Source organism: Glandiceps talaboti, chromosome 5 (assembly GCF_964340395.1).
Source record: "Glandiceps talaboti chromosome 5, keGlaTala1.1, whole genome shotgun sequence".
Classification (NCBI taxonomy): Eukaryota; Metazoa; Hemichordata; class Enteropneusta; family Spengelidae; genus Glandiceps; species Glandiceps talaboti.
Window position 1 is genome coordinate 23,139,929 of NC_135553.1, and position 72,089 is coordinate 23,212,017.

The 72,089-nt window shown below is 35.6% G+C and overlaps 3 protein-coding genes across 5 annotated transcripts in view; all 3 read right to left on the reverse strand.

Moving 5' to 3' along the window:
• Window positions 1-840: 840 nt before the first annotated feature.
• LOC144435781 (uncharacterized) lies at window positions 841-15,470 on the reverse strand. Its single transcript, XM_078124401.1, has 7 exons — window positions 14,942-15,470; window positions 13,298-13,609; window positions 10,636-10,764; window positions 6,606-6,722; window positions 4,731-5,204; window positions 3,618-3,675; window positions 841-1,235 (listed from the first exon to the last, which is right to left on the reverse strand). Exons 1-6 carry the CDS (start codon window positions 15,384-15,386, stop codon window positions 3,665-3,667), a joined length of 1,488 nt encoding a protein of 495 aa, XP_077980527.1. The 5' UTR covers window positions 15,387-15,470; the 3' UTR covers window positions 841-1,235; window positions 3,618-3,664.
• A 2,514-nt stretch (window positions 15,471-17,984) lies between these two features.
• Window positions 17,985-45,380, reverse strand: LOC144435510 (ATPase family AAA domain-containing protein 5-like). The gene is made up of 18 exons (XM_078124101.1): window positions 45,293-45,380; window positions 44,311-44,403; window positions 41,535-43,823; window positions 40,403-40,691; window positions 36,964-37,230; window positions 35,960-36,123; window positions 35,170-35,320; window positions 33,871-34,170; window positions 32,808-33,014; window positions 31,246-31,409; window positions 30,532-30,808; window positions 29,085-29,197; window positions 27,344-27,437; window positions 26,302-26,366; window positions 25,369-25,983; window positions 22,832-23,424; window positions 20,532-20,690; window positions 17,985-19,248 (listed from the first exon to the last, which is right to left on the reverse strand). Exons 2-18 carry the CDS (start codon window positions 44,356-44,358, stop codon window positions 19,143-19,145), a joined length of 5,901 nt encoding a protein of 1,966 aa, XP_077980227.1. The 5' UTR covers window positions 44,359-44,403; window positions 45,293-45,380; the 3' UTR covers window positions 17,985-19,142.
• A 7,083-nt stretch (window positions 45,381-52,463) lies between these two features.
• Window positions 52,464-72,089, reverse strand: part of LOC144435883 (putative E3 ubiquitin-protein ligase MGRN1) — a 29,242-nt gene continuing 9,616 nt past the window's right edge. The window contains exons 8-16 of one of the 3 annotated variants that reach the window (XM_078124523.1): window positions 70,826-70,940; window positions 70,150-70,197; window positions 69,548-69,627; window positions 67,700-67,805; window positions 67,298-67,358; window positions 66,700-66,889; window positions 65,462-65,867; window positions 63,369-63,426; window positions 57,412-57,548 (exon numbers count right to left, since the gene is read on the reverse strand). In XM_078124523.1, coding sequence (XP_077980649.1) covers window position 57,548; window positions 63,369-63,426; window positions 65,462-65,867; window positions 66,700-66,889; window positions 67,298-67,358; window positions 67,700-67,805; window positions 69,548-69,627; window positions 70,150-70,197; window positions 70,826-70,940 — 1,065 coding nt within the window. In that variant the 3' untranslated portion in view covers window positions 57,412-57,547. Of the gene's footprint in view, window positions 57,549-63,368; window positions 63,427-65,461; window positions 65,868-66,699; window positions 66,890-67,297; window positions 67,359-67,699; window positions 67,806-69,547; window positions 69,628-70,149; window positions 70,198-70,825; window positions 70,941-72,089 lie in introns of all 3 variants that reach the window. The other 2 variants (XM_078124522.1, XM_078124521.1) reach the window with 2 other exon arrangements.

The window sequence follows — 72,089 nt, forward strand, 5'->3', positions numbered from 1 at the left end:
GTGTGTAGATGAAGAAGATCTCATCAGCAATATAATGGTGTAAACATGTGACTTTTGGTCAAAAACTTACACCATGCCCTTCACAACAATGAAATGCAAGTATATTTTACAAAAATAAAAACATAATCTGGTAGGCAAGTGCATGAGAACACATTTAAAAAATGTCAACAAATATGCCTAGCAAGAAGATCACGCCCATAACAACAGCCAAATGGTAGCATATATGGTAAAGGTAACAGCAGGGCTAGATAGGCAACTGGATAAACATTCAGTAAATGAACTCCTATACCTAGCTTGCATCAGCATGTGGATAAATATTTTTATTTAAAAATACAAATGTGCTACTATGCCATTGGCACTATTTTTTTTACAGGGGGGGTGTCATATGCACTGAGTTATTTACAAAATGCAGGAAGACAAAATAAGAACTCTTTGCTGTGTACATGAGTACATTTCAAATTCATTACGCAAATATGACCCTTATCCATACATGTCATGGATTTCCAGGAAAATTAAGACTGTTGATCACCAAAGAATGTTGCTGAACTAACAAGGTACAGGCATTCTGAGTAGGATATTGAGCCAAAAAAGATTGAAATCACTTTAAAACTAAGTATTTCACGTAATTAATCTAGTGTGTTAGAACTATGAAAACTAACAAATATTCTATTATTCTACTGTTACTGAATGTCACCTTATATGTATTCAATGATATTTCTGTTTTTTTAAATGGTTTTTTCACTTTTAAAGATTGTTTTCTTTTTAAAAAAGTTTAGACACACTTGGGTATAGTGTTTTAACATTTATCATTAATTTACTTTGAATGATAGATTAAAATTGTAATCTTTTCAAAATCTGGGTAAACATAATTGTAATCTCAATTCGTCTACAAATACAAAATCAACAACTGCTTTTTAGGTTAATAGATGAAGTGAGATTGATTTGTGCTCTTAAAGTCTAGAATTGTTTAGAACTGCATCAATTGATCAACCATTTTATCAAAGTATAAATGCTCATTGATATTATGTTTTCATTGGTGCTGGAATTTATGATGATTCTTGAAATGGTCAACTGAAAATTTTTTTCTTTGCAAGTTTCGTGTCATAGAAGAGAGGAATTTTTATACGCAATTATCTGCTGGCAGTGCTTTGATAACTTAGAGATCCCCACACAGTCGACTAGTCAGGATATCAAGTACTACTGTCTTTATCTTATCCTCCAATACTTCTTTACACCTGTAATATAATCACACAGAAAGTTAGTTGAGTTTTCTCTACCAGCAATTGTACTGACAAAACAAGATTCACCACGTCACACCTTCTGTCAGTGTAGGTGACATCAAAAAAGACAGACTGAGTATATGTGCAATGTAAAGACCCTGGGGAAGTAGAAGAAAAAGTTGTTTTTTTTAAAAACAATTTATAGAATCATTATGATATGAAAGATAAAGTTAAAGAGGCCAAATAAAAAAAAGTTGTTTGGTTCCGGTTACCTGACCCACCTAGTTTTTCATGCCAACCCTAAAAATGCTTTTACATATTCGAGAGAGAAAATAAGAAAATCGCGAAAATTGTGAAGTCTCGCAAGGAATAGTGGATGCGGAAACTGACATCAACTTAAAAAGACAATATAAAACCGTTCTTCCAATCTGTAATGGCTGTACATCTGATGAGAAGAAACCAATAACACAGAGACCATATGAATACAACAGGAAAACATAACTACTTGAACTAGACACTCACATATGAAAAAAAAATAAAAAAAAAATTAAAAAAAATCTACCTTTATTTTAAAATTGAATGTAATCGGAACCACACAATATTTTTTTACACTTGATGTTCATGAAAATTAAGTATGAATGATGCTTAAAGTGATGATTGCACAATGTCGAACAAGCTCAATAAACAAATATGTGTTCAGTTGGACAAATCACCTCCTCCCCTCCCCTACCCTAAACAAACATTCACAAGTGTGTCATTGACACATTTACATATGATGTCACCATGGTAGAAATTGTAGCAGTCACATATCTATGATAGAAAGAAGTAAAACACAGTAAATACATTGAAATACTTATCGGAAACCCAGCACTGTATATCACATTAGTAGTCAATTGTAATCAACTTATCAACATCTCAGTAGTATATACAGAAGCTGTTATCATTCAAAGTTTTGTTAGAAGTGTAAAAATGAAGTTCAGCAATTGCATGGTGCCAAACACCCCCACCCCCTCCCCCTCAGGAAATGAAGTTTGTTTATTTAGCTTGTGTGACATCATGCGATCATCCCTTACATGATATGTTTTCTCAAGTTATTCAAATGTTATACACATGTACCAGTAAGGAATGGGACTTGTTTTCTACAACCAGTGACAGGCAAGCATTTACAAGCACAACTACTAACAAACTGAGAAAGGGCGAGATCAATAGTTTAATGTAGGATAAAACACTAGATTCTTATATTTTGGCCTCAGACTCCCACCCAACCCACCCCCTAAATAAATTGGCCAAAATTGAAAATGTAGTGAGTGAAAAATAGTTTGTTGGCACTTTACATTATCTTGGTGCTATACATTTCATTCACTATATAGCAAAAAAGTCTTCCAGTTCTCAATTTGACATTTTGAAAAGAAATATTTGTATCTACAGGTACACAACATCCATTAAAAGTAAAATCGATTTTGTAGGATAAGAACTAAAATGGCTCAAGCCCTCCCCCCCCCCCCCCACCCCCATCCCCCAAGTAAAAGAATTTGAGTCTGAGTGATTTGGACGAAAGCTATGTAGTTGCTTCAAAAAAACTAACACTGTCGTTATGTTGCATTTTTGTTTTGACATGGAATAAAACACATGGCATTTAGTTAGTGTATTTGAGCATCATGTCTGTCAAGGTATGTGAAATTTCATTTCTGAGAATATGGTTGTAGACATTTGGACAGGAGCTCTAGAGAGTATATAAGATCTAGTGCAATGAGTTTTGGTAATATACATAACTCATTAGAACCTCATAGATCCCCTACACAAATTGCAGCACAACTTCACTTCTTAGAAATGTCCACCTCCCCCCCCCCCCCCCCCCCCCCCCCATAATGCAAAGGACTCTGATATTTTTGGAGTTTGCAGGTGACTATTGATATTGTGAAAAATATGTGAAGGTCCTATAAAGGGCATTATACCGTACTATGCACAAATCAAGTTGAACAAAACAATATGGACTATATACGCTGGTTGTTCTACATCATGACAACTCATGTCTTTGTCATGACAACACGTGTCTACGTCACTGGTTTTGCTGTGTTCGAAATATGACTCAAAACATTCAAAATTGGCATTACTTTCCTCGATTTTTCTTTGACATTACTGGTGCTGGTATAATTATGTTATTCTCCGATGTTTTTTCTTCATTCAGCCAGAAAATACTCATGATCTAACGGTTTTATCATTACTCGTCTAGTGACTCGTAGTGACAAAGGCCCTTTAGGTCACTCATATTTTCCTTGGCTGAACAAAAAACAAAATATTTGGGAATAACCTCTAAGCACCTAATTAATATCCTACAGAAGACAGGGTATATTATTTTAATGATATGTTTATGGAAATTTGGGTAATCATACTTACTTATCAAATATACAGTAGTCATGGTGAATAGTTTAGGAATACAGTTATCAAAGAATACCTGAAACAAATAAGAGTTAAATTTAATCAACCCTGATATAACTTTTAACAAACCAGTGTAATTCAAAAACTGTTTATACACAAGGACAGTTCCTTTTTTCATTTTCATTGTTTTCTTGTAAATTAACATCCTATAGATAATTAGATATTGTTTAAATAGATGGACTAAATCACTGTGTTTTCATAGTCAGTCTCAACATGCTGTATGTAGCAATGTAACTGTATCATGAATAATTATATATTACACTGTATACAGAAAAACTGCCTTCAGAAAAGTGGTTCCCTAGTGATAACAGTGATAGCATTATTATGTGTCTCCTAAGCTACACCATAAACACCTGATATCATAGTAACTTTTAATTGTGTGTCTAAGTCTGACTTTGTCTTTGTCCAGCTGTTGAACAATTTATCCAAGAGTTCATTAATCCTGTCTTACCTTCATATTAACCCATCGAACATGTCTGAGAAGACATTTTATTTATATCGCTGTCTACTTGGTAATGTCAAGCTCACTGCTTGTCTAATTGTCTGTTTGTATATGTCTGAATGTCTCTCTGTTTCTGCTTATACATGTATATCTGAATGCCTACTTGGCTATCTGTTTATATACCTGTTTGTGTCTGTCTGTCTGTCTGTCTGTCTGTCTGTCTGTCTGTCTGTCTGTCTGTATATCTGTCTGTTAATCTGGCTGTCTTTTCGTCTGTCTGGCTGCCTGTTTGTCTTTCTACCAGTCTATCTGCCTAGTTGGCTGTCAGGCTGTAGACCTATTTGTCTGTCTGTGTCTGTCTGTCTGTCTGTCTGTCTGTAGGCTGTAGATCTATTTGTCTGTCTGTCTGTGTCTGTCTGTCTGTCTGTCTGTCTGTCTGTCTGTCTGTCTGTCTGTTTGTCTGTCTGTCTGTCTGTTCGTCTATTCACCAGTCTATCTGCCTAATTAGCTGTGAGACTGTTTATCTAATTGTCTGTCTGCCATTCTGTCTTGCTGTCTATCAACCAATCTGTTTATTTGTCAGCTGATATCAAAAATGTGCATCTGTGAGCAATAAATCATCAACCTACTGCAGTGACATTTTGGAGATCTCCTCACTGACTTTGTTTTGGACTTATTCTTGGATGGTTTATCAGAATCTGTGGTTGCTGTCTTTCCACCAGGTTCACCTTCTCTACTTGATAGGGAAGCACTCTCCTTACTGTCACCATGAGTGTTCTGCTGGTTACTAATAGATGCACCATTCTGCGTACCTTGATCAGACCCTATGGTTTCTTGGTGTTGGTGATCTCCACTTGCATTCTGTGTACTTGGTTTGCTTGGATTTGGTTTAGTAGATACTGGTTGGCTGTCACCTGGAGTGTTCTGCTGCCTAGTTGATGCATTGTTCTGAGTACCTTGATCAGACTCTGTCGTTTCTCTGTGTTGGTGATCTCTGCTTGTATTCTGTGCACTTGATTCTGTCTGATTCTGTGTTGTAGTTTTAATTTCTGGAGTGACTCCTACAGATTCAGGTTGGCTATGAGAGCCAGAATGTCTGGTATCTACAAGATTATTGAAACAAGAAATATCACCATTACAGCTATAGCTAGCACTACTGAAGTATCAACAATATGTTCCTTTTCTCAAATTCTAACAACATTGTGGTCTACTTGTCTTTAGAAGGAAAATTTGAGAGTTGCCATCCGGATGAGAAATGGGTGTATTCATTTTTAATTTTTAATTAATTTGATTTTTAATTCATAAAAGTCACTCCATGTTTTTATACTTGAAATAAAGAATGTGAACAACATGTACTAAATCCTTGTTTAGATAACATAAAAAATAGCAAAACATTAGAAAAAGATTACAATTATTTGTTATTGTATGTACGATAAACTTTTTACACACTTTTTTTTTACCTCTTTTTAATTTATTGAGTTACAAACAAGGATTTAGTATGTGTATTTCACATTGTTTTTTTCAAGAAGGTAAACATAGTAGAGTTGTCTTAAGAATTCAAAATCCAAAATAAATACAAATTTGTCATCCATGTCATATGACCCACTTTAAGGAAATATAAGAAATCAACTCGATAAAAATATTTGTGACATACTATCAAACTACTTGCAATTAAAATAATCCATACAAAGATTGTAAAAAAAAAAGTAGATACTGCTTCCCCTTGTAATAGTGTGTGTGCCCAAAATGATGACCTGAAAACAATTATCATTTAGTGATACATTTTGTTTTAGTAGACAACTAACATTATTTCTCAACACTTCACTGTACTTTACTGCATCTACGTATATACCAGCCAGGGTCATGGACCTGAACTACTCTAAACCAAAATATTTCTGTGGTCACCAGATTAGCCTGGAATTCATGTGAGTGGGGGGTTTGAGTTCGTTATTTCCCCATCACAAAAAATCAAAGTCAAAATCAAAATTCTAATTTCCCATTCGTCTGGATTCTAGGCTCTGATCTTTATGATCATTTCTTTCTTTCACACACACTTTTTATTTTGTATGTGACACGTACAAATGCAAGGATCGCTTATATAAATTTGTGGACTGCATTGTAAACAAGCCAGCAGTAATATGAAGGCACCAATGGAACTGGTTGCCATGGCAATTTATTCTTATCATGCATCAAGAACCTCCCTGACATCTTCAATGAACAAGGTATGGATGTAAATAATCTCAACTCCCTACATCGTGGAGTCTAAATTCATTGACAAACCATTCTCTGCCTTCATTGCTGTTGTGTTCCTCTATGGCCTTTCACTTTCATATAATGTTAGTCCAGGTCTAAGCATGGGGAGAGTCATGGAGAAAATACTAAACATTATTCAAACTATATTAATGTACTGCAGTTGGATTTTGTTGTTGTAATTTTGAGTGTGGTCATACAATTTGTAGAGCATACTTTTCCAACACAGAAATTCACAATAATAGGTACGTTACCATGGTTACTACTTGGTGTAGCATTCCCTTCATGTTGATGTACAGCAACATTATGCAGATCAATTGCTGGCTCTTCTTCATCTCTGTCTCTACTTCCTGGTGTTTGTTCTGAAGTGTCTGATGGATCAAATAAAAATTAAATTTCAAAAATACCGCCAATGGCGTTGTAGCACAACTGTAGTTTTTAAAAATGTTTATCCATATGCTAGTCTATGCTAACAATAGGTGTTTATTTGCTGAATAACTATCCAGTTGCCTATCCAACCATGTTGCTATCTTTACGATAAATGCTATCATTTGGCTGTTGCTATTGGCGTGGTCATGTTGTTAGATATATTTGCATACATTTGTGTATGTTTTTGTTCACTTGTGTATGAATTCCTGATATTGTCTTTGCAATATACGTGATCATTTGGCTGTTGCTATGGGCGTGGTCTTGTTGCTAGGAAAATTTACATACATTTTTTTGAATGTTTATTCAATTGTCTATTAAACCCTGTTGTTATCTTTGTGAAATACACCACCGTTTGGCTGTTGCTATGGGCGTGGTCATGGTTACTAGGGTATTTGCATACATTTTTTAAATGTTAATTCATCTGTCTTTCTATTCCTGTTGTTATCTTTGCAATATACGTGATTATTTGGCTGTTGTTATGGGCGTGGTCTTGTTGCTATGCAAATTTACATACATTTTTTGGATGTTTATTCAATTATCTATTAAACCCTGTTGTTATCTTTGTGAAATACACCACCGTTTGGCTGTTGCTATGGGCGTGGTCATGGTTGCTAGGGTATTTGCATACATTTTTTGAATGTTTACTCACTTGCTTACCAGTTGATGTTGTTATTTGACCAAAATATACTGCCATTTGGTTGTTGCTAAGGGCGTGGTCATGGTCGCTAGGGCCAATTTTGTCAAAATGTTTTTAAGAAAATCTGCAGAATAACAGTTTCAGAAACATCTCGCCAAGTTTCAGACTAATTGACCAAGTACTTTTTGAGATATAAGTTTTTGACCAAAAATGAACATTTTTACACCTAATTTGCATATCACTCATGGAATCATGGTAAGCTTAATATTTCTTCGTCCATACATCCCTAGATACATTCCCATTAAATTTCAGCCCAATCTGCTCAGTAGTTTTAGAATTATAGATTTTTAACCAAAAAGACACATTTTTAGCCCTAATTTGCATATCACTGATGGAATCATCCCGTCATGAACAAATCTTACTTTACACCACCTTAAGAATGTTCCCACCAAATTTCGCACCAATCTGCCCAGTAGTTTCTGAGTTTAAGTTTTTTGACCAAAAATCACATTTTTTGACCCAAATCACACACCTGTGATGCGATCATTTTGATTTGAACAATTTCCCAACTAGACACCCAAAGTAATGGACCCACCAAATATCGTGGCAATCGGTTCAGCGGTTTTTGACTTTAAGTTGTTTACACACACACACACATCCACACACACACACACACACACACACACACAGACAGACAGACGCCGGGCGATCCCTATAGCACTACTGAACAAGTTCAGTTGTGCTAACAAAAATGACATGACATTCAACAAATCCCTTGGTATACTGGACATTCTTAGTCATTGCTATCAATATCAAGGCACTTGTGAATTCATAATCAATTTCTATATCATGGGGGAGTAACTGGGATAGTGTGTTTTACTGAGCAAAACTGGTCTCAAGATTAACCTGAATCTGATGAAAATCTGATGTGGTGAAAGCACCGTATGCAATTTCTTTATTTACCTCTATTTCCATCGCTTAGAGTAGTTTGTTTTCAATAATGTTGTTCTCAGTGGGTGCACATGATTATCGCCTTCGAACAACAAAATCGAAAACAGACGACACTAAACAATGGAAATAGAGGTAAATAAAGAAATCGAGCTGCTAGTTTTCACCACATCAGATTTTAATCAGATTGGGTTTTCTCCTACCTCAGAGAAAACAATGTAATCTAAGAAAGAAAAAAATGCAGGGACCATCAGGAAAGATGTTAATAAACAAAATGTTGAATTAATGTTGTAGGACAGTTACATGAAAAAACTGATTGGGTTTAGTTTCTTGAATTGAAGTTTTCTAGTATAGATTAACATGCAACTATGACAGAGAAGGCAATTCCTCCCAAGATGTTTTTATGAAAACTTTGCTTCATTTGATAAATTACTGGTAAGCTCACAAAATGTTACACAAAGTTAAATGAGCTGGCGTATTGTTTCATTATTATGCTTTCAAAATAAGAACCTAAGTTACATACAGTGCTTCATTTATCTTTCCTAAACTGTATATTTTGTGTTGCATAAACTCTTTGGACCTGTGGTCTTCATTGCAAATAAACTATCTATCTATGACAAAGAGTAGAAATTATCGGGGACACAAAATACTTCAGTCATTTTTAAAAAAATGATTGATGCCAATTACCATACTGGTAATTACCTTACTGATAAATTAAAGTGAATTTTATTTAAAGCCAAAAAAGGAGAATTGTTTCTTGTCAGCATGCATATCACTTAAATACCCTCGCATTGTCTTTTCTTTTCATGTTTTATCTAGCCCATACAGTCTGCAGATCCAGGGGGAATCACAAAAGTTACCCCTCCCTACTTCAGTGAAGACAACTGCAGAGCCAATCATGAACAAGCAAATGACATCTGTCCCAACATACACACTTGCTCTAAAGTACTACATAAAAAGAACAGTAACTGCCATGCATAGTAGATTGAGTGACCAGTTTGTTGAGAATAATAATAAAAAAAAACTTTCACATTGTCACACACTTTATACAAAACGTCCTGACTAACAATTCTTCTTCTTCTTCTTTTTTTTTGGCCTAAGAGAAATTTTTTTTTATCAAACATGGTGAATTAATTCACAAAGTATCCTGTCTCTTCAAAACTATTTAACACTTTTATGTCTTGTTATTCATCTTGAATAATAATGATTCCATTATTTTGTATTAAAGTGGTCATATGGATGAGGATTGGGTATTTCTACTGGACTTTTAATTGACAAAAATATTTTATCCTGGCTTCCTACTTGAAAAAATCAACGTAGAACAACATTGACCAAGGTTGTGTTTGTAATTCAATACATTTCAAAAAGCTAAAAAAAAAAAACATGTAAAAAGTTTGTTACTGTACATACAGTATCACAGATTTTACACATTTATTAATCTTTTGCATGTTATTGAGTTACAAATAAGGACTTGGCATGTGTTGTTTCACATTGATTTTTCAAGAAGGAAGCCATAATAAAATTGTTTTATAAATTAAAAATCCAAAATAAATACCCAATCCTCATCCATATGGCCACTTTAAAGGCCTAATCTGCAGTGCATGTAAATAGGGGTCGGATTAAGATGATACTCGTCATGCTAGATGACTTTGACCATGTAACACGCTCACAGAGCTCATAGAGAGTGTCTATGAAACTGCAGTTTTAGAGAGTATTATAGATTTTTTATCTCCTAATGTAAGAGTATGGTATTATGAAAATACAGGAAAGAAATCTGTCACTGTATTTTTATTTTGAGGACTATATTCATGAATATCATGGCTTGACACATGTTGGACGTGTCAAGACACTAGCCCCATCTACACGGCACTAAAAATGCTACCTGAGGCAGGACTAAGAATAGTTTGAAGGTCGTATTGACATAAACGCTACCCGAACTAGTCCTGAAACCGTCCTGCCTTAGGACACCTTTGAGAGGTTTCCTGAAACCCTCCTGACTTTGTCCTATGTACTGTCAGGATGGAATCAGGAAGGAACACACGACATCTACACCATAACCTTCCTACATGTAGACACAAACCTATCCTACCTCAGGTACGATGACCTACATCTAGATGGGGCTAGTGACACGGGATTGAAAATTAGCTTAGAAATAACCTGTTTAATGGTATCACCAAAGACTTATAAATAAGTCTTCATTTACATACAACATTCTTTCTCCTATAATTCACATTACAGAATTATATTGATATTTAAACTATTAATAATACCTTGATCATCATCATGCTCAATTCCAAATGCTACATCTTCACTTGGTAATCTGGGGGCATCTTGCTTCTTTGTGGCTTTCTCAACAGGTACTGCAGGTGCTGTTTCTTTAGACTGTGTTGATTTGGGTGCTGATTACAAATGTAAGAAAAGTATGTGATTGTTAAAAAAGACACACATAAACTGCAAGTTGTGTACACAGTGTCTATCTGAAGTGACATAAATCAAGTTTATCAGTTTTCATAGATACTTACATAAATAAACTTCTTTACTGATATTCTTGTATCGTTTTAATATCAATGGATTCCTACCATGGCAATAGAAATTGTCTCCTGGTATTGTTACTGTTAATACAATTGATGACACTTGGACTTACTTGGATGAAGATACTCGCATAAAGCGTTACCGATATTCTTGCATCATTTTAATATTAGAAGGCTCGAAATTAGTAGTAGTCAGGGGCACATGGACTACTAAACCACAGGGTGCAGCGAGCATGTAATTGATTGCTTGATCGATTGATCGATTAATTGATTTATTGATTGATTATTTGGTTGAATAATTGATCAATTGAATAATTAATTTTTGTGGTGAAATAAAACTTATTTTCTGTGTGATATTGATCAACTGACTGATTGATTTTTGTGGTGTTATAAAACTTTTTCCCCTTCTTTCCCTAGCTACTTTTCTCTCTTTTAGCTGTATTATAATTCTCTCTTTGACTAAATAAAGACATCTTGTCCATTTTTCTCCTCTTATCTAAATTAAAACACCCCTAATCTCATAATTAGCAGGGATCAGTTACCAAGAAAATTTGCTTTATGTCTTATCTTCTGCGAGATTATCACACCAGACAAACAATCAATCATGCACACACTAGTATACTTTTATACTAGTGTGTGCATGATTGACTGTTTGTCTTGTGAAGGAAAACAGAGAGAGTTGATAGACAAATTGTTTCAGATTGTACAAAATAAACTCATGGGAGCAGCAACTATTTTTTGAAAATGTGCTGTCCTTAAATGTCACGAACTCGTTTTTTTGTGTTTTCAAGATGATCTAGGTAAGAACACATAAGGGACGCTCGCACAACATTACACAAGCTCAATAAACGAACACCGTTCGTGTACGACACCCTTCCCGATCCCCATAACAAACATTCACAATTTCGACATCACACATTTATATATGATGTACTATGATAAAAATTGTAGCAGTCACGTTACTATGATCGATGCAATGTAAAAACATGACATGGTAAACTCTACACATTAAAATACTAAATTGGAATCCCAGCACTGTATTATATCACATTAGGAGTAAATTTTTATCAACTTATCAACATCTCAGTGGTAAATACAGAACTTGCTATCATTGAAGGCATGGAAGTTTTCGAGATTTGGTTAGAAATACGGAAATGAAGTTCTGCAATCACTTTGACGCTAGACCCCCTCCCCCCCCCCCCCCAAAAAAAAAACAAATGAAGTTCGCTTATTGAGCTTATCTGACATTGTGCAATCGTCCCTGGATAAATTCGAAACAAGTAAAAAGTGGACAAAATTCACCTGGATATTTACATTAAATTTGTCTTTTATCACCACATATGATAACTACACAGTGGAAGACAAAACTAAATCATACCACATAAAGTACATGTCTGAACAGAAAATAGGTGATTTTCTCATTGTGCCATGTCATAACAATGAGTGTTATGTCATTGGTTTTGTGGTGTTAAAAATTATGGAAAGCTCAGTTATTACAATATTTGTTTGACTGCCACCATACTATTCCAGTAAAACTGACGGATACGGACAGCTGTCCATGCTGAAAGGAGTGCACGATGTAACATACCAAAGTGCCTGGGTGTGGTCAGAGTCACTGTACTGTATGAGCTAGGGCAGGGACATTGTGGTAGTGCAGTTATTCTATACACCACCACTAACTACAAATCAATCCACAGAGGACTAGGGAAGCCATAATACTCATCATTGACTCAGAGTGACAAGACCCTTCATGTCACTCATACTTTACTTGGTAAACTGAGAGATTCGTCATTATGTACATTTGTTACTAGCCTGTTTACGATGCTGTTGAGATACTAAGCTGGTAGTACCTCCCTAGCCCTCGTATCAACAGTTTACAGAACTGTTGAGATACAACATTAGCTGGTCATTCTTCCCTAGCCCTTGCATCAACAGCTTGTTGTGATTACATTGTCAAAGCTGATAAAAACGGATTGAAAATTTCGTTCAATAGCCTGTTTGATCACCGTGTGCAGTCCTTTCCACCATGACAACTAGTTTGACTGTCATTATCCAAATAAATCAGTATGAACATATACACATTACGCAACGTGAGGCAAAACTTGAAGTGGACATGTGTTAATTTACATGTCATTTACATATGGTTAATAATATGTAAATTTAACCCTACGTGGTGCTGAATAACAATGTGGCTATATAAACCACTTGACAATGTAGCCAAGACAAGCTGTAATTGATGCGAGAGTTAGGGAGTTAAGACGAGCTAACAATGTATCTCAAAAGTGCCGTAAACAGGCTAACTTTACAAACTAATGGTCCACAGTAGCACACACAATGTAAACATTCCAATCCACAGTCCTCAAAGAAGAAAACGAATGGAAAACAATACATAATTGCTTACCATGAAATCCACCCCCAAACTTCTTTAACAATTTTTCAGCAACTTCATTATTCCTTGCGTTTCTCAATGCTGCCACTAGTCTGTCAAATATAGCACGAACTCCACCCCTCTGAGTCTTTTTCCAGCCAAGAAGTATCTGATACTTGCACTCTTTGGCATTCCTTGGATAATTATCCTCGCAGTCTGTAATATCTGTTTCTGACACTCCAAGTCCTCTTGCCAGAAATTTTGTGTCTCCGAGACTAATTTTTTCTGTCGTAAATCGTATGGCTTCATCAATTTCAAAACCACCTTGGGGGCTTGAGGCAGCAGCTTGAAAATATGGAAGACAGAACAATGAGATTCATAGCCAAGAGATTGACTAATATTCAGTTTGAACTTCAGGGCTCGAAATAGAATTTCTATGACAATGTTGTTTGCAAGAAAAGCAAGTACACATGTACACATGTACACATGTACATGTATGCTTTGTAAGTCTCTGAGATGAAGTTGTGTCAGGTTACAGTCTCTGAGCTAAAGTCAGTATATTGTGTATGTCTTTGGGTTAAAGTCAGTATGTTGTGTCAGGTAGCCAAGTCTTTGGGTCAAAGTCAGTATGTTGTGTCTGGTAGCCAAGTCTCTGAGCTGTAACATTTGTGATGCCTGTGAAAGCTAACATACATGTACTGTGTATGGAAACTTTCATAATTTCTTTCTAGCTCAAGTTTGATTCAACTTTGTTTAAATTTGTATATATTACACTACATGTAGGTTGACAGTATGTGTGTTCAAAATATGAGACTCCATTACAATTCTTGCATCAAGGTAATACTAATTATCATACCATGCACAAACCAAGATATTGTCTTTGAACAGAAAATTTGGATTAAACACCCTGATCATTCCATGTCAGGACAACTCATGTCTATATCAATGGTTCTATGTTGATCGGAATTTGAGTCAAAACATCTCAAATCACCATTATTTTTCTCAATTTTCCATAAATTATGCTTGAGGAGGTATATAATTACATTATTCTCCAATATTATTTCTTCATTCAGCCAGAAAATACTCATGACCTAAGGGTTTATCACTGCTCATCTAGCAGCTCATAGTGACAAGGCTCCTCAGGTCACTCGTAGTTTCCTTGGCTGGACGAAGAAAAATATTGGGGATTAATATCTAATTGTATCGTTGAGTTATCAACTTACATTTTGACAACAGGATGCATTACACACACACACACACACACACACACACACACACATACATACATACATACATACATACATACATACATACATACATACATACATACATACATACATACATACATACACACATGCTTGCTATGGCATGTTATGCAATAAAGATTGATTGATTGATTGATTGATTGATTGATTGATTGATTGATTGATTGATTGATTGATTGATTGACTGATTCATTCATTCATTCATTGTATCATATAAAAAACATTCAAGGTTCTTCCTCTCATACTCTGCACTAATAAAGAGTTGTCACATTTAATCAGTGTTAATAGGGAACCATGGTAACAGACGGGGAGAAATCAGGAAAAAACTGGCATAGTTCCTAGACATTCTGGTGGGGAATGAATCACAGGGGAAAACCAATAGAGAACTCAAGTAGACATAGAGTTCACTTACCTTGAGGTTCTGCCAAATGTTGTGAATCTGTGTCAAAGCAGATCTTTAAACGGTCCCAAAAGAATGTATCGCTCCGTTTAATGTTTCCATAGGGTTGTAAAAAGTTCGATACAACGGCCTCGTCGTCTAATGATATGGACACAATTCTATTTCTGTTAGCGATTTTGTCCTGCTTAAGAAGTTGCGTCAGAGCTGTCAATCCATCATAATGGAACCTTTCGTCGCCATTTTCCGACAAAAGTACAAAGATATAAGCCGAGTTCTTCACGGCACTTTCAAAGTGATCAGTACTGTAACCACCAGGATGAAAATCCCTTTCGGGATAACAGCCCTTTTTCTTGAATTTCTTCTCCGTTTCCAACAAGAAACTTTCTGCACGGTCTCGATCATGTCGATCGTTTTTGTTGAATATAACAAAGAAGTCGTATTCATACTCGCCCGACATCCTTGCTTGTAAAAGATTCCACTACATACAAAATGAAACGTGGTTCAAAACGAAACATGCAGTTATAATATTGTAACAGTTACATCTTCGCCTCACTCACGATCACATCTGATTCTTGCGACCTATACACTTCCGGGTACTTTCCATATTCTGACAATGGTGGCGCTCTTAATCTACCGACACAGTCGCTTGTGTGCTAATATTCTACGCTCCATGATTTAACTCAAAGATGGTCATGATACAAAATAATGGCATTATTAGGGAGGAGTCTTCAGTATTTACAGCGGAATTAGGGAGTCACTTTTTACAAATCGGCTCACGGGGCCGGGAAGTCGGGGCCATATTTTAGAAAATGGATTAGGGACTGGACGTAAATTACCGGGGGGGGGGTGCGCGACAGAGGGGTTAAAAATTGATGACCCTCCCCTAACATGTGGTCCAAAAATTTATGACCCTCCCCTGAGGTCAGGCTGAAAAATCTGTGGCACCCCACCATCACCACCACCACCACCACCACCAAAATTAAGCATTTAAGTTTTAAGTCATCTTTTTGACATATATAAGTACTGGTTAGTCCCAGGTACCTATGCTATTGAATAAAGATGTTATCCATGGGATGGCTATTTGTTCTGGATTATGAACAACACAGTCACACTGAGTCTAGTCATATTTTAAAAAATTTCCAGCAGTAGTGATGTCATCTATTTTAATATTTAGACCAGGGGAAATAAAAAAAACTGTTCAATGGGCCCGACCTACCCATGTTTTTGGCATTTATATTTTTTGAATTTATTTTTGGTGATGGACAATATATGGCTTCTGGACTAATATGCACACTCTGTTTCAACATTATTTAAAGGGATTTCTTTATATTTTCTGAACACATATGCAATACAATACAATACAATACCTTATTCATTGGAGTTAATTCAAAATTATATATCAAAATTCTGACTTGAAATGTTGTGCTGTTTTGGAACCTAATCATACTTCAGGAGAAGTCGTTTACCAAGTGCATGTCTGCAAAATATATCGCAGCTTTGCCACAGCTAAATACACTTCATAGACAGACAATATGGACTGCATAGTAAAATAAAAGTGTCCTGTAAAGTGCCTTTGAACATTCTGAGTAATGGATTCAGGCGCTATATAAATTGTTTGATTGATTGATTGATTGAAAATTGTTTCAATTCGAGTATTTTAAAACCATATGCAAGCATTGTTAGACGTTGAATTATGTATATGGTTTGATATTTTACATGGTCTTACATGGTTTTATTTTTAAAAAAAGTTTTCACTTTGGAAGTGTCCCCTTCCAAGCAGTAGCAATCACCGTGATAATGTCTTTCTCCCGAATCAAGATGGGAAGGTGGTACCTTCAAGTACAGTACAGGCTCGAGCTCATTTTGAGACATCTCCTTATGCATGTGGAATCCACATCCTTTGTAGATTGGACTGTTAGTGTAGTTGATTATCAATATCACTGGTAATTTTACGTCAGACTCCCCAGTGTAGTGTAGGTGACAGACGGGGTGGCTACAATAATTCTGGAGGTTCATTTCGTGGGCCTTAAAAAATTTTTTGAGAGGAGTGGGAAAGAGGCTACACAATTTGTTTAACTGTAAATTGTGTACATTTCCTAACTAACTGTAGAACTGAAGATAAGAAATCGATTGCCATACAGACAATTAGCTAATGCTATGCTAATACGCTATACTAGGTAGATATTCCCTGTTAGGAACATTAGAATAATAAAATTTAACGGTAAGGAAACGCAGATACTACATTCCATTCTACCCCTGATGAGTGAGGAATACGCACCTCACGAAACAGTTCTGTAGGGTCAATAGCATGTAATTTTGTTCAAATTTTCAAAACCTGTATACAATTCGCTCTACTAACCGTATTGAGCACTTTTATGTGGTTTTATCAACACCCAGTCAATTATATATATATATATATATATATATATATATATATATATATATATATATATATATATATATATATATATATATATATATATATATAATTATATATATATATATATATATATATAATATATATATATATATATATATATATAGATAGATAGATAGATAGATAGATAGATAGATAGACAGATAGAGATATATACCATATATATAGAAATTACACACATGCATCATTTCACAGAGGAACATTCAATCAAAGAATGACATCACAGGCACCAAATTTTTAAAGACAGTTACATGTAATATACATTGTACATTGATAATTTCATACAGAAATTTAGATTAATTTGTCAAAATAAATCACAGGAAAGATGGTAGAAGATATTAATGTGAAGTTCATCATAGTAATCTATTCAGAGTGTTCTTGTACTTGTTAAAGCTGCCCCTGCAACGATTTTTGAAAATGTTTCATCAAATGTAACAACATACTCGTAATACCATACTGTGAACAGTATTGAATCACCTGACCTGTGAGAAGAGTATTTGTGAAGCTGAACACATAAATCAATTATGGTAACATAAATCCAATCCAAATTATTTTTGGGTCTGCACCCTAAAATCAGTGCTCCCCCCCCCCCCCCCCCCCTCCCAATCTTGACTTCAACTTATGGATAACCTCTAAGTAATATGCACAATGTCATCGTTATCATTCCTAATTTTCAATGAATGTATTGTTGGTTGTCTGAGTTAAAAAAAATAGCTCTCCAGTTACAGTTGGTGCTGAAAGGGGGGTGCCACTCCTGGAAATAAAAGTATTTTCATAAGCTTTGGGTTTTTGAGAACTTTGGGTTTTTGAGTCATTTCATAATTTCACATATAAATTTCACACGATTACCAAGACACACCAAATTTGAACTATTTCACCTCTTGTTTGTACACTGGTCTACCGTTGCATCGTGGGACTTAGCAGACATACATATTTATTAGATGCACAGTGAATATTCATGATTCCTAAGTGCCTGTTACCTTTAGATAAAGTCATGAATATTCATGTGTTCTTCTAAAGGTAATAATCACTAAGGAGTCATGAATATTCAGTGTGCATCTGCAATGGTAGGTCATTGTGAAAACAATAAGAGTTTCAATTTGGTGTTTCTTGGAATTATGTTATGTGAAATCACAAAATGACTCTCCAGAACCAAAAGTTTCTGAAAATACATCTATTTCCAGGAGTGATGTTCCCCTCTAAGCAAGTTGTCAAGTACTAGTACTTTATTTTATTTTACACACATCCTTACTGACCACTGTTACAATCTCTCTGTACAATGAAATTTTTCAGAGTTTACATTATAACTTTATACATATCACATCTACATTACCAATTCTACAGATTGTTTCCATGCAACAAATGCTACAATCAATATGGCTCCTGCAGTGCTTCATTTTCCTAAAGCATTTTAGTTATCTCTATATATAGTATGTACAACAAATGTGTCAATCAATATGGCTTACACAGTAAGGAACCTTTTCCTGTCAATTTGAGACTGTCTAACAAATGCTTCAGTCTTTGTGGCTCACAGGATTGTGAAATAAATATCATTCAAAGTGGCTCAAAGTTACAAAACTTCTTTTTCCACAAGCGGGACTGTGTACAACAAATGGTTCAGTCTTTATGGCTTCAAGGATCCCTTTTCCCAGCAGTTGACATCTGTACAACAAATACTTCAGTCAATGTGGCTCAAAGTTCCAAAACCTCTTTTTCTACCAGCTGGAGTCTGTACAACAAATGTTTCAATCAATGTGGCTCAAACGAGATGAGACCTCATCTCCCTTCAGTTGTGGATGTCCGTACAACAAATGCTTCAGTCAGTGTTTCTTGTACAGAGGGCTGTAGAGTCATAGCAATCTGATCTAGATAATGAAGAAACCTGCAACAAATAATGGTCGATACAAATATCCAAATATTAATTAAATGTAAGGATTTAATCTAGTTTATTTTGATTTTCAGTTTTATCATCTAAATAATAAAAACCTCGAATTGGTGTATCTATTTCGCTTTCGTTATTAATAAGCTGTCCAAGAACAAAGTCAGAATGGATAGAGACAGACACATACAACAATTGTATCACAATGTATATGAATCACCCTCTGCAAGTAACAGATACATGCAACAATTGCTACTCCCCTTATATGAGTATACATATATGTGCCGCCCTTTGGGGTGCATTTTCTAGCCCTTTTGGTCTAAAATGGGGTGTGTTTTTTCGAGGTCAAGAGTCTAAAATGGGATCCACTTTCCATTATTTTTTATTTTGCTTGGTCCAAAATGTAATTGCCATTAATTGCCCCAAAATGTTGCCTCCTAAGGAAAATTTAGTTAGGTCTAAACTTTCATCTTTTAGAAACCAGTAAAGGTCTAAAATGGGGTATTGATTTTTGGTCAAAGTGGGTCCAAAATGGGGCCTGGGGTTTCCAGCACTGGCCACACACCCCTACCAGAGTTGCAAGAGACAGAACAGACACATGCAACAATTGTATCCATTCTGACTTTTGTTCCTAGACAGCTTTCTTTTCTTGGGCTGGCTGTATTTATCCATGTGGACTGAAAGGGCAAAACAGCGATATCTAATGCCAGCTAATTATAAATTTGTCATTCAGTTTGATAAACTTAATTGCTATTGCAAACAGTTCCATTATCCATTTTTTTCTCCACAGTTCAACCTGTGATGACAACCAATAAATATCACCACTGATAGTACAATTGGCCTTAACTACATTAATCTGTTTACTAAGCATTTAAAAATTGACAGTACTGAGAGTCCTGGCCTCCATTGTTTATCTTGGTGAAGCCAATCTCTGTCTTTACGTCATTACACCTGATTGTAATATTTTCAGATCTAGTGATTCCTAGCCAAAAATAATATTTGATGATGTGGTTAATCAGCATACATATTTCTTTTTTGACCAACTGTGGCAGTGGTGAAATGCGGTAAGGGAGTCGTCAGTACCAGCATGTAGTATTTATTAGCAAGGTCCTAACTGAGACAATACATAAATAAAACTCATGAATCTTTTTGACAAAGTCATGTTTCAAACATTTGATAACTTATCCTACATTCAACACTGTTGACTGTATCTCAAAGGATGAAGAACTAAGAAGAAGATAGTTTTAGAACATCTACAAGAAGTTGTGTAAGGATTGAGACTGTACCTTCTCTTTGCATTTGTGACTTCCCTGTACTTCTCGGCCCTACAGATAGTCCTTACAGCTGGTAGGTAGTCCATGGCAACGACACCATGGTTACACCGTGTATGAAGTGGTAGAACTGAGCTGGTACTGTCATTGGTCTCCTGACACTTTCTACCATAGCTGTCAAAATGATAATATTATAATATCATAATTGCTGACAAATTTTGTGATAATTAGATATTACTAGTATTCCCCGACATTATTCTTCCTTCAGCCAAGGATAATATGAGTGACCTAAGGGGCCTTGTCAATACGAATTGCTAGACTCGTAGTCAAAAACCCTTAGGTCACGAGTATTTTCCAGCTGAATAAAGAGAAATATTGCGGGAAAATATAATTATACTTCAAGTATAATTCATTAAAATTTGAGGGAAAATAATGGCGATTTGGAATATTTTGACTCGTACTTTAAACACTGCAGAATCAGTGACGTAGACACAGGTTGTCATGACATAGAATGACCAGGGTATATAATCCATATTTTCTGCTCAAAGACAATAACTTGGCTTGTGCATGGTATAATATCAAATTATAAACAACACACTGCATACATCCCATCCCACCCCACGATACTAGACACACTGTGATTACAACTCATACAACTGGGATACATTTCATGATACTAGACACACTGTGATTGCAACTCATACAACTGGGATACATTTCATGATACTAGACACACTGTGATTGCAACTCATACAACTGGGATACATTTCATGATACTAGACACACTGTGATTACAACTCATACAATTGGGATACATTTCATGATACTAGACACACTGTGATTGCAACTCATACAACTGGGATACATTTCATGATACTAGACACACTGTGATTGCAACTCATACAACTGGGATACATTTCATGATACTAGACACACTGTGATTGCAACTCATACAACTGGGATACATTTCATGATACTAGACACACTGTGATTGCAACTCATACAACTGGGATACATTTCACGATACTATAGACACACTGTGATTGCAACTCATACAACTGTGACACATTTCATGATACTAGACACACTGTGATTACAACTCATACAACTGTGACACGTCATGATACTAGACACACTGTGATTGCAACTCATACAACTGGGACACATTTCATGATACTAGACACACTGTGATTGCAACTCATACAACTGGGATACATTTCACGATACTAGACACACTGTGATTACAACTCATACAACTGGGATACATTTCACGATACTAGACACACTGTGATTACAACTCATACAACTGTGACACATTTCATGATACTAGACACACTGATTGCAACTCATACAACTGTGACACGTCATGATACTAGACACACTGTGATTGCAACTCATACAACTGGGACACATTTCACGATACTATATAGACACACTGTGATTGCAACTCATACAACTGGGACACATTTCACGATACTAGACACACTGTGATTACAACTCATACAACTGTGACACATTTCATGATACTAGACACACTGTGATTACAACTCATACAACTGTGACACGTCATGATACTAGACACACTGTGATTGCAACTCATACAACTGGGACACATTTCACGATACCAAACACACTATGAATGTGGGGTGGGGTTCTGTGCAGACATTGCTTTGTGCAAATTTCACTGGGAAGTCACTCAAATCCTAATTTTTTTATTCAGGTTTTGATAATCTGTATGAATGTAGAAGCTCTCTCCTAAGAAAATAATGAGTTGATGCAAATTTGGCTACTCATAGTCTCCTGAAAAAAAATGCAAATAGCGTATTGGAGGGGAAGAAAGGATGGATGGGATAGGAGGAGGGTGAGCAGGAGGGTAGTGGGGGATATGAATGTATGTCGCGTAAATTTACAGGTAAAGATTTAGTTTCGGTTACCCAGCATCTCGCCACTGGGGGCTCTGCCTACCAGACCCTCCCCCTGAAAGTCTGGGGAAACGAGATTCCAACTTGCCCATGCATGACGTACCAATGAGAGCAGTGCATGCTGGGAATACTTCATGTCCAACATTGTAGACTAAGCGATTCAGGTACTTTCATGACAAGTTATCACTTCTAAAGCGTCACACATCTAAACTACAACAAACAGGCCTCGTAAGCCCATATTTTATGACTTAGAAGAAATGTATTGTGTGAACCGGCCATGGGGTAGTTGAAACGTGGTTTCCCCAGACTCTTGCCTGGGTGGTCTTGTGGAAGAACCCCCTGAGGTGAGAGCCTGGGTAACCGAGACTGGAAAGTATCAAAATTTTGACTTACCTTAGTTGGTTCTGTGATTCCAGATCAAGAGTTAGAATGTTTCCATCATTGTTTCTAGGAATATTTAGGAGTTCATAAATATTGTCCTGGGAAATATCTTTTAAACTTTTGTCACTTAGACTGTTTTGTTCTTGACAGTGCCTTATTTGCTGTCTAAGTCGTCTTTGTTGAGATTTGAATTTATTCAAACTGACGACACTCAAACAACTAGAAACATCTTTTGTAGTCATTTGAACTGACCAATCAATGTCCTCCAATTTGGTCAGCTGATCACCCAACCCCGATGTCTGCTTCGCAGTCCACCATGCGTGGTTGTCATGGCAACACTGATTACCATAATCATCCCTTCTAGTCCTGTCAATCAAATCAGCACAGGATACGTTGTCAAGATATTCAGACCACGATTCTAATGAATGATTCACAACTTGTGATTCTTTGATGGGTGATTCTTCTAGTTCGGTGTCATTTTTACAATCATGCCTCCCTGTACTTGCAGAGTTCAAACAATCCATGTTACTCCTTATGACATTCTTCCCGTGATCAGCCATGGCCGCAAACATACCTGCCTTTGTTGACAAACTTGTATCTTCGTCCTAAAAATATCAAAACAATGTCAATAGTCAATACATAACCCTATGAGAGTAAATATGGGTATGAAGAACTATCCTACCCCTCCTACCCCAAGTATGAATAAGGACTGGCGCCCAGAGGGCAGTACCAGTGGTCAGCTATGGTAGGGGTGTGTGACCAGTGCCGAAAACCCCAGTCCCAATTTTGGACCAATTTTGATCAAAAATCAATACCCCATTTTAGACCATTACAGGTTTTAAAAAGATATGAAAGTTTTAAAAAGATATGAAAGACCTAAATACATTTTCCTTACGAGGCAACATTTGGGGCAGTTACTAAAGGACAATAGACTACATTTTAGACTGAGCAAAACTGAAAATAATGCAAAGTGGACCCTATTTTAGACTCTTCAGCTTGAAAAAAATAGACTCCATTTTAGCTTTAAAAAAAGCATCTCAAAGGGCGGTACATATATGTATGCATTTTGTAGTTTTCTCAAATAAGGGAAGTAGCCCCCAGGGACCAGTGTGCTTTCTTAAGCTAATTTGATATGTCACTGACACACACAATTTCTAGTGATGCAACAAAATTTGGTGTTCCCCTATCTCTTACTATGTCACAGTATGTGGTGACTCACAAGAAATGTCAGTTTTTCTCATTTCAACTCACAACAACAAATTTTGGCTATCATTAGAGGGTACACTGGTAATATAAGAACTGTTTGATGTTTGAGTAGGCTGACACCTGACCAGTACCTTGTTTTGTCTCATAATCTTCAAACTGTTTTGAATTTGTTATTCATTTCTAATTTTGTAGAGGTAAATATCTTCCAACTTTTAAAAAAAATTCCCAGTTTGTCTCTCAAGACTCTATGGATTCATCTGACTGTTGTGCAATCACTCAGTCAGGTTATCACTTCACACAAAAGAACACACCTTTTCTTTTTTTAACATTTGATTCTAATATAAGAAAAAAGACTGGAGACTTGAGCTTAAATTAAGTCTATTGTCTGTGAAAACCTGACTGTATCCCTGGGGTGCGTCCTGGAAACACTCTCGAAAATGTCTAAACTTATGAGTCCTATAATCTTCCTGGCGACCGTATTCCGATTTTACACTATGGTATCTTCACACATTACATCCAGTCAATGTCATTACTCAAGGCGTTAATTGTGGTTCAACTCCATGGTGGGTGAAGCGCAGATGGTGCATGTCAGAAGTAATACGTCACAAATTGGCAGACTGTCGTCATCGCTCATTAAATTAATGTTCATTTGGTACTGTAACAGCTGTTTCGACTGTTGGGGGAATTTATGCAAATGTCCAACCGAACTCCACCTCCAGTCTGTTTAACTAAAGTCATGTGAAGATGCGACATCGCAATCGTCATCATGTTTATATGAACGCTGTAGAGGGGAGCACAGAATTCTGCGCGAGTAACAAGATTGACTAGACGTAACGTGTGAAGATAACGTAGTGTAAAATCGGAATACAGTTATCAGGAACGAGACGTAATGTGCGAAGATAATGTAGAGTAAAATCGGAATACGGTCGTCACGAATGAGACATAAGGTGTGAAGATAACATAGTGTAAAATCAGAATATGGTTGTCAGGAACTAGACTAGATTCCTATGACCCATCTCCTGAAACAATCAGGAGACCTGACTTGAAAAACAGCTATATGAATTACACAAAATATTTCAAGCATAAATAAATACAATGGATTGGTGCAAAAAATCACAAGAACCCATCCTAGCTCTGAATTCTCACTACCTGAAATAGAAAATTACTTCCTATGCACATCACAAAAATAACCTTCTTGTTCAAGTCAACCTTCTTGTTCTATTTTGGCCCTCTAGTAAGAGGTAAAATGCTACTACAGGTACCAAGAATATAAATACAGATTTTCTCTAAAGTTGACGTTCTGGTCATTGCTATAGAGGATATACAAGATATGATATATATACCTGTAGATGTTGTAGAAGTCCACCTTTCCTCCATCCTTGGTTCAGAAGACCAACACAACTCTCCATACACAAATCATCGACATCAGGCAGTTTTACATTATCAGTTTCCATGGCAACACCAGCAGCTCCTTGCAATGACATGTCTTGTATCTGTTTCTTTTTCATCTCTTCTCGTTCCTCTATTCCGTTACTTTGATAAAATTCACCTATAGCGATGGTTTTTATTTCCAAGTCAATCAAGTTATTGAAGAATTCAAGCTCAAAGTCTTCAATTTCATTTCCTATACATAAATTGTCTCTCTTCTCAATGTCATCACCACCGTCCTTTAAAGGAGAACATTTGTTCTTAACATCACTCGTACAATCGCCAACGTTATCTTCTTTTGAATCCTTACCCTGCAGCCGAATTTTGGAATCAGTGATTGTCCTTACACCCTGTATTTGTTCATAGTTGGCAGATTTACCACTAGCCCCTGATTCGGCCCAGAATTGTAGGCAATGGATACAACGTCTGATATCGCTGTGATGTAGATCTACTAATCTCTCAATGTCATGTGAATTAGTTCTAATATCTTCAGCCAGGCACATTACTTGAAGGTTAGTTACTATGGTTATCTGTAATACAAATGAAATGTCAAAGTAACATTTTACTTAGAGTGGACATATGGATGACAAATTGGCTTTCACTCAACATTTTAAGCTTTCACCCAAGATTTCAACTTGCCGATACACTACCTATAGATACTATTGACCACTAATTGACATATACAATGTCTTTTTGTAAGTAATCACAACCAATTTTTAGTTAATATATCGTTGATTATTTGATAAAAAAAAAAATCCGAGTTGGAGCTAGTGCAGTAGACTGTGTTCATTATTGAAATAAATGCAAAGTTTTAATTTATGATAATTAATGTAAAACCATATACTTACTATTGGTGGCACTTTGAGAATGATCTCTTCATATAGTCCTTCAGTTGGTACAACAAATCTCGGATCTACAAAGAACAACATCAAAATCCAGCTTTACACTAAGTTTAATTAGACCATTTCATTTCTAAAATGTACATGTTTCCATTGGATTTGTAATATCTTAATATATCCAGCTCACTATTTGTACATTTGCTTGAGTATTGTGTGTGTGTGTGTGTGTGTGTGTGTGTGTGTGTGTGTGTGTGTGTGTGTGTGTGTGTACGTACGTGTGTATGATTGTTTCACCTAATGAATTGACCAACCCTGATTATCCTTCCAACTCAAATAAATAAACAAGTTTCATCCACAGATCAAGAATATTTTGTACTCAAAAATATCACACTTGAGTGATCGAGGATTCGTTGCAAGTTGAACAAACTAACCAACCAACTGATTCGAGTGACCTTAATTGACCTACTCAAAAGTTTACGTGCAACATCATAATAGTCTCTTGTAGTAATATGTGGATTTATTTAGTACTTTGTAACTAATCAGGTGAATGGACTCTTTTATTTAATTGAGTGGAAGCCGGAATTGTGTCACAAATGATGAAATGATAAAATGTGATTATATAGCAACAAGTTTTCTTTTCTAATGGTTCATGCCTGATTTCATCTCGACAAAACTGGAACAATAATGAAGGTGTGTGCTTACTTTTTGACTTGTAAATTCACCATGCCTATATAGTATAAATGTCAGTCTAACCGGAATCTTTCACAGACTTCAGGTCACAATGTGTATTCTATTTTCTGTCTTGTAAATGCACCATGATGGCTATTTTTTGCAAACTGAGGCTCTCACTTCATGGTCTCAGTTTAACATTTTAGGTACCCTTACATACCTCAATACTGGCACCCTTCATAGACTTAAGGTCACAATATGTATTCTACTTTTTGTCTTGTAAATGCACCATACTCAATATCACAAACAGATCAACAAAGCATAGAGCTTTAATAGACTCTAATGAAAACTTGTTCTAACTGTACAACAATTTCACCATTACCTGATGTTGTCATAATAATTGGCCTTTTAGTGGTACTCATCAACGTATTAATGGCTGCCCAAAATCCCTTGTCTTCTTCAAAGATAATATCCACCTATAGGCCAAATAGGAAATAAAATCTTGAAAAATTATTGAGAAAAAATAGTTGCAGTTTCACCTGTTTTTGGCTTAATGAAAGGTGACTGACATACACGTATAATAATAATAATAAATTAAATAATTAAATAATTAAATAAATCTTATATAATAATAATAATTTTGATAATAATCATGTTTATTTGAATATCAACCACCCTATCTGGGGTAGTTTGTTATGCTAAGTTCAAAAAAGGGGGTCATTTTATGAACATCTATTGCCATGGTAACCAAAATCACCATAATATGTTAATCATTTTTCCAAAATTTGACATAAAACATTGAAAAAAAATAATACAGTGAAAAAATGGCCTTGTTTTAGACATGTATGAGTTAGTGTTACCTGGTGTAACATAAATTGTATAAAATTGGATAGCTGTTTCCATGGAAACATATGGTAGACGTGAAAATTATGTTTTCGTTATATACACATACATCTCACAAATAACATAAATCTGATAAATATCTTTTTATTTGCACATTGACAAGGGTAGTTTGTCCTGCTGAGTTCAAAGATATGGTCATTTAATGATCAGTTGCCATGGTAACCAAAATAACTCACAAATTGAATGCAGAAATAAGTATGTACACTAGATAAAGTTGTGAAAGGGCACCCTCAAACGTCAGGCAGCATAGCAAATATGAGCCAGCATAGCAAATGCTATGCTAGGATACATTTTATTGACAATAGGACCAAAAGGCACCATTCCTCTAAATTGTCTTGCACACAATGCTTTATTATCATGTAATATTTAAACCCCTTCACTTGTAATAATAACAATCATCATCATCTTTATTCTTCCAAATAAATTCAGAAATGTATTCAATGGTCATCACTGAACAGTGCCCTAGTGTTGAAAAAGCAAGAGGAAACCATGAGTACCCAAAGAAAATGTGCACTGTTCGGCAGGGTCAAACTGAACATCAACCTTCTGACACACACATCTGGTTATTTAAATCAAACCTAGCCTGCATCAGTCAGGTTTGAACCTACACTGCAGTAGTAAGCAGCATACGAGCTAAATGCTCGGTCACCGACAACCCAGCCTGCAGTGGTAAGCAGCAGCATACGAGCTAAATGCTTGGCCACCGACAACCTATAACAGTATTCATTACATATGTACAAGTAATGTATTGCACTTCTATGCACAATCATGCTAGTAGTATTTGCACTGCAGGGCCATACCAAAAAACATTGAATACCTGTATGCAAATGACAGCCCAGCATGCCATGTACACAAAATAGATCATGTGATCACACAGTTGTATATGAAATTTGGCAGTTTCAAATGAACATATACACTAAATTAAAAGTAATAGCAGAACAAGTGACTGTACAGTTGTATTTTTATATGAAATTTGCCAGTTAAGGATGAACATGTGTAATCTAACAAAACCCATGACACACAATGCAATCAGAGATTTTGGACTTATGCTTATGTTTTCTGCTGCACTTTCAAAGTTTCACTTATTTCACTAGCGAAATCAAACCCACAGAGAAAACATCACAAACATTTCAGCAGATAGCCACAGTAAATCTCATTTTCACTTATGAGGTTCTGCCATGACATTATGCATCCATTTATTTTTTGAACTTCAAACTTACCTCTTCAAAGAGTATGAGTGATGTACTTGCTATTTTCATCTTTAAAATATTAGATGTTTCAGCAGAGACTTTAGGGTTCTTTGTACCTTTGTTTGTTTTCTCAACTTTTGTTGCTGTCAACAGAAAAATAAAGTCAATATTTAAATAAAAAGAAAACACATATTATTTTAGTTTTTCAAGACGACCAGCTGTCAGCAATCATCTATAACTGGAAGCCCATGTAACAAGTCACCTTATTGGACTATACATAGTTGACTGCCACCAATCAGATTACTGAATCCAAGTGGGTGTGTATTACATGAAAATCACACCAGTAAGGGCTTGTATAAAATCAAAATGGTCTGACAAGGCCAAAAAAAGAAAAGAATTGTTTCTGGTTTATACATAACAGGTGAATTACGTAAATACTCTCACATCAGTCTTTGTTTTTAGTTTGTCCAGCCCATGCAGTCTGCAGATCCGGGGCAGAAACACAAAAATAACCCTCCCTACTTCAGTGAAGACAACTGCAGAGCCAATCATGAACAAGCAAATGATATCAGCCCCACATACACACTTGCTGTAAAGTACTAAATAAAAAGAACAGTAAATGCCATAAATAATAGACTGAGTGCCAGGTTTGTTGAGAATTACAAAAAAAAGAATTTGCATCGTCACACAACTTTAGACAATATGTCCTGACCAGAAACAATTCTTGTTTTTGGCCTAAGTTAAGATGCAGGTACTCCAGGTGCCTCCTGCTCTGAAGTTGAATAATTCCAACTGTAGTATAGAAGGAGAAAAGTGTGACTGGGCCAGCACTCGAACCAGGTACCTCCCTTACACTAAATGAGGTAGTCCACCCAGGCTGATCCACAATATTAATCCCTTTACACTACCACATTCCCCTCCCTTCTCTTTTTTTGAGAAGATCAAACTACAGCTACAACACCATGTACCATACATCACATACTTCAGTGTACCTCCTTGCCAGGCATATTCCTTGTTTATTTCGTTGTTTTTTCGTTTTTTGTGTACCTGCTTGTTTGTTCCCCGTACCTGCATTTTAACTTTAATCATTATACTTTGTACTTTATTAGACTTTTATGATTTTTAGGACTTGTTTTACTGATCAAATTTTGTGTTTCTTTCTCAGGCAATTTGGCCATTTTAAATTTTTATTTTGGCCACATTTTTGTTTCAGTAAACATGTATTATTATTATTATTTTTATTATAGTCAAGGAGAAACATGCGGATGGACCAACACTCCAACATGAGACCACTAGAACGCGAAACAGATACACTACTAACTGTGTCATACCCTGGTGGAACTCCAATGACCTACAACATTACCACTTAATAATAAATACCAAACTGCTATCATTCCATGAAAACCTCAAAGCAAGTAAAAATTAGAAACTGAAAGTGGCACGTTGATGATACAACAGTTCCAATAACCATTCTTACTTTCATCTTTTTGTACTCCTTTCTTCTGTGTCTTTCCCTTCTTATCAGGACCACTGTCCGGTTTCTTGAGAAACGATGCAAAAGCTGAATGTACTGGGGTCTTTTTGATGGTTTCCCTTATAGGTAGTGCAGGTCCTGGTTTGACTGCTGGTGACTGTAACTTGGCAAACATTGCAGCTCCTTGTACCCGGGACACCTGGTGAGATTGAGTGGCTTCTTTCAGGTCTGACAGGATTTGTTTACCGTTACGTTTAGATGATGCATTCACCTCAAAGACCTGTAATGATATTTTCAAGGTTTTTTTAGAAACAATGCATAGGTTTCTTCTTGTGCCTAAGTGTTTCAATTTCACTAGATTAAGAATGTAATTGCAGGGTGAACATGAATGGGGACTTCATGAATACAATTCCTTAAAGAATCAAAGATGAAAATTTTATACATTTAAATTTCTCAAGTTAGTAAATCTTTTGTGCAGACCATAATGTGAAAACTAATGATAATACTGTATATTTTCCATAGCATATCATTTCATTATTATTATCAGAAACATTCATTCGGTTTTTTTGGCAAGTGATTTACCAAAATTGGAATTTCAGGCAATTGGTGAGTCGTCAAAGTCTGACCCATGCATCTGTGGCAGAGGTGTAAAAATAAGAATGTGAAGAGTGCCACCAGTGGTTGGAATATGATCTGAAATAATACTTTTGTTTTCACCTTGAATCCCAGTTCCTGTGCACATGCATAGACTGAAGCTGTTTTACCAACACCACAAGGACCTTTTATGAGGACACTGTTACAGATTGTGTCTTCGTCATCATAGTCACTGTCACTTTCATCACTGACATCAAAGTCACTATCATCATCATCATACCACCATTCTGAAATACAAAACTGACTTATTAGGCAAAAATAAGTAAAGAATTGTTTCTGGTCAGTATGCGCATCACTTAAATACCCTCGCGTCAGTCTTTTTTTTCCAGCCCATGCAGTCTGTAGATTCAGGGGGAAACACAGAATAATTCTCCCTACTTCAGTGAAGACAATTTCAGAGCCAATCATGAACATGAATTCACAACGTCGCACCACTTCAGACAAAATGTCCTAACAAGAAACAATTATTGTTTTGGCCTTATCAAGAAATCTTGACAGTCACACAATTAAACAAGTCTTCACACAGTATATGAGTAAGAAGTATGGCTATATTTTTTGAGCAATTTGAGATAACTTGGATCAGGAAGACATTTGGTAAACATGATAAGATCAGAGAATTCAGGATTTCCTGTTTTATATGCAGCCTTTTCTTCCACTATGTTTCAGGGTCTTTTTTATTTCTATCTTAATTAATCACAGCATTTCAACAAATTTTTTAGAGGGGAACATGACGATATATCTAAAGGTCATAAGCACTTAGGAATCATGAATATTCAGTGTGCATCTAAAACATATGTATATCTGCTAATAAGTCCCATGATGCAATGGTGGACCAGTGTGAGAACAAGAGAGGTGAAATAGAGTTTCAATTTGGTGTATTTTTGGCAAGCGCACAAAATTTATGTGATGTGAAATCATTAAACCAACCTATCTATTTCCTGGAGAGGCTTTCCCCTTTTAAGTAATGTAACAAAATGCAATGAAAAAGCAGAATCTATCACTTTTTGACAGATACTGCAAATAGCACACAATGTCTTGCCACTTGAATACTTAAACCAGCACTAGCTGCAACTGGAACATTTTTTTTTTCATCAAATAACCAAAGAAGTATTCACTAAAAATTAGTCAAGTAGTTATAAAAAGACATTATATCTGTTAATTAGTAGTCATCGATATTATCTGTAGGTAATGTAGTGACAAGTTTGAATCTTGAGTGAAGGCTTATCTTTGAATCTGTGGCTTTGTTAAAACTGTACTAGTTGTAACTGGAGTATCACTTTCCAATCAGACAACCACAATCTATTCACTGAAAAGTGTTAAAATACCAATAGTTAGACATTGTATATGATAGTTAGTGATGGATTATATCAATAATTAGTAGATTAAAATTGTGATTGCCATTGAGGGCGCTGTTTTGGGTGCAGACCCAAAAATAAATTTGATTTGATATCTTGTACCATATATCAGCTACAAAAAATATGTTCACCAACAGGCGTATCAATACAGGCTGGGGTGTACACGATTGCAAGTTAGTAAAGTTATTGTATCTAACAAAAACTTTTCACAAAATTGTTCAGATGGAGCTAGTGCAGCTTTTTAAAAAAATCCTCAAATGAAGCCCTTACCATTACTTGGACTGTCAACCGACTTCTCCTTAGACTTCTTGGCTTCTTTCTTCATCTGTTTCTTGAGTTTCTTCTTTTCTCGTTCACTTCTCATCTTCCACTCTGACAGCCAGGAATGTAGTTTCTTGACAGATTCTTTGTTTCCGATGATTTCAGACATCTGACTAGGCTGGTATTTGTCAGTCCATAGCACATCTTTAGATTTATCTGATGAAAGAAAAAAAGGAAAACACGTGAATTGTGCATCATTGCCACTAAAATTTCCAAGTTCATGGTCACTGCAACAGTTGCCTTCTTCAAACAATATTTCACAGAACACTAGAATGTCATTGTCTCCTACAGACAACATTACAAAGTATAAAACTTATTTATATAGTCCTTGGCACTGTTTTTGACCAAAATTGTCACAACAACTTTGATTTATTCAGTATTAAATTGGTGACAATCTATTTGTTCTGTACACAAATTAACAATATGAGTAATAACCATAGCAACAACATGCATGCTATGTACGTCATATTTCTTTACTTTTAATAGGTTCCTTTGGCCCGAGTCACTGAAAAAGATCAGTTCAGGTTGAACAGTTGTTCTTGGCATGTGGAATTTGATTACACAAAATAAAAGCCTGTTTTGTTTATAAAGCTGCTACTCAAAGTTCAAATGTGCAACTTTCATGATATGTGTTGACTTTAGTGTTTCTATACACCAATCAATGATCAAGGTATGTTTTAGTAACTCCTATAGCTGTAAATTATAGCCTTATTAGTAATGACATCAAATTGTTTGCATAGGATTCAGATAGACAGACAGACAGACTGACAGAGACAAACAAACAAAAAGACAGAGAGATAGAGAGACAGACAGACAGACAGACAGATAGACGGAGATAGACAGATACTGAGAGATAGACAGACAGACACACAAACACACACACACACACACACACACACACACACACACACACACACACACACACACACACACACACACACACACACACACACCTATAACATACCCTTCATTACAGAACGTAAAAACTATCCCACTACATCAATGCACTTACCAATTTCATCTTGACCCTCATCCATTTTCTTTACATCTTTTTTCTTTTCATCATCATTCTCTTTCTTTTCTTCAATAACATCCTTACTTTCCTCAGTTATCACTTTACTCTGGAGTCTTCGACTACTCCGTCGGACTGATCCGTCCTCACCTGTGTCTGCACCTTTCGAATTCCTTCTTGCCATTTTCCGTCTGTTTGTTTCATTCCCTTTATCCAATGCATTTGACTTTCTCTTCCCTCCCCTACCAATGTTGTTTTTATTCTGTTCATCTGTTTTCTTCTCAGTTTCCTTGTCTTGGCCTGTAGATGTAGATGAATATAAAAGAAGAATGAATTTTCATATGTTCATTCATTCTGTATTCGTAGTTTTATAGCAAAATTTCATTGAGAATATGAAAGGAACGTCTTGAAAAACCACTAACTTAGGTTGGTTGGTTAGTTAGGGGTGATCAAAAATATGTCGCACAAGCTCAATAAATGGACTTTTTTTCTCTATGACAAAACCCCCTCCCCTCTAAAGGGACATTCACAAGTACGACATCAAACATTTATATATGATGTAAACTATGATGAAAACTATAGTGGTCACACCACTATGATCGATGTAATGTCAAAACATGATTGTAAACAACATTAAAATACTACCAGAAACCCAGCGCTGCATTATATTAGAAGTAAATTTTAATCAACTTATCAACATCTCAGTAGTAAATACAGAATCTGTTATCAGTGAAGGTGTGAAAGATTCCAAAATTTGGTTAGAAGTGCATAAATGAATTTCAGCAAATGGCAAGTATGTTACTTCTCCATACATTGAAACATCACAATGTACAAATATACTAGCATTATGACCTAGATCTCTTTTGGTGAATTCACATGATTGCCATGTCTGTCTTAAACTTAAAACTGCATTCGCTGCAACTGGAATGTCTGTTGAAACTCTTTCGTTATATATAATGACTTATTCATAATATCGTACACCCTGCACAGTATTGAATCATCTGCGGGTAAAAAGCAGTGCACATAGTATGGTGCAATATCAGCCCTCCACCCCCCACTATAAATCACGATCATAATCTACTTATTACGATACTACTTATAGATAAAACAGACCTCTAATTGACATGTACAATGTCTAATCATTGGTGAATTCTCAGTGATTATATTGTTGGTTGTGTTATTGAAAAAATACTACCACTGTTACAGCTAGTGCAGGTTTAACAGTACTTTCAATAAAGTTCTTAAAGTACGAATACACCAACTTGATAGAGATATAATTTATACACAGACAGTTCTCACCTTTTGGTTGAGTTCCACAAACACTGTTTCCTTTCTTTTTGACCAAATATCTCTTGAACCAACGATTGACTGGATAATTTGCATTGTATTGAATTATTTCCTGCAGTAAACGTTTCCTTATAGAGTAGGAGAGCTCTCGTCTGGTTAATCCCTGTCATGGATAGAAAAAGAAGAAATCTGTATCACTCTATATCGCCATCAAGTTATTATGGATCTACTTGTAAAATGATCATATCAAGTCATCTCTATTCCTGAAGAGGAAAGGTATGTTTTTAACAATTATGATGCATTGTGGGCAGTCTTGTAGATACCAGGGAAAGTTTGATTTGCATAAACGTGATTGTGATTAATCTGAAGTCATTTCTGGAAATGAGGTTGTAAACAAAATCATAATTGATGTGATTACAAGATGGCAGACCACATAATATCATGAGGGGATTGTGCACGCACTGCTGATGGCAAGTTAGAACTGACGGAAAACATGATGTATATAAATTGTGATTGGTCAGATTGGTAATTTGTTATCATTGAAACATTTTGACGTTGGAAAATCATTTGATTTATTGGAAATGTGTGAGTACTGTGATTATCATGATTATGATTGGTTCTTATCAAACACGAAATCATGATCGTGATCAATAAATCGTGATTATGATTGTGAAAATCGAAAGTGCCTCTGTACAGCCTAATGTAGACTGAAAGATTCACCACTGAGGGCGCTCTCTCAATTGTTCCCAGTACACACAATGACAAATCTTTCACTGTGGTGAAATTACAATCAAATACAAACCTTTTTCACTGCCAATGAGACATTGCACTTCTCTAATGCTAATGTTAGACAACCAAGTTCCATGTTTGCACAATTCCAAACTGTTGTACTGGTCTTTCTTTCTTCTCCTATGAGATACTTGGAGGAAGGTAAGCTTAGATTCCACAAGCCCGAACCTGAAGTTTCTGTACAATTTATCAAAAAAAAAAAAAGCTAGCATGATTGAAAACGAATGGAAATATAAATCGCGAAAATTGTGAGTCTTCTTGTGAGTGATAGTGGATGTGGAAACTGACATCAACTTAAAAAGACAATTATATAAAACTGTTCTCCCAATCTGTAATGGCTGTATATCTGATGAGAAGAAACCAATAACACGTACACTGAGACCATATGGAAAACAACGGAAAACGTAACTACCTGAACTACACACTCTAGACCTATTTTAAAATTGAGCATAATCAGAACCGCACAATTTTTTTTATTAGGCCTTAAGAGGTATTTTATCATCCCAAATTATATGTAATTTGATATCAGGATTCTGTACAAGTGTACTAAACCATACACCAAGGGTGGAGGGTCTACGACTAAACTAAAGGCTGAAATATGCCTGACTGGATGTTAAGTAGGTGTGATGTCCTGATACTGATGTGGGTCACCTACTAGGCTACTGCAACCTCCTGCCAAGCTATGCATTGATGCAGTCATGCATTCATTGTACATGAAAGCACATGGTCGCTCAGTTTGATTTTCGGAGAAATTTGCTGTTTTGGATAAATATATGTAATAATCACAAAACATGAGAGTGCAAGTGTGGGTAATCAGGGGTATTTGCACTCATGCTTGCAATGTTTTCTGTCATGCTTTTTTTTCACTTGCTACGTTCATGAAGGCACGGCCACAGACAACATTGCAAACACTTATCCAAATACCCAAGTGCGTCCCACTTGCACTCGAATGCTATGTGATTCTATCATGACGATCTGATACATGGTGCCGAGATGCATAACATTTTCAAAATGTACCTTTTTGTTGCACATGACTAATTGTAGGCCAAGGAGCAGGCTGTGACGTCACAGTGGATGTTTTCTTGGCATTACCAGCCATCTTACTCAGTAACAAATTACGTCTTGCTAGCAAAGCTTCATCACTGTCCAACAAACTGTCTCTGCTACTGTCATCAATGACAGTTACCGAGGGAACAGTTTTCACCTCAATCACCTCATCCTGTACAGTATCAGTGGCTGGTTTCTTACCAAAGTTTGTGAAAATAGATGCAAGTTTCACTGGTGCTGTTGGGGGAATATCAAACATCAAAATCAATTGTAAGAAGAAAAAAAAAACATTTTAAAACAAAGACATACATACATTATTGAAAGCTGTTTCATCCGGCTTTAAATTAAATTCTTATGTACATGTAATTACAAAGAGAAAAAAAAAATTAAAATCTTATGTATGTATGTATGTATGTATGTATGTATGTATGTATGTATATGTATGTATGTATGTAGTATGCGTGTATGTATGTATGTATGTATGTATGTATGTATGTAGTATGTATGCATGCATGTATGTATGTATGTATGTATGCAGTGTGTGAACTTAAGGGAAAATGACTACTGGTCATAAGGACCGACATGTAGCAAATACTGCCGGTCCTTAAGGAAAACTGCTGGTCCATACTCAATGCAGTTCATGTTCACGACCTATATTTATATACCCTCCATTTACAGATTAAATGATTTTGAACTTTAATATGATACAACATATCTTTAGATATACTAAAGTAAACGAGAGTACAACGAATTGTTCACTATCCACTATTATTTTATAAAATTTCCACTCACAGAGTCAACAAATAACTTGGAAGTAAATTTTGATTCACTACCAAGAAATATTTGACTCTATGAGTAGAGATTTTCATTTGTAACTTTGAACCCAGAGACTATGAATATTCATTCTCGCATAATCTGATCCTATAGACTAAAGTGGTCTGAGACTGAATGTATTCATTACACCATAGAAATACATATCCATAGATTGTAGATAATATGGGTGAATGAATCATTAAATATACATTATCTGCAATCTCTAAGAGATCACAGTCCTCTCCTTCCTCTCTGTACGATTCACTAAATTCTGAATCACATAATCCAAAGTCAGATTCATCATCTGTGGCAATAGCTGATGTAGCTTTCCAACTCTTAGCGAACGTAGACGCACAAATTCATCATGGCAGAAATAAAAGTTTTGTCGCATAACTATCCCTCTTGAAAACTGTGTATTCACTTTATTTCAATTTCCATCCACAAAAGTGACATGGAGCGGTTTCGTCTTCCTTCAAATATGTACTGAAGGCCCCCCCCCCCCCCTCCCATAAAGCCCTACCCGTATACCCTACCGTGGTGTATTGATTATCGTCTCTGACTCGACTGTTTGTGTAAGAAATCTGACCATGATGAAGAGAACTATGGCTAAACATGTCTTACAATGCAAGTTTTTTTGACGTGGGAGCGTGATATGGTAACTGTACTGTAATGTGTCATCCACTATATGTACCCGTGTTTGGCACGATGCAGTAATTTTCCAGATACAACAATGGCAACAAAAATGCAACATTTCTAAGTTTATACGTTGATTACAACATGACAGGACATACATTATCATATGAATCAAATTGAAAGCAATCAGACTACGCATTTGTTTTACTGTTTTACAAAAAAAAACTATCATCGTACTGAAGATATTTTACGAAGTGTACCTGCCTTCTTTATTAGTTCAAACGCCATTTTCAGAGTAGTTTATATGTTTTCCGTCAGTTTGTTTTGATCATGGCCACATACATGGGGAACTCCGGTAAATTGATCGGGAAACCCGCTAATATTTACCGGCTTTAATACCAGCCTTTAAAAAACAGTGTCTGTTTAAATTCGTCTTCTTCTTCGGAAGTTCATTGCTGCCTTCTAAATATCGCCACATACTTTATAAATACAACGTGGAACTGTCTCAAACACGTTAAAAGTTTCATACACTTAGAACAGTAAACTTTACAACAATTAATATATCATGGCGGGAAAAGACGCATGCGCTGAATGCGTAAAATGGGTCTGAATGTCTAAGACGTTCTGATTAGTCAAGACACAAATAATTGGAGAAATTCGGTCAATCATGTGTTTGCTAACATAATTTCATAAAGTAAATGCTGTATGCTACGTCATATGTAGACATATCAACATTGACAACAACACGTAGCGAGCTAGCTCTGTGTCGCTTGACTTGAACGAGATGATGTCGAGAGTAAAATAGGTAACACAAGATCAGATTCGTGTAGGTGAAATTGGATATATCTTTGAATAAATGTTATTATTTACTCCAAATTTCAGTCGGTCATAAGGACCGATACGTTGTTGTAATTCTGAAAAACTGTCGGTCCGAACGGAAATCTGTTGGTCTCGGGCCGAAGGACCGGCGTTAATTTCGCACGCTGTATGTATGTATGTATGTGTATGTATGTATGTATGTATGTATGTATGTATGTATGTATGTATGTATGTATGTATGCATGTCTGTGTGTGTGTGTGTCTGTTTCTGTAAGTCTGTATATCTGTGAGTAAAACCACTGGTGTTTCATTAACCTTGCAGTCTGAATTTGATAAGTTTATAGGATCAAGGGAGTGAAACTGATTTATCCAATCAGGGAAAGTTGACATGTCTGGGATCCATTTTTAGAGGCTGTAAAACCTTTCTCATATATCTCAAACAGTTTTTAAATATTAATCTTCAATAATTCAAATATTTGCTGTTAAAGTGAATTCAGTGATTCAACTTAAATCAATGAATCACAAGAGTGGAGTGACTCATCATACTTGATATCTGGGTACAGTCACTACTACAGTCTGATAGGGCACAACTAAAAGTGTTATTACCTACAGTTTAAACTAACGAATATATTCTGGTTTGTTCACTTACAGGTAAATCCTTGTATATATAAAGTTACCATATTGAAAATGTTATAACATGTTGGCTGGTATAAAGAATGGTACTAAAGACTTATTTACAGTTTAAGAAGGGAATTTATGCATAAATCACTTCTTGGTGTACTGTTGATCTGAACAAATTTCTTTAAACTTTTCATCACTTCAGTGCAGTAAGGTTGTATCTGCCTAATACAGTTGCATAGCCGATACGACCTTACAGCACAGTGCACTGATAAGATGTTTTGTATATTCTAGTTTGCCTAACAGGTGAATCACTGTAGAAAATAGAAATTTAATTGATTTTGTTGTTGAAAACAATTTTTCATTGACTATTGTTTAGAACTGAAAAATATGCTAACGATATGCAAATGTATATGTAAATGAGACTGCCCTTTTATTTTTCAAAAACATGGAGAACACTGCTGGTGATAATTTATGTCGTTTTGGAAATGCTATCACTTTTATTATACAACAAACTGTACATTACCTTTGTTTATGTCACCTTTTGGTGTTGTTCCCTGTTTGCCACTGCTTACTGATTTTATGGGTTTCTTACCCAAAACTGTATTGATACTTTTGACTGGTTTCTTGGATGACTTTTCATCTTCTGGTGAGATTGTCAGATTAACTACTTCAACAATCTTTCTCAGACTACCAGTGGATGCTTTCTTTAATAATTTCACAGATGCTGTTTTACGGGGTCTCCCTCTTCCTCTCTTACCATGTTGTTTGACCTTTGCCCTTTGAAGCAGCTGTTGAGCCTTGGCAACTTTGTTCTATTAGAGTGAAACAAAAATAACAATGTTATATGCACCCAAAACAAGAAATCTGTGGTTGCTGGTTAACCTAGTCAAACCTACTTTCAGATATGTGTTGATGACTAAACTGATAATTTAAAATATATTTTAAATTTGCAATGTTTAAAGGGGTAATTTTCAATCCCAGTCAGTGTCTTGACACTTCCTAACGTGTATCAAGCCAATGTTTTCTCACACACAGCCTCAAAACACAACTATTTTCAAAAAATACAGTGAGAGATTTCTTTCCTGTATAGTTCTAATACTGTAGTCAAACAGTAACCTGATAAAAAATCTGTAATATATGTAACAAAACAAGTGTCAGCTCTTATTTATATGCAGATTATAGGGCTTGAAATGTATATTTTCTGTTGAGAGTTCCATTTCTGACAGAAGATATAATGCCCGAGAAAAAGAGAATAGCAAACTTAGATGAGGGGATCTTGACATTTGTACTTTTTTTTGTGTGTAATCAATGAAGATGTGTTTGTCACTAGTAGTAGCATAGAGAACATGAAGTGTGTTTAATCTTACGATTTGTTAAAAATAACGTTTTGCAAATTCAGCTATTTTCTGGGAAGAATGCTTAGAGTACAAAAGACATGCATGGTCTGGGTTATATAATTCATGCAAAATGTCATCACCTTCCCTGATCTATTAAAGTGAACAAGTATTTCACCAAACTTCATTTATTTCGATGTTGTGAAGTTTAATACTTTTTCCCCAAGGGGTTATTTCTCTGTACACAAAAAAAAATACAAGTTGGGAAAACATTGAATTAACGATCAAAATAAGAAACTATGAAAGAATCAAATGGATTACCTTTGCCGTCCTGTTAGTTGTGCTTTGATTTTTCTTGCCACTATCCTGAGAATCATCTGACAAGCTCTTGTTCAATCTCGTAAAGCGTATCCTGAGTGGACTATTTTTCTCATTCCCTGTGTCTATCATAACTGACTTATAAATCCTTTTACTCGACCTCTTTGAATATCTTCGTTGAGGTGTTTTGGTCTTCTCAAAATCTGAATCCGACTCTTTGCCACTTTGTTTGCGCTGTTCTTTTGTATGTTTGAAGATTTTTTGAAGTGCTAACTTCTTTCTTGGAGTCATACTCTTGCAACGTTTTCTCTTCCTTGATGTCGTATTGACGGGAATGATTGTAACATCACTTTCCGATACTTTTCTACTTCTCCTACTCTTCCTCTTCGGAGTTTCAGAACACTCAATTTCATCTTCAGTTGTTGTACTTTGAACTTTCTCCGATTGCCTAGTTTTTCTTTTCGGTGTTGGGGTTTCCGCAATAAGGGCATCTTTCTTTACTTGTCTACATTTTCTCTGCCTTGTTGTACTCCTGTTGCTGTGTATGCCATCACGCTTCTCTTCACCTTCTGAATCCTTCGGTGTCTTTGTTTGTTTTGATTCTCTAGTTTTCCTACGCACTGGAGTACTGACATTACTGTTTTCACTTTCACTCTGTTTGTCGGCATCTTTGCCTGAATTCCCCTTCTCACCTTTCACTTCAATCTTTGACGTTTTCACCTCTGTTTCTTGGTTGGTAACTTTCTTCTCACCCTCCTTATTACTCTGGGCTGGTTTCCTTTTCATGAAAAAGCTGTGTACCTTCAACTTACTCTGTGAATCTGACTTATTCACGTTAGTGCCACCCTCTTCAATGATACTCAAGTCCTGTTCATTCATATCAACAACGACATTTGATTTCCCACGTAAATGTTTCCCATTTGAACGTGTCTGTTCCGGGGATGGACTGTTCCTGTCATTCTCATCCAGTGTGATAACACTGGTGTCTTTCTCATCACAGATGACTGGGGATGGTGGACCATGTACCAGGGCCTTGGTAGTAATAGTTTTCCCACATGGAATGGGCACAACCTTTTTATCCCTAGCTGTCCTTTGTTTCTTTGTCTTCTGACAAGATAAATTTCCAACCTTTGATAAGTTTGAACTCTCATCTATACTTTTCTCGCATGTCTTAGTATCCTCTTTGTTGGTGGATGTAACTTTAGAAGTACAAGTAAAAATACTGTGTTCAGACTTTACACTAGATACGAGTGTGTCTTTTGAGTCAAGTTCTTCCTCCTCTGTCCCTGTCTGAACCCTATGATCTGATTTCTCATCAGTACTACTTGTTTCCTCAACCTGTCCCTCAAGATTTTCACTTTCATTTTCATCGTTATCGGTAGTGTTAAGCAAACTTATTTCAAGTTCACTACTGAGAAACTGTTCATAGCTGATCACTTCAAGACTGTTGTTGTCATTACTATCACCAACATCTTCTTCACTCACACAATTTCTACCATTTTCCGTTCTCACCCCATCATCCCCCTCCACCTCGTCTAAACAGTCTCTCTGATCTTTTCCCTCACACTTCTCATCTGTCACACTTTCGATTGTAGTTTGACTACCAGTTTTGCCAGTAGAGGTTTCACTGTCAATTTTGCCTGGATGGGTTTCACTGTCATCTTTGCCAGGAGGAGTTTCCCTTTCAATCACTGTTCTCTTTCGCTTTGTCTTTTTTGTTCGAGGTTCAGACCCTTCAAAACTGTCAGCAGGAGAAGCAACACATTCCTCAATTTTCCTCTTTTTGACTTCCTTACTTGAAGTTTGGTGGACTGGGGTGACAAGAATAACAGTTGTATTACTTTCAACATTTAAAGCATCTTGACTTTCATCTAGATTTTCAACAAGATCATGGTCATCATCATGTACTTGTTCCTTTGTCTCTTCTCCATCCACTGTGGTTTCAATAGGATTAGCCTTTTCATCACTGCTCTCAGACTTCACTTTAGTCTTTTTAACAGCTTTCTTCTTCACAACTTTCTTCGTATTTCCATCTGTTTTCTTTCTCTTCTTTTCCTCTTTTGAACCATCCTGACTGGGCACCGATGTTGACTGTTGGATTTGTTTTGAACTGACCCCGCTTCCCTTTTCTTCTGCTGTTGGACTTTTTTCAACTTTCTTAAAATATCCAAATAGATCTTTAGGCTGTGTTTTAACTTCCTGCTTTGGTGTTGGTGGTTTGAAGAAGTTTGTGATTGGCACAGTCTTCTGACCAGTTGTGTTTGACAAGGGTTTCTGAAGAGTCTTTTTAGACTGGAAGAAAATTCACAACAAAATATGTCTTTGAGTATTTAAAGCAACTAAAACTGGGCAATGTAACACAGTATCTTTACCACTAGGTTAGTCTAACTAATAACATCCAATAATGACATTGAAAGTGTACATTTTGGTTTCATCTCTAAATCTCATTTTAATAATATGCTATATGTTACATGGGTAAATTCTACCTGAGATCCAAAGGTTTTTGACCAGGGTTCCCTACCAAAGTTTTCGTACAAAATATACAAAATTGTAGAAACCTATGCAAATTTGACCAGATTTCCCCATCAACATTGAAAATGAAAAAAAAAATACTTGGGGAAGAAAAATAGGGAGCTTGTCAATATATGTTATGAAAAGAGAAAAAATAAAAACATGAACCAATAGAACAATAATTAACAAAAAAATTAAATTAATTGTTCATTTGTAATTATGAACAAACAAGTCAACCATCCAGGTGTTACATTACAATGTAGCTTACCTGTAACAGATTTGCAGCTTCATTGCTGCTTGCCATTATTCCAATCATTTATCCGGAATGAATTAATTCACACATCACATTAAATCAAACCAACTGGAAAAAAAATGTGAAAAGAAAAAGAAATTAGTCATGATGACATAAAGTTTTATATAAAACATTTATTACAGATGCATTAATTCAGTTTATGAGTAATCAGTATTCAGTTCCAGGGTTTAATACATAGCTAAAAATCCACAGGTTCATTATAATCTATAATTAATTAATTAATTAATTAATTAATTAATTAATGACTAATACGGGTAACTTGTTTATTTTCTTGATATAGATGGTCTTTATCGAGTTGTGTCAATCTTGAAAAGATTACAAGTTAAAATACAACTAACAAAATATTCTATTTTGACGTTTTGGTAACAAATTGGAGAAATAAATATGGAATATCCATAATAACGTTTAGGTTAGTCGTTACCAGAATCATACACTAGAAAGAGAGCGAAATTCTGAGGTAAAACAAATACATTATCATAAAATATTCTACCTTTATCGAAATAAGTCTTAGGTCTGGCAGAAATGTATAATATAACGCACGGTGTATAGCATTGATTACGACGGGGGGCTCAGAGACTGCCACTCACAGCTAGTGCTGACAAACCCTAACAACTACAATTTAGTAAATTAGTATTAAGTTTGTATTTTGTCTGTTTGTTTGCTTTATGAAATGACCTGAAAAATCGACCAATCGTGATTAGAATACTGGAAATGAACCCATAGCACTCATATAATTGTGACCTAGTCAAATACAATGCAGTATTTTTTTAGAATGTGTACAGATACACATTATTGGCGGTGATGGTTTATTGTTGACATCAAACATTCGTCGCGCGGAAACCTTACAAGTACAAGTCAATGGGTCGGCAATCTCCTCAATTATGGACGTCAAGAGAGATATCAAAGGTAGAATCTGTTTACAAATATCCTTACGTACCTTCTAGAGTATATCCTGGGCCTAAACTCGACGATGAATTCTTCTGTTCGGGAAAATTCGAACTCTTTGACACAGACGCGAACAATTTTTACAAGAAAAGGCGCCAACATAGCCAATGTCCTTTGACCTTAGCATTGGCCAATCAAAATGAAGGGTTCAACCGGAAGATGCGTAACCTGTAGGCGACCTTTGACATTTCAATAATGCGCCGCCGCAATATCAATCATTGCTTGTAAACCAGTTGTAAACTTATGTACATGTACGTGCTGATGCACTGGAGACAAAGGTAATTTTTGTCTTTAGAGCAATTATCATGATATAATGCAAAGGCATTATAATTTAGAAGTTAGCCGTGTGAAATTCGCCATAGAAAATGTTGTTAGCTCTTCCATAAGGATGTGTGTGACCACAGGTACTCGAATCAATGTGTAGAAAAAATGTATTAATTGTATACGATATAAATAAGACTTATTTTACATACATATATTTTTTTTTTAATCATACACATTGATTCGAGTGCCTGTGTGTGTGACCATCCATGACTCTGATGCTCTGACCATGCACTGGTGTATCCACACACAGGCACTTGAATCAATCTGTATGAGTTTTAAAAAATGTATAGTAAATAATACACAATTGGTTCGAGTGTCCATGGGTGTACCCATATAAGTTATACCATGGACATGCTTATACTCACAGGCACTTGAATCAATCTGTATGATTTTTAAATGTATAGTGAAAGATAGTTTACTAAATACTATATATTAAGCTATGCCTTTTAATAAAATCATACAGATTGATTCAAGTGCCTGTGCATATACTTAGGTTTACTTAGATGTATTCTGAACGCAGGCTTTGTAACCTATATGTTCAGATCCGACAGGTCTGGAATTCTGCTCTGCTGAAATTATGACTTGTAGTTATACTAGTCTCCATGCTCTAACTAGCTCTAGCTAGATTTTCAAAAGAAAAGGGTATTTCCCTAGATGTGGTGAAGGAGATCTTCAGATTCAAATCCAATGGATAGCCTCTAGACTATGTTAGGACTGTCACAGGCTAGTCTCGGTTACCCAGACTCTTGCCATTGGAGCTCTGCCTATATAATGAGACCACCCCAATATGAATGTCTGGGGAAACCGCGTTTCAAGTATGTACCCCACGCAGGAGGAACACAGTACATTTCTTCCAAGTCACAAAAATGGAGGTTTGTTTGTTGTAAATTAGATGTCTCACTCGCTTGAGTAATGATAACTTATCACGAAAGTACCTAAATTGTTTAGCCTATAATGTTGGACATGAAGTATTCCCCAGCATACACTGCTCTAGAAGCTACTTCCTGCATGGGTGAGTTGGGCTCTTGTCTCCCCAGACTCTACTTTGGGGAGGTCTTGTAGGCTGAGCCCCCAGCAGCTAGAGTCTGGGTAACCGAGACTACTCACAGGCAACATGTACTACTAGTATATGATTTCAAGGCTCTGAACTTTGTATTACTTGTAATTCAATAACACAGTTGTCTTTATCTTTCCCTGTGATCATTAGGTTTTAACTGAAGAGAGGGGAGTCATATGAAGAGAGGGGAGTCATATGAAGAGAGGGGAGTCATAGATGAGGCATTTCATGGGGAGATAGTAAGCAGATAAAGTGGCTGACCTGTTACACTGATTTTGACTGCCAGACAGTATTATAAAAAATGTCACAGTATGATACAGACAGATTCTTGCAAACACCAGACCAAGAGCTGGTATGTTGTATCTGTCAGGGTGTCCTGGATACTCCATTAGAAACACCGTGTAGACATGTCTTCTGCAAAGTTTGTATCTCTACCTGGCTAGCTGAGAACAACAATTGTCCGACTTGTCGAAAACGAATCTCAGGACGAAACAGTCTTCAGCCAGTCTTGTCGCTTGTCACTAACATGATAAATAAAATGCTTATGAAATGTGAATACCATGCACACGGTTGTACCACAGGCGTTATGCTTGAACATTATGCCAGCCATGTTGAAAACTGTGATTTTGAACCTTGTAAGTGTTCATATGAAGGATGTGAAGTTACTGTGGTGAAGAGAGAGTATAAAGACCATCAAGCAGAATGCATGTATAGTATAAAGATATGTAGCAAAGGCTGTCAGCTACCCGTTCGCAGATTAGATCGTACAACACACAACTGTATCGAGTCACTGAAGAAAAAAATCCAAGGTATTTTTTTAGTTTTCATTCATGTCTCTCTCATCCGATGCTTTTCTATATATGTTTACCAGTGTAAGAATTTATCTGAAGTGTTCTATAAATTTCAATAATTTGCCATAATTGTATATATTTTATGTCAGATGTGATTTCATTTGATTGCCGTCATTTATTTTGTTTGTCAGCTGTGACAAACAAGTATCGGTCATTATCACTCCAGGTCAAGTTCATGTTATGAACTGTAATGACTGTGGCAGGGTTAGGTTAACAAGGCTTTGAAGAGAATATCCAAAGAATGTATTGTCATCAAGCCATGCTGAATTGTATGAAACATACAAGTATTTTAATTCCTAACATCTTTACTGTTTGTTTCATACGAGTATTTCTTTATGTTTTACGAGAATATTTTGGAATCATAGCACATTTCATTAATTTGTTGGTAATTATTTATTTCATATATCAGAGGTGACAGAGGCATTCCAGTTACACCAAGAAGCTTCGGCTGAGAAAATCCAAACATTACAAAACAAAGTGATGAACATGAAAGATAAAAAGTTCCACAAAAGAACCCTTCCAGTGGAAGACGGTGACCAAAATCAGCAGAGAAGAGAAAGACTTTATGATGCGCACTTTCAAAGATTGTTTGATGTTGTCAGTAGTAGTAGTAGTAGTAGTAGCAGCAGCAGCAGCAGCAGCAGCAGCAGTAGTAGTAGTAGTAGTGAGGTGTCACTTTCAGATTATAACAGTTCTGATGTTATATATGTGCGTTCCAATTATGAAGGCAATAATAACGATAACAACTCCGATTTGATTGATCTCGATAATTCAGAAAACGACAACCAAGACTCTGAAGTAGTTGATCCATCGCATGGAGGCCTCTCCAGTGATGCGTCTCTCACCAGTCTTAGCGATGTTTCAAATTCTGATCAGGAAAATGGCGATGAAAGTGATTCCTCAAATGAGGGTGGTGTGAGTTGTCATCGGGAAAACGATGATAATATCGCAAGTGATAATTTAGATACTGATTCAGATGATGATCATTCATGGGAACGTGGATCCCGAGATCGGTCCACTGATGTGAGCATAAGTGATGAATTGTCAGAGGAGGATGCTTTAAACCGATCTGAGCAGTTACTTACCTTATTGGATGCCGTTAATGAATACAGATCAAGTGAGACAGATAACTCCTGGACACCAGGCCAAGATAGCGATGATACGAATGAAGGTGATGATGTTGACGTTGATTATGACAATGATGGTGATGGTGATGAAGATGTAGATGTTGATGGTGATGAAGATGTTGATGTTGATGGTGATGAAGATGATGATGATGATGATATTGATAACGATGAAGATGAAGATGAAGATGAGGAAGAAGAAGAAGATGATGATGATGATGATGATGATGAAGAGGAAGAGGAGGATGACAGTGATTATGCCCCACGTAGAAAGAGACGTAGAATCAGCGAATATGAAAGTTCAAGCAACAGACAATGTGCAAGACAGAGGTAATGAAACATGACCATGTGAGACAGGAAAAACGTACTTATACCCAGGGCTTGAAATTAACTTTTTTTTCTTTGGTAGTCCAAGTGGGCTATCAATTTCAGAAAGTGGTAGCCCAAGGATGGTGACCAGTAGTCTTATATTCCTGGACTAAAAACAGAGTTCCTCTCTAGGAAACTTCTGTATCTGTATATCTTCCAACCTCAATTAATTTCAAATCATCGCATTATCATTGGTAGCCTAAGTGGTAACCGGTTGCCCCATGACAAGAATTGATAGTCTGTGGACACAGAACTACTGTTAATTTCGAGCTCTGATACCTAATAACTAAAGTGATACCACTCGGCTTTTAAGTTATTATATGTAAAAGAATGCTTGAAACAATAATGTAGAAAACTAGTTATCACAAATTAAAGATTTCCTTTTCATTCACATGTTCATTTGTGTTCTTTAGACAAAAAAGATACACCAAATAGGGTACACAACTTTCTAAAAATGTACAAAATTTGCCAAAAACTGTCCATGCAGGCAAAAAGTGCATCATCTTGGATAATTTCATCAAATTGTGAACATTGTTCCAATTTCATTTTGTTACTGTCAAGGTCTTAATATTAATGTTTCTTAATATGCGTGAAAAAAAGAAGAAAAAAAACTTATAGAGTGCCATAAATCCAGACAACAGTGAAACCTAGTAAAAAAAAAAGTAAAAAGAATACTGCACTAAAATGCAGGAATTCTTTGTACAAGATCTGAAATAAATTTAGTTGTTGAATTATCGCTTTATTTTGAATACTCAAGTTGACAAACTGTTAAAATGGTGTCTAAAACCACAGAAGTATAAGATGGTCCTTGCATTCATCACTTTTTTCTTCAGATTACTGTTACAAATAAAACTTGAGTCTATTTTGATGAAAACTGGGATAACTTTTGTATGGATGAAAACTGGGATAACTTTTGTATTGATATTTAATGGCATTCTGAAGAGTTTGAATATTATATTTTTGGTGAAATTTATGAATTAAAAAAAATTCAAAATAAAACGTTATATTTAATCATAAATGGATATTTGTTATGTTTAAAATAGAAGTGTTATTACGTGATCTATTCATAGATTGTTTAGCACAAGGTGAGAGTTTCATATATGCAATGGTAACAATTATGTTGTGTTGGGGGGGGGGGGGGGGGGGGGGGGGTTCAGTCCATATCATTGACTTATTCTAACCTAACCCTGACTCCCAAGTTTGGTGGCAAACATATATCTATTCACAGTTTACAACCAGAAACTTTGTTTACTTGCTCTGAAATCATATTTTGTATTAGTTCCAATCGCCGACTGAAATAATTTATCTAGTATATTTCGGCTAAATCACTACACCTTCTTCAACTGTTATTGTATACAATTTCAATGATGTAGACTTGTCACATGACCACAGGAGGGCGTTGTATACTCATGAAGTAAACTCCTTTTGGGGGTTAATTTACTTTTGGTTACACAACTTGTAGTCCAACCAATATTCACGCCAATATAGTTTCTAAGTTACACCAATGATTATACACTATAGTTACATACAGCAATGAGCAGAGGTTCCTTCTTCAGTCTTCAGTCTTCAATCGTCAGTCTCAGAGTGCTGCTATTCGTCGCTGTGATGGTCTGGTCACCCAGATGTTGGGGGCGACATTTATCAATGCAACTGGTTGACCGATTGTATTTTACCATCTCAACGATAAGTGGTTGAGCCATATTTTTGCCGTTGAGCTGAGGTTGCCATATACCAGCTGGCAGCATTCGACAAATACTACACTACTGTTATACTGCATCAACGCTGCATGCATGAAGTCATCGAGATCACCTGTCATGTAACGGACTAGGGAATGGAAATACTGAAGTTATTTGAGTATAGACAACGCCCTCCTGTGGTTACATTTTGTATATGTCAAGTCTACATAATTGAATTGTTTGCAATAACAACTGAAGAAGGCTGAGTAATTTAGCTAAAATATACTATATAAATTAGAACTAATTTGATATAGCTGGTCCACCACACTCGTAGGGTCACCACATTCAATGTGATTTTCAAGGTATCACTAGTATTCGTAAGAATAACGAATTTCAATCAAAACAGGTAAAATCACATACAAGAATTGTTGAAAATCATTGCCATGTGTAGTATAGTTTTAGGGTATTTTTTGACTATTTGGTAAACAGATATTAAGTTTTGTTAACTTCTACATATTATCTATTTACAAATGTATAATATTGCCATGTTTTCAGCATTAAAACATTTATTATTCAACATTTTGGGTTGTGCTGGAATTAATAATTTATAATATTTGTAATATACATGGTTTATTAAAACAAAAAAATGTGACCAAACTGAAATAGTCAAATTACTTGAGTTTACATATCAGTAAAATAAAACACACACTTTTAACTGCTCATAAAACACAAAACAAAACTAACACTTTGATGTAGCTTTTTATAAGAGCTCTGTTCAGGGGTTGCTACAAGAGCGCCACCTATTGTCATTAATTAGTTTTCATAGCTGTCAAGCTTTCTTATAGCACTATCTATACCAGTGATAAAGTTGGGTTTTTTGGATTCAAGGAGGAACAAAAGTTTTATCACAAAAGATATAAAAGGAGGCAAAATATTAGAACAGATATTAATTTTAAACATCAAAATGTTCCCATTTCTTCATATTATGCCACAAGCTATCTTTTCTTTTTGAAACATAAAACTCAATGTGTGTAGCTACTCAAACATTTACATATACTTTAAGAAGATGAAAGAGGAAATAACCTTTGACTTGCAATCGAAGATCTTTTTTCTTATTTTTTTTTTTTTTTTTTTTGAGAGATATGCACAAAATCAGCATATGGCACAAGATGAATTCATAAGCATTTTCACACACCAGGTGGTTTACGAAAAACTACTTTAATAGGCCATTACAAAATAATAGGGTCACCCTAATACATAAACCTACTATGTACCCTTTAAGTATTTGAACTGTTGAGGGCGCTATACCTACATCTTTCTGGTCAGGTTTGCAGTTTGACATATAATCTTCATTCCATGATATTCCTATGGGGGTATAAACTTCCACTGTATCAGAGACACACTGGGGATGTTTTTGAAATGAATTGGAAATACTCTTGACAACAAAACTAATCATAAATTCATATGACCTCTTCGTGGCAACTGAACCTTTCCCCTCTAAAGACCTGATCCTGTTGAAAATGACTTTGGCTTGTAGGCATGAACAATCTGGATAACTGGGTTGAAACGTTACCATTCTACCTCAATATGTTATGTCCACAAATACAAGAAGCCATATTAATCACAAGTTATTTATGCATTTGTTTTTCATGGAAATAAGCGAAAATAAGTCTTTAGCAAAAATTTCCAGGTTTAGATATCATGTGTTTTCTTTCTCCTCCATTCTTGCAATATACACAAATCATAACAGAGAACACACACATTTCAATATAATCATCTGGTATATTTATTAATATTACAAGTATTCTGTAATGATATATTAAGTCCATAGTTTATGGAAACAAAGTCAGAAGTTCAAATAAGGGAATATACAACATGCAGATTTCAACACATATCTTCCAACAGACTTTACTGAAAGCTTCGCTGTTGGTGGTGTTTCTGTTGATCATAAGCTACACTGGAGTTTACACAATGACTAACCCTTCAGTCTAATAACAAACATGGTACTCATCACAAGAACTGAATGAAATGAACTTAGAAGAGTATTGATAACCTTGAATCTATTCATGCTGTTCAGTTCCTACCACATTAATACAGGAAATGCAATGTGGTTTTTTCCTGAATTCAAGGCTATACTTTACACTGCAAATCTTATACAATTAAACAATAAAGACCTATTGGTGTATTTGTATTTTCAAGCCTTTGTGACAAATACCTGGAGAAATATTTGACACATATTACACTGTACTCTCTATATAGTAGGTCTGTACAATATACCATTGAGTAATACTATATTATTCCAGAACATTATACATTCATCAGGCTTGCACAAATGAATACAAAATGGACCTAAAAATAATAACATTCCCTGTTACTGCCTAACATCAACTTCAAAATTCTGAGCACAGACACTGTACATGAAATCAACATATGACCATCTCAGCTGGGTACAAAATGACTCACATATCCCTGACTCATCCAAACATGCATGATATACTACACAAAAGAATAGACTTTCATGTTTGACTTCCAACACACTCAGTATATGATATACACTTTGACTGACAAGGGCAACATCGCATGACCAGGAACTGTGTGTGGAAAATTTTCAATTATGTGTATTTACATAGATCCATAGATCTGACAGTAGAAATGATGTTGACCTTGTGTTTCACTCATGTACCATTACGTTTTCGACACAAAGATAGAAATATTTCAACTCTAGACTAACAATAACAGAAACACAACAAACACTGCAGGATCCTTTGCCCAATCACATTTAACACTGATAAGCATGGCTATTCTTTCACAGTGCAGTTACACATGGACATGATGATTTTCATGCCTTCAATTGTGTATTTTCCAATTGATAATCAACATTACAAACTTGACTACTTCTACATCCCCCCTGTGCACAGCATTTATGTAATTTTCTTTTGCAATGAGAAGTTGTCCAATTGTGAGTAAAAAATGTCATGGTACATGAGTGAAACACCAAACCAACATCATTCTAGTTGTATCAATTACTGAAGTGAGCACACATCAGGCTAAAAACAGCTGTGTCATATGTCTGCCTACATGTACATGCCTGTAATCCAAATTGTTAGAATAGACAACTACTTTACTTCTCTATTCTAGTACTAAACGATTACATACCGAGTTCAGACACTTGATACTCTGAACTTTGAACTCATTGTGCAGTGAACTTGTGACTTTGCTCCATTCATACAGTAAAATGCATTTTAGAAAGAGATCCTCGTCTCTGATGATATACAACAAATATTTCTGCAAAAGTCAATGTAAATGCTTAACAAAACAGGGATCAAAATCGATATTTCCATATATAAAATACACAGACATTTGCAACAATTATCATGTGTCTGTCTGAATCATGACTTGGCTTAAAGCATAAATTAACATACATGGTTCTTGAATACAGCGTACAGAATGGACTTCATGACTGAATTTCAAATGTTCATTTCAGTTAGCCTTCTCAGTGTTTTGAACTTCTAAACTTCACTTCACTTTCGATAATACAGGAGTATGCAGAGAAATATAGGCAGAAAGTTACATATCTATTATGGTAAAAAAAAAAATTGTGTGTCCATTAACATGGCCTCAGAAAATAGGGTTGGTAGGTCGGGGTTTTATTTTATATTGTTTTATCTTTTTAGTTGTTATTATTTTTGAAAAATATTGCTTCGACCCAAAAACAAACAAAATGTCAGTCAGACTACCCCTTCTGTGATAGTTTGATGAAATATGTAGACATCACTGGGAAAAGAAAACAGAGGTGCATGAAGGTCAAGAAGACAAAGAATTTCTTACCTTTTTGTTTTTAATGTTTATAAAAAATGTTTAGGGTCTGAAGCTTAAACTAGAGTCGGTCAGGTTATCGGAAACACACAATTTTTCTAATTTGGCTGGCTATGTCTGCAATTAATTTGCTTAAGTGGCCAGAAGTGGATAGAATTGTATGTAGAATACTTCTTTGATAACCTGCAGTCTTCATCAAATTACTAAATATAATTTCAAGCAGCTTGAACATGGGGTAATGAATATGACCATAGTACCATAAAACTGAATATTGCCTAGTTTTATGTTATATAACATATGAATACAAACAATGATAACACTGTATCACAACACATTAATAGTTCATGTACATGAAACAATACTTTGAAATACATTATTTTTACTGTCAATTAATGTGTATGTCTATTTAACAATGCAATAAACATTGCACAAAAAGCACACGACTAAAACACAATATGAATCACAACAAAGAACACCAACATGAACATGTAAACCAATTTGGTTTTTGGAGAAATTGGATTCCATCATAGGCAGTGGTGCTTCTCCATTGTGGGTGATTCCACTGACACTGTTGACAGTGAAGTATTATGCAGAAGCTTATCTGTGGGCTTGATTCTCTATCTCATAGTCTAGAAGCTATCTGTGGGTTTGATTCTCTCTCCAGAACAGAGAGATTGAAGAGGATCGAATGTATGGATAGCTTCTAGACTATACATATACTACACACTGAAATACAAACATAACTACATTGTACAATACACATAATTTGCATGTCTATAATTTGATAGTTTTCATGTTACTAGTATTCCGATTTTGATTCAAGTGAGAGATTTATCAGTCACAAAACATTAAGTACATAATATATAGGTTGGGGACAGGGATAATTTTTACAATAAAGAAGAGAGAAAAAAATGGTCCAGTTTATTTGTTACTGTCTCCACAGAATGTCTTGATACAGGATACTAATGCATACACACACGCACGCACATCTTTCATTGTTTCACAATGATATCGTTTACAATACTTCCTACGAACCAAAACATATTTAGGCCTTCATTCTCAGACTCCTATATATATAAAGAAACTATTTATCCATTTGTATTTGTTGCCTGCACATCACTGGCCAGCCTATCAAAACAACTCAAAGACACTTTTACCACTTCTGAAATCTGACTGAAATCTGAATAACATTATAATGTTCAAGGAGTCTGAGTTCATAATTCTGAGTGAAAAGTTTGACTTAAAAAAAAAAGATTTCTAACTGTTCAGAAAACAAACCCAAAATGTTGAAATTGTCTGCAGTCAGGTCTGTACAACATCAATGAAAATCAAATTTGTTTTTCACAATTGTTTGAATTGGTGAGTAGAAATTTTCATTCATAAACCTAGACTTTGCAAACAAGTACATGTAGCTGCAGATAACCATTTCTACTTCAGTGTCCTATAAATAGTTCTGTCAAAACACTATTTTTTGTTTTCTTTTTGTTTAGGCACCATCACTTAAATTCTTTGTTTGCCATCCGTGTGTGGGTAGGTTTGTTGGCAGATTCAGAAATACAATCAAATTTCATTTTGCTCAAAATTTCCACCGAGGGCCTTATATCAGACTACTACAAATGGAAAGACGGTACACAATTTTTCAGTATAATTACAACACATTTCTAAATAGATGTTTAAGACAATCAAACTTTGGATTTTGACATTTGTATTTCACCAGTGTGGTAGATTAAAGTACAAACAGAAAATGAACGAACAGAAAAGTGAATTTTACATGACATGCTAGCATTGTGGGGTTTTTTTGTGTTTGTTTTTTTCCTGTCTGCCTGGTAGGTTTTGGGGAAATTCAAGGACGGCAAACAAAGTATTCAATTGATGGTGTCTTTAATACTCTGTTTTTAGTTTATCTGTATGTGGCACTTTTCAGTCACAAAGCACCTTTCTTTTCTTTTTTTTTATACATCACAACAAAATTACTGTTTTAAAATGCAAAACTTGTTTGTGTACATCTGACTGTGACAGTAGATTTAGTTTGGACATGTTTATTCTTGAATATCAGTCTTTTTAACAATTGGACGAATCAGAAATATGAGAATTATTGTCCTATTTGCGACAGAGGTATTTTCCAACATTAACAATTATTGCACGTATAATATTCAAATTTCTTGCAAGTGACAATTTAAACAAAAACACTGTCATAACAATTTTGTATCTGCAGTATGAACAGACTTTTCAAGGCATTACGAATAGTAATGAATCTTAGTTTGATATTTAAATTACTTTGGCATCGTTCCAATGAATATTTTAATTGTACCTTCAATGGTTTGGCAGAGTGCCAACAATACTGAATATACAGCTTGTGATAACCTATAAACCTGGTATAACTGGAGGCAAAAAACGGTTTATAAATGAGACTAGTTATATATTTTGGGGTAGTATAAGCTCATGTTGTAAATCTGAATAATACCACCGCCTATACTCACTTCCAAGATTAACTTATACTTTGCACACATTGACAGCCATTAGTTTGTGAAATCTGAATGCTTCAATGTATCATCGCAAGTTTGATCAGTTGCATTTCAAACACAAAAAAAAAATTGAGCAAAAACCCCAATACAATTTAAATGCTTAAATAGTTTGAAGATTTTAAATGCTTTAAATGGCCTGCATATTTCTTGTACCGACAGATACACAGCAAAGTGTACGCGGCCTATACAAATTCCCTAATGCTAGATACAGATAGACACAGATGTTGCTTTTGTCATCTACGATTTGTCCGATGAAGAGCTCTCTTCTAATTTAATGTGACTAGGAGTAGATAGTAGCATACGCATACTAGATGTACTGCTGTAGCTACCACTACTCTCACGATTACTATCACTACTACTCATTGGTGTACCAGGCAATTCAACATCAACACACAGGCCTTGTCTGGATGCCTCCATCAGGGAACTATTTTCATCTTGAGGTTTTTCATCATAAACAATACCAGCACCAGGATTTGTAGATAAGGAATCGGTGTCATCGCATCCATCTGTAAGGTCAAGCAAAACATAAAAGTGTTCACTGAAAATGAAGAGAAACTAAGTTTCTTTTATGTACCATGGACCCAAGAACTGATGGTTCATTCAGTAATAATATTCCATGGGTGCCAAGATCAGAAAAACGTGACTGGTGAACTATATATGCAAAGCATAAAACCTTGTCACCCCATATGATGTCATCTTTACCTAAACTCAGTTTCTATCAGTTTAATAGTTCTAATATGCAAAATAAATGGCTTGCTGCACATGCATTATCTGGGGAGGGGAGAAGGGGGACGCCAAAAAAGCTGCAGAAAGGCCAAAGACAAAATAGATTTTTAAGTAACCACATTTAACGTAACTGAAATTTGTTAAAATGCATTGCCCAACTGCAAACAACTAAAATCCAAAGTTATGATCTGAAAGTATGAAAGAGACATTCTGAACAACTTCCTTTTTTTAGACTTTGATTGCAAAAATTATGAACAGTGACTTGTTATACATGAATATTCCAATTTGTAGAACAACTGATCAAAGGTTGTGTTTGTTCACAGCATTAACTGGGTGTCTATTTTGTTTTCTAGTATACTTGATTATTTGGTACACAAACATTCATGACAGGGTTACAAAAACTGTGGGCTCATCAAATAAATTTATGGAAATTACTTCCCAATATTTTGATAAACACAAATATTGACATGCATGTAAATCATTATTTTGAGAATTGCTGTTAAAAATTCTGGTGTCGTACAATATGTCTCTTAATACTGCCAGGTAAGTTGACACACCCACCATTATTAGACATCCATTACACATACACATGTACTTACAGTGTACCAACAATGAGAATGGCTATACATCATTACATGTATTTCTTGTTTCTTTATATTAAAGGACAAATCATTCTGTTGAAACACACAGTATATAGAATGAATCAGTTGAATCTGTTACTCAGATGGACATCGATAATACCGCATAACTAGGAAATTTCGAGATCATTGTCATTTTTTTTTTTTTTTTTTTTTTTGAAAATTACAAATTAAGCTTTGCTATCTGACAAGTAAGTCTATTTTTAGGGACAAAAAATTATGTAAAGTTAACAAAGTAATGTGAAAGTATAACCATTCTCATACATATATATGATCTAGAAAAATGATGGACATGTCCAGTCCTGTAGCATAAAACAGAACTTTCTTGATGATGACTCATGCATATCAACTGGACAGTATTAAACAAACACACACCCAAATGCTACTAGAGACATCTTTCACAAAAAACACACAAGCCATACATTATTTAACTATATTCAAATTTAAGAATGCTTACAATAATTAAAATCAAACCATTTTCCTTTACAAATTACAAATCTGTTTATGTCGGGGGAAAAGCTACAAATGAGTAAACCCCAAAAAACAGTGCAAAAGCCCTGGGGCTTCTCGCAATACATCAATTATCTACTCTTGTACACACTCCTCATAATTGTTTTCTTGTACAGGAAATACATCCGAGTTTAGATTATTCAAATTAAGTTTAACCAAATAGACATCAGAATATCTGCATAGCATACAAAACTGAAGCAGAAACCACAGCTACATTCAGATCATGGACTTCTTAATAATCAGATTGGAAGGTGTTCGTTGGTAATATGACATCATCATGTCTCCAATGTTGCAGTCAGTAATATTTTAAACCAGACTGGAAAGTGTTAGTTGGTAATATGACATCATCATTCCTCCAGTGATGCAGCCGTAATATTTTTAATCAGACTGGAAAGTGTTAGTTGGTAATATGATTTCATCATTCCTCCAATGTTGAAGTCATAATATTATACTAGAAGGTGGTACATGTAGTTGGAAATATGACTATATCTTTTCTCCAGTGTGTTGTCATCATGTAGTAAGACTTCCATTGACTGACAGATGTCAATAAACACTATATCATAACACACAAATGACATCTTCATCACAAAATTCATGAGCATAATACATAATAAATTCACCTTGTCCTATTGTGTGTGGCGAGTTTATAGTGCCAAATTACTTTGTTCCAGTCATGTTGATAATAATTCAATTTTCACAACTTTGTGTATACATTTCCTTACTTCTATGTCTGTCAGTTCAATGGAATATTAATATAGAATGTTTGGGTTCTATGAAAACCTACTTCACCATGATATATCTTAGCACAGCAACTTGGCTATCTGACTTGACATACATGCTCATCAAGTGAATGATATACTCAAGCCAAATAGCAAAGTGTCTGGGCTGGCTACATCTTCAATTTACAAGAACCTATATTTATGAAATCCAAACTAAGTTTAATTAATAATGTTGTCTTGTCCTTATGAAAAACAAAGACCAGGGGTGAACAAATCATTTGTGAACTGGTGGTCCCCGGACCAGTGCCTTAAAAAATCCAGTGGTCCTGCTGAAAGAATTAATGGTACAAGGTAAAATTTGTGCAGGTCCGTCCAAAAAAATCGCTAGTCCCGGACCCAGGACTAGTGGTTTTGTTCACCCCTGAAGACTTAATTTCACTTGTGTAACAACAGATGGGTGTCCAATCAAGGAACATAATCCTGGATGTGCCATACATTTTCAACTAATGGCAATGGCTCACATACCCTTTGTTCTGGCAGATTTTGAATTGTTAATCAAAGTGAGAAACCAGGAAAGATTTTGACATATTAAGAGCTGTCCTCATGGTCTTGTAAGTGGTAGGACATATCTGGATGTACCAGGTCAAAGTGTTGACAAGGTATCAGAGAAGGAATGACTGTGCAGACTCTTGGGGGGGGGTGTCTTTATTCTGAGCAGGAAGTGTACAGTACAGACATCATAAAACTCTTTCTTGTAAGTGGAGTTGATTACAGACAATTCTACCTGACAAAACTGTTATTTTAAATATCTACAGTACAATCAGAACTCACTAGTTATCATAAACACATATACACATAATTGAAAGTTTCATGATATCATAGATTTACATCTGTCTTCAATGTGTTCACATGTCTTTGAAGAATTCAATTCAGTCTCCCTTCATTGACTAAGAAGTCTAATTTGTTATTAGAATGCTGCATGCGAGTACTAAACAGTGTCCATCAATGACTACATGTAAGTTAATATATTGTATATTAATGGTTTAGGGTAAGGTAATATATAGTGGTCTTGTTTAGAATTTTCCTTGAAGTTCTTGTGTGTGCGTGTGTGTGTGTGTGTGTGTGTGTGTGTGTGTGTGTGTGTGTGTGTGTGTGCGTGTGTGTGCGTGTCTGTGTGTGTCTGTGTGTGTGTGTCTGTCTGTCTGTCTGGGTGGCTGGCTGGCTGAGACTGCATATATATACATGTATATATTCTCTCAGTGTCTCACAATATGCATGTTTTACTGAATTGTCATTATTTTACATTTACTTGGCCCAAAGAGCAATTAGTGTAATAATTAACTCCAAGTGAATGTAAACTAATACAAATCAGCACAGCTAGTGAACTGTGAGAAAATCTAGTGTATGCTGTATTACATATACATATATACAACATTCCAGATCAGTCTACTGCAAATGTGATCTTCCTGGTCAAGCGAGGAAAATAGATGTCAAAAACCTAGCGCTGACTAAGTCATCAATTTCTTCTTCATTGTGGTATACCACCTTTTCAGACACACAGAACAGTCTGTTTTGCACCTAACTATGTAATAGTATCTGTTTTAGTCGGCAGTATATTAGATGTACTTTAGTGTTTTTGACAACTTGTGAATACTGGATGCATTCGAGTTACAAGCCTTGACACTTCTCAATATACCAAAAGGTATACAGTGACTATACACGACTTTCTTTCACAGTGTGTTGGCGGCACTGAATTGTCATTATTTGACATATACTTGGCCCAAATAGCTGTAGCTATGAGTCCACAAAAATGTCTCTGTAATTCAATTTTATGATGCAGGCTTTATGTCTACATAAAATTTACTGTTCTTTGAGCCAATTACATGAATAATGGGAATAATTGAGCAGAGACAACAGACCATGAGATAATCTAGGTATGCACAGTCACATTCCTTCTGTATCATGAGGACACCCCCCCCCCCCCCCCATAAGATCACTTTCATCTATATGCATCAGAATCAATAATACACTTTACAGAAATATGTTGAATTGACCAACTTCTCACATATGATCTACAGCATATCATCTATAAGGTTTATGAAAAACGCAGGAAGAGTACGGAATCCTGTTACATTCGCATATGATGCCTGCGATATAATCAAATGTTTGTCACAAGTCATGGCAAGGCATTGTTAGCAACATCTGTGATTGTTTATCAAAATCATGTGACACAACTATTTCGAAAAGGTCTGTTAGTTAGCAAGTCATGGCTTCTGCAGATGTCAGTTAAAATCTTTATTTCAAATAGGAAATAAAAAGATTGTAAATGCCATCCATTGAAGTCGTGTCTTGCCAACTAACAGAAACATTTATGATTTTACATTCCTCAAGACAGGCTTGTACTACTCGTCATCATTTCGTAGTTGGACTGAACCTTGCTTAATAACAAAACCTAATTTGAAAGCCTTTATTCCTAATATCAATAAACAGTGGTCATGCCTTCATGTAAAACAACACTCTTCACAAGTTAATGATATGATCCTCCCCCCCCCCCCCCGCCCACCCACTTTTGAAGTTCAATCACACCTCATTCTAGCAGTGAGACCTATCTAAAAAGAATACCACTGACCAAAACTGTTGTTCCCTTCAATATACCACCAAGTGTCTGTTTAGTGATGTACATGTAGTGGTTTTGATAGAGAGCTTACTGAAGTTGTCTATAGAGACTTGAGAAATTGTTGAGAACAGCTTATGTTCAGTTTAGACAGGTTTTACTGCAAGATTGACAGGAGGAGAAGTGGTGTTGCTGTAAGGTGATTAACTTAGAACCAATGATATGCAACTCATCTCCAGATATGGCATATTCTGAAGACTTGTACAGCTCAACTAAGATTGATGTGATGTCCATTCATTAAATGATGTGTATGCAAATGACCTTTCCAATATCAAGCAACCCCCTCTAGGATACAATTGAGTTGTTACACAAATTACTGCAAGTTTCCGGGGTTTTCCTAAGGTATTAGCCATACATTAAAGGTAGTTTACCTTGTTAGAGGCTACAGTTTTCCAGTAAAATACTAAATAATGCATAACTAGAAACACATCAAAGTTCTAAATTTGCTATCATCTCAATTCAGGTTTTATCCAATGGTAAAAAAAAACAAAAAACAAAAAACGCCAGTATTGAAAACATTCTCTTATTGACATAACTTTCAGATTACATGCCATTCAGATATTTTTCGAGTTTGATCTTTGTATCCTTGCCTTATTGTCACTTTCACAACAAAACAACTCCTGTAATTTGAATAGAAATTGGTAAACAAAGCAAACTGATTAATAAGTTGTCAGCACACTGTAATCAAAAACCACAATGTCTCTGAACAGCTATCAGTCTATCATTAAAACCAAAACAAAATCAAGCCATTTGCTTGGCTACATCACTAGAGGGCATACTTGTCTGGAAAGGTCTTTTGGCAGTCAATTTACAAAAGGCATAAAAATAAAATATAAAAATGTTTGATTTTTTATATATAAATGTAAAAAGAATATTACTATTAAAAGATGACAGCACAATGTACACATGTATTACGTTCAGTTGAAATTATTTACCATGGTTTACAGAAATAAAGAAAAGGCAAATGTAAATGACACCAGCGAAAATAAAAGATAGAAGAACGGATGAAGGACAAGAAATAAAGGAAGATAAAATGACATCTCTTTTCCTCAGACGTACCATGTTATATGCAGTTCCAAGTCAGGTAAGCTAGCATATGGTAAGGAATCCGTGTCGGCTGCATATGTAAAAAGAATCACAGAATATTTGCTTTGTCTCTCCTTCTCTTTTAACTTTCTAGTCTTCACGTTGAAAGCTACATTTTATAAACCAGTGGTGCATAGAAAGCATACGATGGAATCCCAGTTCCTATTCCTGTCGTAATTATGATCGGTATTTTGATAATGCTAGCACTGTGGATGAAAGATGCTGTGCATGTCTAACATGACTATAGCGATGGATTGGTTGTCTACCGTCACTATGATTTCTAGCTATTCACTGCCTAATGAAAGGATCCCCATTCTAATGCCAAGCTTTGCTTCGATATCAAACTACATTCTGATCTCTGCTGAAGCAATGGATGCTGGGGGGTCAAGCAAAGCTCTTGAGTTACAAATATCATTTTCACCAAAGAGGAACCAAATGTGCTAATTCCCTGTTCTAAAGGTAATACTTTGATATATTTTTTATTGTAGAGACTTATCAATGTAAAGCAGGGCCCCCTACCCTTCAAACAAAAATTTTACACAGTTGAATTTTATCTACATTAAAAAAAAAATTTCAACAAGTTGATGATACATGAAGTAAATTTAATTGAAAACTAATTTTTGTATCATGATTATAATTTTGTCTAATCTTATGTCTGTCTTACATCTTAAAGACTTTGATCTCCTTAACAACTGCAGTTAATGTTCAATTAAATTCAGTTTTAGAGCTGAAGGATACCTTGCGAATTCACATTTAATAAAAAGTTGGATGTTTAATGCAATAAACTATGGTTTCATTCACTTTAATATCAGTACAGGGTTGGCATCATATCAAACACAGGTGGAAGTCACGTATGAGACTTGCTAGGCAACTGCCATGAGATAAACGATGTTAAAGGACCTTACAATTAGAATAACAATAATGAGATAAGCTGTTGCCAATACATACGTTTAATGGAAGATTCCTACCAAATCTCTTACATCACTTCCATCAAGGTTCTGATCAATGCTAATGCCATACTGATAAGTGAAGTGAATGAAACCAACACATTTTAACATTCAAGTTTTTACTAAACAGAGTGAATTCACAAGGCATCCTTAAACTTCAAACTTTTCTATTCCTAAGCCTGATTTGATCTCCAATAAATGATTGTGTTCCTACAAGTATATATAGCACAGTGTGGATTAAAGTATTACTATTAAGGAGAGGGCTTGTGGACGTTCCAAAATTGAGTTGAAAGATGACACTATCTGAGAAAACACTATCTGATAAACCACAATACAACTGTTTACTGGTGATGAGGATGAACAAGAAATATCTCAAGATATCCTCCACAGTTTCTTCACATATGTTAGTCTCATTCCTTGCTACATATACAGGTGCAGTGATACAAACCTACACCTGTACTGTCTGCACCCAAATGCAAGGCTTTTTATACAGATGTATGTGACAACCCTTAGCATGTTTGCAGCCCAGCTGATCTACAATAACAGCAGTGAAGGAGTGAAATGAATCACATCAAAAAACACAAAAACAATCTAAACAACTATTATAGGCAACCTTATTTCCCCTTACATTTATTTCAGCTCACACCAATACTGGCCGACATCATCAAACACCCATCTTTCCCAATACAATGTAAAAGGAGAGGGCAGCACAGCTGCAAACATATTTCTTCATATTTGCTTATATTCTATTTTTTTTTTCATTTTGATTTCAGTTTTGAATTCTGTGAGTATGGAAAATAGTTTAAACTTCTTGAAACTATGTGGATAACCATAAAACACAAAATTGTTGCTAATGCAATGAGCAAATTTCATGTAAAATGAAGTTCCGTCAAAGTGTGGAAAATGTACAATATTTCTATGACCAGTCCTAGTAAATTGTGTTCTTACACTGTATTGGGAACTTTTCAAGTCTACTACTAATGCTTGACATTAATCTTAGTTTTTGTCCCAAGAAATGCAAGCTAAGCAGCCAATGGATGTTTGATTCATTAGCATACCACCTACTTATTCTTTGACCTGTGACATGGAGAATGTTTGTTTGTTCATTTATGTTCTCACCTCTACTGTAAACATCTTCCTCGTATGGCATTTCATCATCGTCCTCAGCATCATCTGGGTCCAACACATCGTCAAAACGATCATCACCTTTCCCCAGTTTCACCGGCATGTCATTTTTATCCGATACAGGTGATCGGACGTTACTTTTCACGTCACCATTAACACAATTCTTCTCGGAAAAAAGGGTCACCGGTGTGACTTCAGTAACAGGCTTTCTGGGTGCCCCCTTAATGAGGCTCTCATCAGAGTTCCTACACGATGGACAGTCTGACACGTCTTCTGATAGAGGTTCCGGTGTGGTCTCAGACCTAGTGTTTGACAACGGGGAGATCACAGGGGAACTGTACGGTGGTGATGTTGGTGTTGGGAGTGATAACTTTCTAGGTTTCTCCTTTTTGCTTGTAGCCTTTTAACAAAAAGAAACAAGCTGTTACGATGATTCATACATACCAACACATCAAATACTTCTGAGAAGTGAAGGGATTAGTGCAATTCATACCAATGATTCATGGTATTTAAAGAATGCATAAAAACAATATAAAATATTGCATTTAATAAAAAGTGATACTTGATGAGGTTGGATGTGCCTCAAGAACCAGTTTCCTTGAAATCACAGTCATTCAAAAACTCCCCAAACTTTGCCATATGAAAGGTTACTCCTGGTCCTTTGGAAATAAAACAAGAAATTTGGGTTTCATCATCTTGTTTTCAAGGAAATATACAATCTACAATTTTCCTGTACAGTAAATACACTATTTGGCAGCTATACTGCATTGGATTCTAAAATTGCTTAATTTTCATGACCTTTATTTAAAAAACTTGAGACCCCTGAGATCTTGTTTCTTGATTTAACTGAGTTTCTTGAACAAAGTAACAGCAACATTTGAATATTTTTATTTCCAAGGTGTACACTACATTTTTGATAAAACATTCCGCTTTGTCACTATTCGTCTACCAACTCATAGTGACAACACACTGAGGTCTCAAGTATTTTCTGGTTGAATGAACACAAATATTGGAGAACAACATAATTATACCAGCACAAGTTATATCAAAGAAATATCGGGGACTATATTGCCAATTTTGATTTATACTTCAAACACAGCAGAACCAGTGATGCAGTCACGCTTTGTTGTGACACAGACGCACATTTTCGTGGTGTATAACAACCAGGTATAAATTCCATATTTTTTTGTTCAACTTGGCTAGTGCATGGTATAATAAAGGTCTATGCTTACATTCGTTGTCACTGGTTTCTCAACTGGTACAGGTAAAATCAAGGGATTACTAGTGTGATTCTGAAGTCTTGGCTGAATGTCCTTTCTTGAAAGGACCTCGTTTTCTTCTTTACATTCTTCAGCTTCTTCTAAGACAGCCGAACCTCTGAGAGAGTTGCTCCCGAGTGAACTCCCTCCATGTGATGGTTTTCTAACAATCATAGACACAACACACAAAGTCAGTCAAATGGAATTTCAAATGATACTATTTGATTCTTGACTATGTATGCATAACAAACTTTGTCACAGTGAACATTCTACCTTAAATTACAACAGATTTCACTTTACCTCCATGCTAATTTTAGTTCAAGAACAAGTCTCACTACACAATGGACTCTTCACTACACCAAACCTTTCTCGTGCCCAACTTCCATCAAAAGAGGCTGCACGGTAATCAATATCATAGCATCACAAGATAAATTCTTTATATATCATCACATTGGATATACACCTCATTCATCTACATTCAACATGCTGAACTTTCTCAATATATAAAAGTAACTTTTCCTCCAAGTCATCGAAAAATGTTTGACCGCCACTAGAGAAGTAGACAACCTACCTTCTACCTCTCCTGGTCCTCCCTTCATTAGCTATATCACCTCTGACAGCTCTTTGACCTCCTGGAAACAATACAAAAGTCTCAGTAGTAACAAATCAGAAGTCAAAGTGTTGACGTCCAAGGGTAGTCAAATTTTTTAAATTACTGCAAACCTCACTATTTTGTTCACTATCTGCCCATTCTACATTAACTTACTTGTTCACTATTCAACCTAACATACCTAATTACTGTGTGTTTGATATTAAGAGGCTTAAGATATAGCGTGCCAAGTCTTCAACATGAATCACATTGCATGATATGGTAGCATGGAAGGTGAAGTTTCTACATTTTAATTTTTCTTTGGTTTAACTATACCTTAGAACTTTACATACGAGGTGTGCATCCACAAGGTAATATACTCACCCTCTGCAGCAAGAGTTGGAGGTTGGGGTGGTACTGGCTGGGGGCCATTCAGTGCTTCTCCTAGAGGTATTGCTTCATATCCTGGAGGCAAATTCTCTTGACTAACCTAGTAACATTTGTATGAACAGAATTATCAGTTAAGGTTGAAAATTATGTATACACACAATTATACACCCACACACATACACATATAGACACACACACAATCACCGACATATATTTATTTACAAGCATGTGTGTACAATTACACACACAGCTAGGGAACAGAGACACAAAGAATACACTGACAAACTGACAAAGACAGAGACAGACAGACAGACAGACAGACAGACACACACACAGACACACACACACACAGACACACACACACACAGACACACACACACACACACACACATACACACACACACACACACACACACGTCAACCCTTGTACTTACAGCAAATTGCAAGTTAACAAATATCCCAAATACCAAAGTCATAAAAACTTAGACACAGTTATCAGTGATTTTGTCAATATTTTGTACATCAATGCGATGACATGATGAATTTCAAACATTTCATTCCAAACTACACAATGTGACAAAAGATTTTCTGGTAACACACACATAACAGAATGCACACTGACTTTCAAGCCATTTGTGCATATTCAATACTAAATATATGCAATAGCCATTTGGGTTAGCAAAGGTTTGAATGTCTTGTCTCATGCCTTCCATTATTCTGTAACAGACAAATGGTCTTTTTAAAAGCCCAGCTTTTCTATGCTTTAGTTCTATTGAGTCACTGGTACCATTTTAATCAGGCAAGGGTCAGAAAAAGTTGTCTCGCTAGTCTAGTCTGAATAGAGCATACTTTTTAATGCTATGCTTTTATCTTCTCAGGTTTTTGTTGAGTCATTGGACAAAACTTAAAAGAAGTAAACTACCAGCAGGGCAAACTGGGGCAATCTGACACAAAGGGTATGACCTTTGTAAATGGCACCCTCTTTAAGTTGACCCTGGCCTCATTTAGTTTGTCTATCAAACTCTTATTTGATGGTACGGTACTTGAATGACATGAATACATCATTTTCTTGTGCATGTCTAGCCACACAGCACAACTAGTGTTTTTCTAATAATCACTACTATTGACCCGTACACAGGTTTGTCAAGATACCTGGGGTGGGCTGAACAAAGGTCACTGAAATCGGTCAAACAAAGACTTCCTTATACCACGGTTTATATACAGCTACAGGTTTTTTTCTTCAAAATAGAACATAACTATTTTTCCCCAAACAAAACTTCAATTGCTCATGATACATGCGTACACTCAAACTCTTACACATTCAGAGAGATACATAAGTTTGTGAGAGTTCTGATTGCACACACATTCACATATAGTTTGATAAAATCTATTTAGAAGAGTTCTGCACACGCATGCATCATTTGCTAATAGTTATGCAAACAAGTGGTTTCATAAATATGACTACATACATACATACATACATACATACATACATACATACATACATACATACACACACATACATACATACATACATACATACATACATACATAAATACAAAATGTACATACATACATATATACATACATATACATACATACATAGTACGTATGTACGTACGTACGTAAATACATACATACATACATATGCACACACGCACGCACGCACGCACGCACGCACGCACGCACGCACGCGCACACACACACACACACACACACACACACACACACACACACTTTGCACTCACTTGAATACATCATTAAATGGCTTAAATACAATATACAACAATTACATGAATTCCAATCTTTGATTTTTAATATCAACCTACAGCTAACACTTACCCCATTGTCTTCAGTATCTGGTGTGGGAGTTGTAGAGCTCTTTTTCCTCAATGCTCTAATCTGCAACAGTGCTCTGAATGCTGTGTAGTCAACATCAATTTGTTACTGTCAAAGGTATGCTTTTATTAGAAAAATCTAATAGGTAAAATGTGCTAGAATTCCTTGCATCTCATACCTGGGTTCCCATCCAAATTACGGGGCAAGATATAACTTCACAGATCTATGCTAGATTTACTATATTCACTACTCTATTACCAGGGTTCAAGAACCTTGGCAAACATTCTGATTTACATTACAGTTTATAATAGGAAAAATAGACATCGAGAAACAGCAAGTTGGACATATTCCAAATTCTACAATGTAAATGAACTCTCAAACATTTTTTCCTCTTGTTTTTCCTGTCATAACTTTTTGTGAACATGATAAACAGGTGACATGGATTGAGTATTCATACATTTCCTTTACATGACCTTTGACCCATGAATCACATCCTTCACATGCACACACAAGCAAGATGTCTATGGAACAATGAACTGAATAGCCCTATTTTTAGCTGTGATCTAGCATCAATGCATTATGTCAAACAGTAGAAGAATACTTACGAGCTCTACAAATAGGACAACAGCTTGACTGGTATCTAAGTGAATCGGCTGAAAGAAAAGATGATGATAGAACTGGTGATAACGTACCCTTCACTGGAGTATCAACTAGGAATAAATTTCCCTGGTTGTATTCTGCCTACATTTCCATTCCACTGCTTCATGTATATATCCTGTATATTGTATGTTCCTAATAACTAACATTTAGTCCATAAATGATGAATCAATCGTTTGCAAAAAACGGTAAAATCTTCTCTCTTTTTTCAAACTAACAGTATACATGGACATCGGGTTGGTTTCTTGCATACATTTTACAAGCTATGATTTAGAAGTTTCATGTTGTCTATTCTTATCTAAACTACATCAAAACAGAACTGAACATATAAAGAAATCATCTACAACCACTAAATCTCCAAAAACCTACACACTAATGAATGTAGGAGTTCTATAACTTGACAGGACCATCTTACGTAAGAGTGGGCCCAGTAGTAGCATCACAGATAATATATAGTTTTTGATAAACACAACTTAATCAAAAAGTCACAGTAGAGTTCATGGTGCTTAATTTCCAAAGTGTAATGATGTACATTTCATAATGATGACGAATATTGCTTCGGGCTATGATACCATATGGTCTCCTACTTGAGTCAGAACATAGAGTAAAAATACTGCTACTCACCACAACCACTGCAAAGGCATAGATGCCGACAAGGTAAAATTAAAGTATCCCTCAGATCACACATACAAATAACACACTCAGACCCATTATCATCCAGGTAGTCATCTTCCAGCAACTGAATAAACAAATTCAAAATTGCGTGAATGAATGTTCACGGACTCTAGGTTCATACTTTATAATGACAATTGATACTCTCAGTGTCAAAAAATTTCTTGGAAGAGAATCCTAAATTTTTGCTAACATATCATCAGCATCGTCAGCAGTGTACTACATGGGGCTATTGTAGATTCAAAATTCTTTAGCCCGACCACATATATATAGCAATTTCAGTTGACACTCAGTAACATTAGCAGGAAATTAATTTTAATTTTGTGGATTTTTTTTCTTCAATTTTTTCACTTTTTTTGTTAATGTATCTTCCTGATGATTGAGCAATATTATCAAATTCAAATTTCATTGATAATTATTGGTGTCTGCAATAGTGTTTTACCTAATGCTAGATTCGGAGGATCAAAATAGAACAAAAACACTGATTTTTTCTCACACACACCCACAGTTATGCATATGGAGTGGAAGTCATGGTGTCTACCATTGTACCAAGAAATCGAATGATCGTTATTTTTATGACCCACCTAGGTGGTAAAATTCTATCAGGGTAAGGACAATTAAGCAACACAGTCAGTCAACCTATCACTCTACATCCATATCAACAAAATGCACTAAATGGGTATCACCAGTGTATTTAATAAACTCCCTTTCACATAATCCTTGACATTCACAGCATGAATTTGTTATTAACTTCACTGATAAACAAACACATTTAGGAGAAATCTATAGTTACAATCTTCTGCAGTATATTAAGAAAGGACATGCAATTGTGTCACCTTGACCCTGAAGTAAAGTCACCCTTTGACCACCTAACACTATGAAGATTAACTTCCTACACAAACACTCTCCACTAATTGCAGATAAGGCAGATAACAAGCTCACTCTAATCGGCAGCAAAACAATAGCTGATATTGTCTCCACTACAATTTAAATAATTTATGAGGTATCATCACTCACACTGACAATGTAGAATCTGTTTGGTTGCTTAATTTCCCTCTGGGACTTATAGCATACACATCAATTCTGTTAATCTCCATTCTCATTGTGCCCACAGAAACACAACATACACAATGCTTTGATGGGTTTTATTTAGCACTTTCAATTCACTATTATTCTCAATAAACTACAGTTGTTTTTTCCTAGTATAATTCCATCA

Coding starts and splice junctions, on each gene's coding strand:
- LOC144435510 (XM_078124101.1), bottom strand. CDS start 44,358: ATGATTGGAATAATGGCAAGCAGCAATGAAGCTGCAAATCTGTTACAG. Junction 34,171..35,169: donor TTGTGGAACTCAACCAAAAG/GTGAGAACTGTC, acceptor CTACATCTACAG/GCCAAGACAAGGAAACTGAG. Junction 19,249..20,531: donor GTCACAAATGCAAAGAGAAG/GTACAGTCTCAA, acceptor TATTTGTTGCAG/GTTTCTTCATTATCTAGATC.
- LOC144435781 (XM_078124401.1), bottom strand. CDS start 15,386: ATGTCGGGCGAGTATGAATACGACTTCTTTGTTATATTCAACAAAAAC. Junction 13,610..14,941: donor ACATTTGGCAGAACCTCAAG/GTAAGTGAACTC, acceptor CATATTTTCAAG/CTGCTGCCTCAAGCCCCCAA. Junction 6,723..10,635: donor TGAGCATGATGATGATCAAG/GTATTATTAATA, acceptor TTGATCCATCAG/ACACTTCAGAACAAACACCA.